General features: G+C 58.6%; 6 protein-coding genes across 6 annotated transcripts in view; 3 read left to right on the top strand and 3 right to left on the bottom strand.

Annotated features, from left to right (window-relative positions):
* Positions 1–1160: 1160 nt before the first annotated feature.
* MOB1A (MOB kinase activator 1A) lies at positions 1161–6345 on the bottom strand. Its single transcript, XM_026043427.1, has 6 exons — positions 6281–6345; positions 4055–4221; positions 3413–3506; positions 2434–2567; positions 2171–2334; positions 1161–1561 (listed from the first exon to the last, which is right to left on the bottom strand). The coding sequence occupies exons 1-6, from the start codon at positions 6292–6294 to the stop codon at positions 1484–1486; spliced, it is 651 nt and encodes a 216-aa protein (XP_025899212.1). The 5' UTR covers positions 6295–6345; the 3' UTR covers positions 1161–1483.
* Positions 6346–7748: 1403 nt separating this feature from the next.
* On the top strand, positions 7749–12857 carry MTHFD2 (methylenetetrahydrofolate dehydrogenase (NADP+ dependent) 2, methenyltetrahydrofolate cyclohydrolase). Its single transcript, XM_026042503.1, has 8 exons — positions 7749–7810; positions 8546–8730; positions 9213–9335; positions 9729–9881; positions 9958–10065; positions 10723–10815; positions 11789–11914; positions 12511–12857. Exons 1-8 carry the CDS (start codon positions 7749–7751, stop codon positions 12648–12650), a joined length of 990 nt encoding a protein of 329 aa, XP_025898288.1. The 3' UTR covers positions 12651–12857.
* Positions 12858–15527: 2670 nt separating this feature from the next.
* Positions 15528–33958, bottom strand: SLC4A5 (solute carrier family 4 member 5). Its single transcript, XM_026043162.1, has 25 exons — positions 33889–33958; positions 33625–33813; positions 29126–29255; positions 28117–28277; positions 27794–27949; positions 26708–26803; positions 26477–26532; positions 24613–24770; positions 24334–24421; positions 24010–24164; positions 22973–23119; positions 22720–22894; positions 22291–22424; positions 21792–22063; positions 19620–19681; positions 19287–19487; positions 18572–18685; positions 17824–17985; positions 17569–17747; positions 17406–17478; positions 17224–17292; positions 16929–17102; positions 16685–16849; positions 15837–15904; positions 15528–15732 (listed from the first exon to the last, which is right to left on the bottom strand). Exons 1-25 carry the CDS (start codon positions 33956–33958, stop codon positions 15567–15569), a joined length of 3420 nt encoding a protein of 1139 aa, XP_025898947.1. The 3' UTR covers positions 15528–15566.
* Positions 33959–36787: 2829 nt separating this feature from the next.
* LOC112950045 (tetraspanin-15-like) lies at positions 36788–45866 on the bottom strand (the record flags this gene model as incomplete). Its single annotated transcript, XM_026042515.1, has 8 exons — positions 36788–37018; positions 39384–39500; positions 40135–40188; positions 41082–41195; positions 42166–42261; positions 42452–42526; positions 44731–44916; positions 45798–45866. Coding segments are annotated over 8 exons (942 nt in total), but the record flags the coding sequence as incomplete, so codon positions are not given.
* Positions 45867–51753: 5887 nt separating this feature from the next.
* TACR1 (tachykinin receptor 1) lies at positions 51754–58157 on the top strand. Its single transcript, XM_026043446.1, has 5 exons — positions 51754–52155; positions 55470–55664; positions 57057–57207; positions 57441–57637; positions 57832–58157. The coding sequence occupies exons 1-5, from the start codon at positions 51785–51787 to the stop codon at positions 58109–58111; spliced, it is 1194 nt and encodes a 397-aa protein (XP_025899231.1). The 5' UTR covers positions 51754–51784; the 3' UTR covers positions 58112–58157.
* A 7731-nt stretch (positions 58158–65888) lies between these two features.
* Positions 65889–66461, top strand: part of NCAPH (non-SMC condensin I complex subunit H) — a 7581-nt gene continuing 7008 nt past the window's right edge. The window contains exon 1 of the mRNA XM_026043745.1: positions 65889–65966. Coding sequence (XP_025899530.1) covers positions 65919–65966 — 48 coding nt within the window. The 5' untranslated portion in view covers positions 65889–65918. The remainder of the gene's footprint in view (positions 65967–66461) is intronic.

Below are 66461 nucleotides of genomic sequence, written 5' to 3' on the forward strand. Positions count from 1 at the left end.
CCCCTCTCCTTTTCCCCACTTCTCTCCTTCACCCTCTTTTCTCCACTTTCCTGTTTTTCTCCCATCCTTTTTTGTTTTTTGCCTTTCCTTTTCTCATTTTTGTTTTCTAGCCCTTCTCCCCTTTCCTGTTTTGACCCCATTTTCTCCCCTTTCCTCCACCTCCTTTTGTCCTTTTGTTTTTTTCACCCCCTTTTCTCTCTCATTTTTATTTACCCCCTTTCTCCTCCATCCTGTTTTTTCACCTCCCCTTTGTTTTCTCCCCCTTTTTCTCTCTTCCTATTTTTTTACCCTCTCCTTTCCCCCCACTTTATCCTCCACTTCTTGTCTCCCTGTTCCTTTTTATTCTTCTTTTCCTCTCCCAACCCAGCCACCCGCTTTGGACAGAGACCTTGCCCTGTGTAGCTTTCCACACCCCGCTCCCTTTCCAGGGCTAATAGTTTAGGGACAAGGGACTGACACAGGACCCGGTGTGACACTTAACGCCCCCGTCGCCTTTGCAGGCGGCTGCGGGGCCATGTACGAGATCCACATCGAGTCCGAGGAGTTCCGGGAGAAGCGGACGGTGCAGCAGCACCGCATGGTGAACCAGGTGGGTGGCGGGAGAGGGGGCTGCTCCTCTCGAGGAGCCGGGCGCTGGGCCGGCGCTCAGCGGCGCTGGCGCCTCCGCTTGCAGGCGCTGAGCGAGGAGATCAAGGCCATGCACGGCCTGCGCATCTTCACCTCCATCCCCAAGGCCTGAGGCGCCCCGAGCTTGTGCCCTGGCACGGGGGGAAGCAGTAGAGGCCTTCAATAAAGCAGCTCTGTGCGCGTGGCCCCTGGTGCTGCTGCTGCTCCACGCGCCGCGTCTGCCTTTCGGAGCACCCCGGGAGCGCCGCTGCTTGGGGTGCGGGGAAAAACACAGGACAAGAACGGGAGGGAAGGAGAAACTTTATTGCCTTGTCCAAAGAGGAGGGTCCCTGCTCCCTCCTTCCCAAGGTTTACACATAGAAAAGCTGCTGCTGGAGGCCCCTGCGCTCCGGCTGGCTGGGCAGGGAGGCTGCCCAAGCACTGAGGCACTTTGTCCCACTCCCACCCCCCAAGCTGCCAGGAAGGGGCTTTAAGGCTCATGTATCCAAGAAGCATTTCCAGATAAGCGAGGCTGCCAGCTCGTCCCTGGCACCCAGCGCCACGCTCGGCTTCGGCTGGCTTTGATCCTTGGGTGCTCCGAAGTCCGGAGGGAAATTGCAGCTGTTTTGCTCCAGAAAGTCCCAGCTGCTTCAGGACCTGAAGAAGGCTGCAAAGTGAGTCCCGTTCTAGAGCAGACTGGAATTACACAGTAGCAGACTGGACTAAGTAGCGCTGTGTCCAGGCTGCGGATTGCAGCGAGGTTTTGCCAAGGCCTCGAGACGCGAGTTGGGCTCTGCCGAGCACCCCCCGGCTCCCCCCAGCGCCGAGGGCGGAGCGGGAGAGCAGTGGGGAGCAAAGCGGGAAGCGGCCGCTGGGTTTATCTGTCCTTGGAGCCCAGCTTCTCGATGAGTTCCTGCAGCGGAGCCAACTCACGCCTGTCGATCAGGTTGAATTCCTGGTGGGAAACAGGAGAAGGAGCTGCTGGAAAACGCACAGCTTGGTGCTCCCAACAGGTACTTCTCCCAAGGCCGAGCAGCCCCAGATGCTGCCTCGTTTATTCCCTGGGGGGCAAGGCTGAAGGCTCCAGGCAAAGCAAAGCTCTCCGTGGGCCAAGCTTGAGTTCCTTGGCTCCTTTTCTTACAGACCAGGAACTCAGAGAGGAAGAAGAGAGAGGAGGAAGAGAACAGAATGGGAGAGAAGAAAATAGAAACAAATTGGAAAAGAACAGAAGGGAGGGGGAAGAAAAGGGTAGAAAAGAGGAGGGAGGAAGAAAAGGAGTGCAGAAGGAGAAGAGTAGAAATGAGAAGGGGGAGAAAAAAAGAATAGAGAGGGAGAAAAAAAGATATAAAAGAATCAAGGAGGAAGAGAAAGAATCAGAGGGAGAGAAAAAAGTTTTTGTGGGGGAAAGTCAAGGAAATGGAGCACAGGGAAGGGCACTTCCTACGAAGAGTGGCTGAAGGGGTGGCCAGGACCTGCTGCCGTCACACAGGGGCTGCTGCGGCGCCCTGGGGGCTTCGTGGGGGCTTCGTGGGGCACGAGGCGGCTCCCGGGAGGCGCCACTCACCTGCACGAAGAAGATGAAGTGCTTGAAGGAGGTGTTGAGGTGCGCCTCCTCCTGCAGCCGCATGACCGAGTCGAAGTGCTGGTGGTAGATGTGCGCGTACACGCGGAAGAGCCGCTTCAGGATCGTCTTCGCCACCGACATGAAGTTCTTGGGAAAAGGGACACCTGGAAGGCACCGCGAGCGCTGGCTGAGCATCCCGGCACGGCCGGCGACGAAGCTGCCCCCGCGGAAGGGCCTCTTGCCCGGCGCCCGCCCCACGTTACCGATCTTGGAAGGAAAGAGGGTTTCATCGTCCAGCTGGTCCTGAACCCACGTCATCAAGTAGTCAATGTACTTGGGAGCCGAGCACTTAATGGGCTTCTTGATGTTGGTGCCATCTGCCCAGTGGTACTCGTACCTGTGCCAGGAGGGAAGGAAAACCAAGAGGTGTTTTCCTGCCTGAGGAAGGAGCAGGGCCGGAACAACCCAGCCGAACACTTATTCCCAAGATCAGGATTGTTTCCACACTGTTTAAATCATTTCATATAAGGTTTTCAGAAACTGCCCAGGAATCCTGTGCATCGCTGATCCCCGAGTCGCGCCCACAGAGGCAACAACGCAACAAGAAGCCAAAGGCTTTGGCAGGGTGCCGCCGAGCAGGGTGGACGATACCGCGGTGCTCCGCGGGAGCCATCGGGGTCTTCTGGAAAAGCCAACGAAGCTGCCGCGTCCCGGGCGAAAACAAACACGCTCTCAGCAGGAAGCCTCTCCCGGAATGGGCCCCAAATATAGAAACAGGAACCTTGTGGTCTCGTCGCTTCAAGAAGCGGGGCAGGATTTTACCCAGCACCCTGCAAATTCAGTTGTATTGCCTGCTTCCGAAGCCCTGTCCCAAGTGGCAAAGAGTCTCCTCCAACTGCACGAACAAGCTGTTCTGCTGCAGCAGGCTGCTCCACTGCACCAAATAACAGGCTGAAACTCGAGCGGAAAAAGAATTTGGAGATAAATTGCTCTCTGTCCACAAGAGAACACTGGGCATGGGATCTCAATTTGGGAGAAACTCTGCATGCCTGGCAAGTTAGCTCAGAGCCATCACCTATGTTCTCTCCTTCTGCCCATCCATAAAAACAGCCTCCTGAAACAGCTCTGGAAACTGAGGTGGGGCTTCGTGATGACCTAAATGAGTTTTGGGACCAGACGATGGGGTGAACGAAAGGGGTTTCCTGTGATGCAGAGTTCAGAGCCCAAAGACCAACTTCCTACCTTGGTCCAGCAGACATGACGGGGCAGCTCGCCTCGGTGCAGAACTCCGTGATGGTCCCGTACAGCATGTTGATTTGGTTGAAGAAATCCACCGCTGGAAGGGGAAGCGCGGTGAGCTCAGCGCAGGCAACGAGCCAGGCCAAGGAGCCCTCCCGCTCCGCGCGGCGCCTGGGTGTTTGGACAATCTGGGAGTTTTACTCGCGCCCTGAGCCTGCAGCTCATCCCGGCTCGCGACTGGCACAGTTTGGAAACTTTAGAGTGCGCGACCGATCGCGAAAAATAAAAAGAGCGGGCAGTGCCTCCACCCTGGGAGTTCTGACAAGCACCGGAGATCCTCCTGGAGCTGAATCTTTGCAGCTTTCCCTCTGCTCCCCCTTTAACCTCTGACGTTCAAGGCCAGGTAGAGCAATCACTAAAAGCAAATTAAGTTGCCTGTAACTGTGCAGCTGTCAGAATGAACGCGGGATTTTTCACATGCAACAACAAAATGAAAATGCCAGGGAAAAGCACCTTTCCAAGCTGCGAGAACGAAGCTAGAGTTTAATGTAGAGGCCTCTTTTCTTTTAAGGCCGAAGAACAGAGCGTACGTATGTGTTCTAAGCTGCCCCCCTGCTCAGGTGGATCCTGCTCCCCGGGACTCACTGTTCACCGCGATCCACTCGTTGAGATCCTCCCCCTCGGGCAGCATCACGGCCTGCCTGAGGTTGCCGCTGCCCAGCGTCGCCTCGGCGTGCTTGAGCAGCTCGTACTGGTGGGAGCCCTCGGGGATGTTCTTCTTGGGCTTGAAGGTTTTCGAAGACCGGCTGCCGCTGGCAGAGAGAGAGAGATGATTGCAAAATAACCCGCTCAGCGGCGACCCCCTCTCTGAAATAACTGATTCCTGCTGCGTTTGGCCCTTGGGGTGTTGCCTTCGGCCTTGCTGTGCGACTTGCACCAGGCCTTCCTTCCCCTCGGCCTCTCATCGTCATTTTGGGGAGGATGGAGAGCAAACCACGGTGGTTTTAATGGCTTCACAGAAAGAAAAGACACCAACCACATGCTGCCAATTTGGCAGGAGAAATCCTGACTAGAGCTGGTCAAGGAAACTGGCACTAGTGGCACTTGCAATTCAGGGAGTGGGTCCTCGACAAGACCCTACCAGCTCAAGCCCCATGGGGGAATCGCATCCACAAAACATGAAACCTGTATTCAGAAAGCATGACGACTTCTCTACTTGAATGCAAGATAAGTAAATATTATGGCTGTTTTTAGGCAACAGAAGTGCTGGGCTCTGAGGTGGGACCTATTGCCACGTTATCCAAAGGAAAAACAAGCCTGGAAGCACAGCAGGAGAGGACTAAGCGCCTCGGTCAACCGCTATCGTCCTGTTCTTGGGGAGAACGGAAAGAGGCTTCACCTACCCGCCCCAGCCCTTGCTGCCGAGGCACAGATGAGCACGCAAAGGAGGCAGCGTTCTCCCATCCCAGGCACCAGAGCACAGCCCTCCCTCGGGCCAACACGGAAACCTCCCTCTCGTTCTAGGAGCCCGGCACCGCTAGCAGGACGCAGGCAGACTTCTCTTTTTCCGCATCCTTTGCCAAACACCTCAAGCCACATTCGGTGCAAAGACCCAGACCGCCAATTAGCAGAGGAAGAATTAAACGATAGCAGCAGCCAGGGCAACAAAGAGAGGGGGGAAAACACACCTCAGTCGGCCACAAACCCCCGCACCCATCGGGCGCTGCCACGTGGGTTTTTCTGGGGTCAGCAGCAGCGGCTTTGGGCTTGAACGCAGCGTAGGAAGCTGCCCGCTACAAGCGGCGCCTCGGCCCCTTCGAGCCCTGCTGCACAAACTCCTGCTGCGGCCTCCCCTTCGAGGCGGAAACGCTTAGGGACTCCGTTCCCAGAGGCCCCGAAAAACAGCCCGGCCAAGAGAGAAAAGCGGAGGTGGCTTCACAGTGTCCTGGCCTCGGCGTCCTGCTCTGCCTGCTGTTTGGGTGGCACAAGCGATAGGAAGGGGCCAGCAGTTCCCCAGCAGCTGCTGGGTTTATCTGCCCTGTGCAGCGTGGGGCGACTTCCTGCAGCCTTTGCCCCTTCCGGGGTGCAAAGGGAGGGACTTTTGAGCCGGGCTCGCTCCAAACGCAAGGGCTGCCTCCTGCTCCAGCTCCCAACTTCTTCCTGCTCCCTTGGCGGGTGGCACCCGGCACTGCAGCCCCTGCACCCCTTGCACAAACAGGGCCCGAGTCCTTTCCGCCGCTGCCCATCATTCCTGACCAGCAGGAAGCCCCCCGCCACAATAAGGGTCTCCTCTTCCCGGCCTCATCCCGCTCTTCCCGTGTTCAAAGTCACCATCCGAACTCTGCAGAATCCTCTTGCTGCCCCTTGCCCTTGGGGATCCCCTCGCCACCCAGACCAAGGTGCCCTCCCAAAAACACGGGTGTCCCCAGGGTCTCCTTCACAGAGCCCAGGGCCTCTCTCCAGACCCCCGGTGTCCGGGGGCCCCCCGCACCTCGCACCTCCCTCAAACACTCCCCACACACGGCTCCGGCCTCCCCTCGAGGCCCTCGTTCACCCCGGAGCCCCCCACGAGCCCCCTGTGGGGACTCCCCCTACCCCCCAAGGGCTTCCTGCGGCCCCCGCGGGGCCGCCCCCGGCACTAACACTGGCCGAGGCCTCTCGGAGAGGCGGCACAGACCCTAGGGCCGCGCCGAGGCCTCCGCTCTCCCCCCGGGGCCCTCGGAGCCGCCCCCAGGACCTCCCCTCACCCCCTTGGGGCTTCTCAGAGGCCTCCAGGCCTCTCCCTGCCGGGCCCTCAGAGCCCGCCCGGCCCCACGGCCTCCCCACAGCCCGAGGGCGCCCCGCCGGTGCCGCCGGCCCCCCGGCACTCACAAGAGGAAGCTCATGGCGAGGCGCCGGGCCGGTTCCGGTACCGGGCGAGGCGAGGCGCGCGGGCCCAGCTGCCTGCGGGCCGCGCCCGGCCGCTCGCCCCGCTCTCGCGAGAACTCCCGCGAGACTACGCGGGGAAAGGGGGCGGGGCCGAGAGCGGCTGGCTGCGCCATGAGGGGGCGGGGCCAAGAGGGATGCGCAGCCGGGGGGCGGGGCCAAGACAGCTCGTCCCCATGGCAACCGCCCGCCGGGCAGCTGCTCTGTAGGCGCCTACGGGCCTAGGGCTCCCTTATAGGGCGGGGCCCTCCTATAGGCGGCGAGGTGCCCCTATAGGCCTAGGACACCCCACACGGCCATAGGGTAGTCGACTACAGGGCCAGATCTCTGTGGGGGGCTTAGGGCCCCCCAAGGCCAAGGGTCCCGTGGCCTAAAGCCAAAGTGGCGGCCCTGACCCTGTGACCCCAGCCTTGACCATGTGACCCCCCCGCCCTCACCTCAGCCCCTATTGCAATCTCCCCGCTTCCCGAGCGCAGCCAATCAGCACCGCCGTGCCCATCTACGGAGCCCGCCGCCACCAATCAAAGCCCCCACGCTCCTTCTCACCCCGCCCATCACGTCTCCCGAGCGCCTCGCGCTCTCGGGTCCAATAGCTGCGGAGCATCGCCGGCTCCGCCCCGCCCCCGTCTCGCGGCGCCGCCAATCAGCGTCCACCTCGCCGTTGCCCGCGCCGCTATATAAACCCGGCGGCGGCACGGCGGGGTCCCCACGCATCCCCCGCGGCGTGTCCCTGCGCGCGTGCCGTCGCCGCGCCGCGTCGCCATGGCAACCGCGCTCCGCCCGCTCCGCGCCCTAGGCCGCGCCGCGCCGGGCCCCGCCGGCCGCCCGGGGCCGCGGAGCCGCCGCCTGCACCTCACGGCGCCCAGGTAGGGGCCGCGGAGCGCCCGGTGCGCGGCGTGGGGGGGTGTTTATATAGTCAGGGATGGGCGGGGCTTACCGGCAAGGGGCGGGGCCTACCGGCGGGGGCGAAACTTACCGGTGGCGGGGACCCTGGGCCCGGTGTGTTTCCTCTTGCTCTCCCCGCTGTGTTAGTTGCGGAGCCCGTTGTTTGGGGGAGGGGGAGCTCACTCACCCCCCCACCCCCACCCCAACAACGCCCCCGCACCCCCGGTGCCAGAGCCCCTTCCCCCCCACACCTCGAGTGCCGGGGTCGCCGCCGCCACCGGGAGCGAAGGAGCGGCCCCCAGCGGCCGCCGCGGGCGCTGCCGGCTGATGAAATCCCGCTGCCGCCTTGCGTGTGGAGCCCGTGGGGGCTCCGGCCCCGCTCCGGCCGGCCATGCGCTGCCGGAACCTCCCCACCTTTTCTTGCCCCCTTTGGGATCGGGAGCTCGCTGGTTCCCCAAATATCCCCGGTGCCTTCAGGGTAAGGGGCTTCTCGCTCGCTGGTGGCTCCAGACACTGCCCACCCTGCGGGATGAGCCTTGTGCTGTTGCACCTGGGCACAGCTGGAAAAGTGCTGGGCTTGCGAGGGGCTCAGTAGGATCCCTTGGGAGACTGTAGCGCAGGTGGCTGGTCCAGGGTGGAATGGTTTGGGGGAGAAACTGCAGCAATGGGTCGTACTGGGGGTGGGGGCAAGGGCAGCTCTGGGGCTCTGCGCTTCCCTCCGGCAGCCGCTCGTGTCCTGGATGTCCCTCCCGGATCAAGTAGCTTCTCAGGGCGTTGGATGCGATGAGCTTTGCTTGGCTCCAGGAATCAGCCAGTCTTGGTGGTTTGGGAAGGAGCCCGGCGTGGAGCATCCTCGCCCGCTCGGTGCGAGGACTGCGGGAAGATCCAGCCTTGGACACCACGAGCTCTTGGAGCTTGGGGTCTGCCATGAAAAGAAGACTTCGAGGTGGCTGAAAGGAAACTCGTGAAGAACGAGCGTGACTTTCATGTACAAACGATAGCTAAAACGTGAGGGAGAATGGAGGTGAACAGTTTGTGTAGTTCACAGGCAGCTGCGACCTCCTTGGCTGTATTTCCCGCGAGCCTTTCCATATCCTGCTGGGTATCCAGTTGCCTGGAATGCTCTTGGCACTGTCCGGGTGTTCCCGTTACCAATTTAGTCTAGCTGTGTAAGCGAGGAGCCAGTCCCTGCGGATCAAGCCATGGCAAATCGGTCCTGTCTGGCTCCAGGAGGTTGTTTTGTGCTCTAACTTCCCCCTTTCCTGGGGTTTCCCGAAGCTCCGGTGCTAACAGTGTCACTGGCTTCATTGATGCTCTTTCCCGCAGCAACGACGCGGTCGTCATCTCCGGAAGGAAGCTGGCCCGGCAGATCCGGCAGGAAGCCCGGCACGAGGTGGAGCAGTGGGTGGCAGCCGGCAACAAGAGGCCTCATCTCAGCGTCGTTCTTGTGGGCGAGAACCCTGCCAGTCACTCCTATGTGCTCAACAAAACCAAGGCAGCGGCGGACGTAGGTGGGTCTTGGCACAGAAGGAGGGGACGAGTCACTGTCCCGCTTGGGCTGGGGGAAGCCCTCGGGGTGGCAGCTTGTCACCAGGCCACGTTTACCCTGGCAGTTGCTGTTAGTATTTGCTGCCCTCATAGCACTCCTGGGCTGTAATGCACATGGTTTGCATGTGCCTGGAAGTATTAGGATAAAAAAAGGAAAATGCAACATCAGGCTCTGTTCTGGAGCACAGTCCCACGCATGTAAAGGGCAGAGGGCTCTGATTTGCTGCCTTTCCTTGGCTGCTCCAAGTGCAGTCTTGGTCCAGCGTGTTGCTCTTGCTCTGTTGTGATTCCTTCCAACCGTGTGAGCCCAAATCCTGCTCCTTAAGCTGCCCTGAGTTTGCTGATGTTCTTGGATAGCCCTCCCCTAGGGATGCTGTTTGGTGGGGGTGAGGGATAAGGCTCCCGAACACGCAGCTCTAACACAGCGCTCTGCCCGACCGCTCAGGAATCAGCAGCGAAACGATCCTCAAGCCAGCGTCGATTACGGAAGAGGAGCTCCTGGATCTGATTAGCAGGCTAAATCACGACGCCAACGTGGATGGCCTCTTGGTGCAGCTGCCTTTGCCCGGTGAGTAGCCAGACTTCCATCTTTCCTGCTTCTTGGGAAGAGGTGGGAAGCATCTGGTGTGGCAGGAGAGCTGGCAATCTGTCCTGCTGCAGCTGAAATGTGCCTAGAGCAGCTCTGTGGGGCAGCTGCTCTCCACGTTTTGCTGCTGGGACTTGCAGGAGTCTATTCTTGGGTGGCTGGTGTCGTCTTCCCGAGCCAGAGCTGGAACTTGCTTGTGCCACCTAAAAATAGCCCTGAAAGGGCTGTGGTCCCATGGGCCTGCAGGCCCCTTCTGGCAGGAGCTGTTAGCTCTGAACTTGCTGGGCATGTTCAGCAGCTTCCAGAGGGGCTGCCTGGAAAGAGCTGCTTCTGGCAAATAGCTGGTGTTGAAGCTGTAACGTTAATGCTTTTCAGAGCACATCGACGAGCGCAGGATCTGCAACGCCGTGACTCCAGACAAGGACGTCGATGGCTTCCACGTGCTCAACGTGGGGCGCATGTGCCTGGACCAGGACTCCATGCTGCCGGCCACCCCGTGGGGCGTGTGGGAGATCATTAAGAGAACAGGTAGGTGGCCGTGGCCTCAGGCTGCCGCCTTCGCCCCGGCTGGCACCGGCCTTGACGCTGGGTCTCCGTGCCACAGGCATCCCGACGCTGGGCAAGAACGTGGTGGTGGCTGGCAGGTCCAAGAACGTGGGGATGCCCATTGCCATGTTGCTGCACACGGACGGCAGGCACGAGCGCCCAGGAGGTAGGAGCTTGGCCACAGGGAGCCTTCGGGGTCCCCCTGCGTAGCCCTGCTGGGCTCCCAATGCACTCCTGTCTGGTGGCACCTTGTGGGGGTGACTACTGGTTGTGGCTTCTATGGCTGAGGAGTTAACTCTGCCCCTTGCAGTCTTGAAATGCTCCAGGGACACCTCCAAAAGTCCTTGTCCTCTCAGTTGGCTATAAGTACCTGAGGAGAGAGTGTAAAGAGGTTCTCAGTAGTGGCTGGTGATGGGACAAGGGGCAATGGGTACAAACTGAAACACAGGAAGCCCCATCTCCATGTGAGGGAGAACTTGTTTACAGTGAGACTGACAGCCCTGGCACAGGCTGCCCAGGGAGGCTGTGGAGTCTCCTTCTCTGGAGAACTTCCAAACCTGCCTGGATGCAACTGAGTGCCCGGTGCTCTGGCTGTCCTTGCTGGAGCAGGGGGTTGGACCAGATGACCTCTAGTCATCCTAGACTAGATGGTTGGGTCCTTCCCAATCACAACCATTCTGGAATTCTCCCTGTGATTGATCATCAACATCTGGTGTTCCTGCAAGATGCCAAGATAGTCTTGGGGGGGGGCAGAGTGGTGGAAATGGCTAGAAAGGGTCAGGCAGTGCCTGCAGTAACACCGAGCTGGTGGCCACTCTTGCAGGCGATGCCACAGTGACCATCTCTCACCGCTACACTCCCAAGGAGCAGCTGAAGCAGCACACGATCCGCGCCGACATCGTGGTGGCCGCAGCAGGTAGGGCCGAACTCCCGTGGAGAAGCCAAGGGGCACAGAGGACACCGTGCTGACACTGTGGGAACCTCTACTGAGGTGACAGTCTGCTTGGCATCAAGTGTCCTGGGGTCTCACCTGAGCAGCTTTGGTAGCGTAGAAGCGTGCAGCTCTTCCATGGCTGTTTGCAGCTGCTGTGGACAGGGACTCCACCCAACCTGTTGCACCCACCCAACAGGAGTGGGTGGGGAGCTGTTGGACCCCAGATGAGCTTAGCCCTGTAGCTGCTCTTGCCAGCAGAGCTGCGTGAAGCTCTTTGCATGTCTTTGAAATGGAAAGTAACATCTGGCAGAGGGACTAGTGCTCCTAACACCCACTGAGGTCCCAGAACAGCCCCGGGCAGCCTCTGCTGAACACTTGGCTAGCTCTGTGTGTGTGGGAGGTGCAGGGATGGGGGTTGCTTACCCAGAGGCAGGGGGAATGCCCAAGGATGGCTCCAGCTCCATTCCCAGAGCGCAAAGAACTGCTCAGGCTGCTGTGCTCTGCCCAAGGGCTGGAGAGGCTTCCTCTGCAGGAGTGCTCAGCTGCTGGGAGCTGTCTGTGCTCAGTGTGAGCCTGCAGGGAGGCCGCAAAGAAACACACGGGCTGGAGAGAAGGTAGAAAGAAGCAGGATCCCAAAAGGATTAAAGTGCTGGTGGTGAAGGTGGAGCTGCTGGCAGCAGCAGAAGGCGAGCCAGGAGGCACCAAGGAGTGAACTGCAGGGCCTAGAGCTCCTTGCTCTGCCGGAGCTGCTAGAACCACAGGGATGTTCCCCAGTTCCCCCCCGTCCCAAGCGGGTGAGCCCTGAGCAGCCACTGCTCCCTGCGCATCGCCCAGCTGCGCTGAGGGCAGCCGAGCTCCAAGGGGCCTCGCGTGGAGGCAGGAGCGTCACTGGAGCCGCTGAACAAACACCCGGAGGCTGCAGCAAACGCAGCAGCCCCGTTTCCCTTTGATCCAGGCATCCCCAACCTCATCACAGCTGACATGATCAAAGAAGGAGCCGCCGTGATTGATGTGGGCATAACCAGGGTGCAGGATCCCGTCACTGCCAAACCCAGACTGGTTGGAGATGTGGATTTTGAAGGTAAAAGAAGGCTCTGGCTTCTGGTGCTCTGAGCACTGAGGAGTGGGGGAGAAGGTCGTGGGTGGTGGGATGGAGCACATGCAGCGCAGAGCTGGAGTTAGTGCCTGGGGCCTTGCAGAACTTGGAGCAGCTGGGGCACTGTCTACTTAGCTTCATAGTTGGCCTCGTGCCTGCAGGCTCCTCCTCACAGGAACGGGCAGGTCTCACCTCACTCTTCCTGGGCGCTGCTCCTTGCTCGCTGGGGAGCTGTTGGGATCCTCGCGAGGCTCCTGGCAGCGGGTGCTCACACCTGCTCATGGAGAGAGAGAGACAACAAGCGTGTTCAGAGTGTTGGTGTTGGCTTGGAGGCCTTGCCGGGAGCATGCAGGAGGTCCACACCTGGTGTCCAGCTTCCCACCATAACTACTCGAGGGGCCTTTTCCCCTGACCTGGGCTCCAAGTTAAGCTTGGGATGGTCCAGCGGGTAAGAGCACTGGTTTCTGCAGGCTGACATGAGACCTGGAAGCCCAAGAGCCTTCAGCCTTGGTGGCACCTCCATGTGCCAGTGTGGTAAGTGCCAGTGCTGCTGCACCAAGCCCTGCATCTCCTCCCTGCAGGGGTGAAGAAGAAAGCCAGCTACATCACCCCGGTGCCGGGCGGCGTCGGGCCCATGACGGTGGCCATGCTCATGAAAAACACCATCATCGCTGCCAAGAAGCTGCTGCAACCCAAAGAGCTGAAAGCGCTGACCGCGTAACGCGGGGACTCTCCGTAGCACTGAAAACCACATTCCAAACCGACTCCCAAGCAGGCCGATAGAAAATGCAATATTTTTTATTTATTATCTGGAAGCGGATTTACTCTCCTGAGGTCCTAGGTATTTATTTGAAGCTGAATGATCCCCGTATTAGTTGTGCTTGAGGCACGAGCGCCGCCCGCCCGGCCCGTGCCGCGGCACGCCTGGAGCCGAGGTGCGTTCCGTTCCGTTCAGGCGAGCTCTCCCTGCAGGAGCGAGAGCTGGGCCGCCCCCGCAGCCCCCAGGGCCGGGGTGCAGCCCTCGCAGGAGCTGCGTGTGCCCCGACTGGCGCCGGATGACGCGGCCGTCACGGCTCTGTGCTCACAAGTGCCCCGGCGGGGCGGACTCCTCGCGTTTGACTCGTTCTGAACTTGTTTACTCAACTCCGTTAAGCTTTTTTTTGTGTAGAAGTTACTTCAAACAAGCCATACGTCTGTGCTCAGCCTCTCCACAGCCCTGAGCGGCAGTAGAGCAGGTGGGACGGGTTCTAGTGTGCAGCTAAGCTGGTATTTGCTAGTTGGATGGTGACTGTTAACACTCTTTTCTCCCCTCTAACCAAAGAGCAACAGGGGGGCTGTCGGTGACCGCACCAAACACAGGGTTTCCCTGGACTGTCCTGAAAAACATACGAGAGCTGGGTGAATAATCCAGGCTAACAGAATAAAAGTAAGAGAGGGGGAGAAAAAAAGTGTGTCCGAGAATTATTTCCAAGCAAATCAGTGTGCCTGGGGTGTTTGCACTTGGGGTGCAAACAGAACAGGAAAGCTGCCCCAGCCCAAGGGTTATATTGGCAGTAGTGCTGCTAGCTGCCTTGCAGCAGGGGAGGGACTGGCTCTTCCCCCTGAGTTGGGCAAAACATGAAGTCTGTCTAAACAAGCCCTGCAAAGTGTTTAACTTTGTCCCCAACAGCGGCTCACCTGCTGTAACTCTATAGGAAGAAAAGGGAGAACCTAAACTTACCTTCCTCTGCCAGCCAGGACCGCGAGCTAGGATTGCTCATGTTAAAAATCAACCTTACCTGGTGCTGCAAAGTCTCCAGGAGCGCCAAGCTCTTGTATGCACCGCTGCTCCCGTAGGCTCGAGTCTCATAGCCGCATCCTAGGGAGAGGAGGCAGGTAGGAAACAGCCTGGAGGAAAACATTGGAGTCTGAGAGCACCTTTCTGCAATCAGAAAAGGGTGTGTTTGAAGCTCAGCTGCTGCTATCAAGTTGGAGCCACAGGTGAGTCATTGCTAACCCCACCAGCAGAATAATTCATGGCTCCTGGAAGGGAAGGTGCTGCTAACTCAAGGCGAGGAGCAGAGCAAGCGGCTGCCAGAAACACACCGAGAGCAGAGGCTGATTTCAACGGAGATTTATTGGGTTGTAGTAACGACAAATACAAAATGGCTAAAGTGGGGATGTGGATGCAAGTTTGTTACACTCCAGTGCTGCCTTATACAAAAAAAAAAAAGTAGAAACCACCTGTGAAACTGCAAAAAAAGTAATAAATCACAAGTTGGGTTGAGCCAAGCTGTGCTCTAGGCAATGTCTACGGGTGTCCACCGAGCCCTTCCCCGGCGCTGGAAGGCAGGAGGTACCGGGGCGAGGGAGCAAGTGCCTCCAGGAGCCCCTAAACCCCTGAGCCGGGGTGCAGGGTGCCCCCGAGGTGGCCCCGGTGTCGAGGGAAGGGAATTCTGACTAAAAGCAGCTGGAGGAACCCGGAACCCTGCTATAAATAGGAAGGGGCAGCTCTGTTGCCTCTGCTCGGCTATTTACACACACAGAAACGGGGGCTGCTCCGAGCGGCTGCAACGCCCAGGTCGTGCTCCCCAAAAGCCCCGGGCGGCAGCTTGGAGCCCGTGCATGGGCAAAGGGGCTGGGAAAGGGAGGGAAAGGCAGCTAGAGAGCAAAGAGAAATGGTGGAAAAGCAGCTCGGAGGCGGCTGCCCGAGAGCAGCGCGGCGGGAAGGGCCCAAAGCGGCTCCGGGGGAGCAACCGCGGGGCTGCGGCTGCTCCCGGGCGCCGCTGGAGCTCGAGCCCTCGATCCCGAAGCGGGATTCGGGAGCTCCAGCGGCTGCGAGCGCCCTTGCGAGGGGGGCTTGGGAAGGCCCCGCGCGCTGGGGAAAGCGGTCCCGCTTCCCTGCGAGAAAATGATCCCGGTTCTCTGCAAGAATCAATCCCGATTCCCTGCAGCAACCGTTGGGATTCCCTGCGAGAATCATTCTTGTTGCCGTTCAAAAAGCATTCCCGATGCCGTGCAAAAACGATTCGGATTCCCTGCAGAAGAGGCTCCCAACTCCCATTCTCATGCTGCCAGAACCATTCCTGAGTCCATGCAAAGAAAAAAACCAAAACCAAAACCATCCCGATTCCTTACAGAAAACACTTTTTTTTTTTTTTTTTTTTTTTTTTTCCCCTGGGGAAAAAAACCCGCCAGATTCCTTTGATTCCTTGCAGAAACCACCGCTCCCGATTCCCTGCTCCCAGCCAGGCTGCTGTTGCCCTCAAGCGGCAAAACGGGAGCCGCTTTCCTCCCGGCTGCTCCCGCTTCAGGCCACATCCCGGCACTCCAGCTCCCTGCGGCTTCTCCGTCCCCGCGGGATGTTCCCCGGCCTGCAGCCCTTGGGCTCCCAAAGTACCGTTTTCCACCTCTTCAGCCTCATTCCGGAGCCGGCAGCGCTGCTTCCATCCAGTGCAAAGGGAGGAAAGCCAACAGCGCGTCGAGCTGTTTACGCTAAAAACTACCGGAGAAACGGAGCCTCCGGGGCCGCGGGTCTCCTCAGTCCGTCCCGTAGAAAAAAGAAGCCCCATTTGCTTTTTACATATATATATATATATATATAAATATATCTAGATATCGATATATATATATAAGTGGCCGGGAAGGCCGGGCGGGACTATAGCGTGGTCTCGCTGCCCATGTCCCGCGGCTGCTTCTCCGTGTCGGTGTCGTCGTAGTCCGACTCCATCTCGATCTTCACCTGGGGCACGGCGCAGAGCGCGTTGCGGGAGTAGTTGAAGGCGGGCGACGACGGGCAGGAGATCTTCAGGTGCAGCGTAATGCTGGGGGGCGAGGAAGAGGAGGAGGGTGAAGGACACGGAGGTGCCTGAGGGATTTGGGGTTTTTTCAGGATGGGGAGCGGCGGCCTCTTTTCCATGCGCTTTACCTGCGATCCAGGTCCGAGCCGTTGGGAGAGGAGTCGGAACGCAGCGCTCCGGGCGGAGGGCCTCTTTCCTGAGGGGAGGATGGACAGGCGTGAAGCGCTTCCCGGGAAGCCCCGACAGCTCCCAGCCCTGCTCCTTCAGCCCCGGCCTCAGCCCTGCACCTTCCTGCATCCTTGCCTGCATTATCCGTAGGAAAGGGCAACGGCTCCCGTTTTCCTTCAGGATTCGGGGGATTAGCGTGACTGGCACCAGAGCAGAGCTGGGGTTCCCAGCAAGGGCATTAGGAAGCAGGGGGGAAGGAAGGGAGAGGAGGGAAAGGAGGTGGGAACTGGGGAAGAAAGCAGGGCAAGGAGGTGAACACGGAGCCAGGAGCTGCTCTGAGGGGCCCAAATCCAGAGATTTCTCCCCCTGGATGCCAAGCGCTTTGAGGTTGGAGTAGCTCCTTATGGGAGCTGCCAGGAGGTCGGTGCATGAGGATGAGGGGGCTCAACCTTCCTCTGGGTGCAGATCCCAGCTCATCCTTGCCTCCAGGGCCCCATTTGCACAGCGTTTCTCCAGGGAAACCTCTCGCTGCTGGCAGCAGCCCCGGCAGCCGCACGCTCCCTGTCCTCAGCCCTGCCTCTTCCCCGTTTTTTCCATTGCCATTTTGCTCCCACTGGGATTTTCTGGCCCTGGAACATTGAGGACGCTCCATCCCCAAGTCCACCGGCTTGACAGGAACACCGCTGTGCATCGAATGTATGGGATTCCGAAGCCAAGGAAGCTCGGCCATTCCCAGGCTTCTTCCAGACCCCTCCATCCCTAAAACCTGCAGATCCCGGTGGCGAGAGGCGCCGCGCGGCACCCGCACCTCCTCATCGCTGCTGCTGTCGCCCTTGTTGCCCCTCTTCTTCTTCTTCTTCTTGTCGTCCTCCTTCTTCTTCTCCTTCTCGGGGATGATGTTATCGATCCAGGCCAGGTCGTGCTGGGAGAAGACGAAATCCAGCAGCCTCCGCACCAGGATGAGGGCCAAAATCTGCGCGGGGGAGAAAGGGAGGCCACGGAGACGGTGCCCGGAGCGGCGCCGCGCCGCGGCGGCCGCCACCGGCACCCACCATCACGGGGAAGATGATCGCCGCCACGGTGGACTTGAGGATCCAGAGCACGGCCAGGCACACGATCTGCACCAGGGTGAAGAGGTGGATGCGCCGCAGCGGCACGTGCCGCAGGAACACGTAGTCGGGCTGGTGCTTGGCCGGCATGAGGAAGAGCTTGCAGCGGTCCCAGAACTGCGGAGCAGGGCGCGCGCGGGTGACGCCGGGCGCCGGCGGAGGGGGACGCGGCGCGGCGGGACGAGCCGCCCCGGCGCGGGGTCGGCCCGGCGGCTTTGGCCCCTCGGGCACCGCTCACCTGGATGCCGTTGAGCGACGCGACGCCCATGTAGAGGAAGACGCCGTAGAGCACGGGCATGGGGATGTACTGCGGGCACAGGGGGGCACGCGGGGGGTTGCGGTGCCAAATCCGCCCCTGCTGGCATTTCGCCCGCATTCCCGCATGCCCCAGCCGACAAGCAGCATTTGCTCCGTTTTTACCTTCAGGATGGGCGCCAGGAAAACGGAGATGCCCGTCAGCACGAAGACGATGATGCCCGTCACCCTCTGCTCCCTGGCAAGGAGAGGACGCAGGATGAGGCCGCGTGCCCGCACGCTGACGGGGGGCACCCCGCGAGGAGGAGCGCGGCCGCTGCTTCCTCACCTGACGCCCAGGAACTGGGGCTGCTCGCCGGGCGCGCTGGTCTCCGTCTCCATCTTCAGGCTGTCGATGTGGGCGATGGAGATGACGGTGGCCGCCACGTACCAGGGCAGCCCCATGAAGGAGCACACGGCCATGAGGATGCCCACCCAGAAGAGGTCCAGGTGGTAGCCGGCCGCTTTCTGCAAGGCAGCGCCCGGCGCGTCAGTGCCCGCGTGGGGACCATGGCGGCGCCGCGGGGGCCGGCGCGCCGCTCACCCGCAGCTTGTGCTCCTTGCGGTTCACGATGACGGCCGTGATCTGCTGGTCCATGAAGATGAGGATGGTGACGAGCAAGGCCGGCAGCGCGCTCGCCAGGTACACCCACCACGGGTTCTTGCCGAAGGGGAACACGAACCAGCCGCGGTCCAGCCGGGTGGGCTGCGGGGACGCAGAGGAGCACGTTGGCATCGCGCAACCATGGCCAACATCTCCATCTCGACCCCACATATCCCTCGGGAGCTCCAGCGTGCCCTCGCATCCAGCAGCGAGGTTAGGTTATAGAGGTTTGGGGCAAGAAAGGGGCTGAGCTGCTTTTACCTTGAAGTCAGTAGGCACTTGGAGCTTTGGGGTGTTCAGTCCAAAGAGCACATCCAGCCCCACAAACATTAGTATGGACATAAAGATAGAGAAATCGCTAATAAGCTTGCGCAGCTGCAGCGAGCGAGAGAAAGGAGAGAAAAGGAGGTAGGGCAGAAACAGAAGGGGAAGGGAAGGGAGAAAAGTCACAGAATTAGAATATTGCCCCGGAAAGGAGAAAAAGCAAAGCGCCGTTTTGCGGTGCAGCCGGCGGAGCGCAGCGTGGAGCACCCTCCGCCGAGGCTGCTGGTGGCATCGGGGGTCCCGAGGCCACCCGAGCGCGGCGCCCGGCTCAGGGGGTGCTTTGCAGGGGCTCCACGAGGAGGTCGCAGGAAGCGGCTGGAAGAAAAGGCGGCCGGAGGAGAGCGCGGGGCGCCCGCGTCCCGACCTTGATGATACTGGGGATGTGCAGCTTGGGGGTGTCCAGGCCGAAGCAGGCGTCCACTCCGCAGAAGAGCAGGATGGAGAAGACATTGGAAAAATCAGCAATGAAGGCCCTGACCTGGAGGCAGAGGGGAAGCGGAGGGAAAGGGCGGTCACGGGCCCGCAGGGAGCTCCGGGACGTCGGGCACGGGGCTCCCGGCTGGCCCCAGCTTGGCAAGTCCATCCCGCGGAGCAGGACAGCTCTTCGCTCCCTCTAGTCCCGGCAAGGGGCTGCACGATGTGCCAGGAGCAACTCGTCGCTGGGAACCTCAAGGAGGATTTTCCAATTGATCCCGATCCCAACTATAAATGATTCCCATCGATTCCGTTTCCAAGTGGAATTTATCCCAATACAGACACCCGCGTTGATCCCAATGCCAATCCTCATCAAGTCCCGTGCCAATCATAAGTGATCCCAAGGCCAGTCATAAACGACATAACTTTCAGTCCTCATTGATCCCAGTTCCAATCATAAACGATCCCAATCCCAATCATAAACGACCCCAATCCCAATCATAGACAATCCCAATCCCGATCCTAGACAATCCCAATGCCAAGTCTTCCTTTCCAGCAGGCAGCCAGCCAAGATACTGACCCTTTTTCCGCTTAGCTCCTCTTTCTCCCGCGGCTTTTCCCATGGAAAAGAGACACAAGCCGGCAGCAACCGGCCCTTTTCTCACCTTGGTGGGAAAATAGCGGCTGAACTTGAACTTTTTCAGGGTCAGCGTCATGGAGTAGGTGCCGAAGAAGAGGATGAAGGACATGAGGGCCAGGTCGGGCACGAACTTGCAGGATTTGCCCACGAGGCTGCCGCCGTATTTCAGGCACTCCTTCTTGCTCAGCTGCGTCCAGTCCAGAGCTGTGAGGTTAATAGCATTGTACTGCGGAGCAAAGAGCAGCGAGAGCCAAATTAGCCGCTTTTAACGACCTTTTAACCACGAGCGGGGCTGCAAATGGGGAAAATGCCCCCCGAGGGACCCCCCGCCTTGGCCGCGGTGCCCCCGGGCACTCACCACAGAAAGGTTAGTGGCGTTCGGAGCCGCCGGCGCTGGAGCGTCCAACAGCGTCGCGTTGGCTGCGGGAAAGAGGGCTCTTATTTAGGGCCGGCACCGCGGGGGCCGGCGCGGCCGGGCGCTCGGGGGCGCGGGGGGCGCCGGGCAGCCGGCCCCACGTCCCCCCCCACAGCCACTTCTCCCTCATTAATCACTGCGAAAGGTTTGGGGGCCGGTTCCCTCTGTTTTTCCCCCTTGGGGACTGTTTTTTCCCCCCGTTTGGGGCTTGGTCTCCGTGGACGGTGACGCCGGGGTGCTCCGGGCATCCGCCTTTAAACAAGAGAGAAAATGGGAGAAAAGGAAGAAAAAAATCCCGTTTTGGGGGGAGAGCAACGAGATGTGCAGTTTTTGGCCTCTCATCCTTTCCTCCCTATAAAACAAAACCAGAAGCAGCCCCCAAAAACCAGGGGCTGGGGGGTGCTCTCCGCTGCTCCGTGAGCATCACGGTCCCGATCCAATGGGTTTTCCCAGCCTGCTATGGCCTTTTCTTATCCCCCCTGTGGGGAATTAATCAAGGAGAAGCGACTGCAGGGTTCAAACTGGAGCTGCCCAGGCAAAGCACGCTCTTTTCCTTCCCATCACCTTTAGGCTTTGGCACAAATCCTGATTCTGGGCTTTCTACCTCTAAACGGCTCCTCGGCCGCCTTAACACGTCGGCCTCGGGATTTTAGGATACTCTACGCAAATGCTTCTATCGGCGCAGAGAGTGGATTGCACGGAAGAGAAAAACAAGAAAAACCAACAAAATGCCCTCCCCGAGAGGGGGAAGAGTGTCAAATATTAAACAATCTTAATATTCAGAAGGCGATACTCACTTGAGATTGAAATCGGCCCAAATTGGTGTGTGCAGCAGAGACAAATATGGGACAAATCAGTTATAATAATCAAAAATCAGAACTAAAGTCATAAAAATAAGGGGAAAAAATAAAAAGAAGAAGAAGAAAAAAAAAGAAGTAGGATGTAGAGGGGAAGAGACGCAACGGCTAAAGGGGGGAACCTCCCGCTCGGACGCCGGGGTCCGGGAGCGGCGAGGGCGTTCGCGGCACGGAGCAGTGCGGGTCCTCAGCGCCGCGAGGGACTGAGACCCCAAAAATCCAAAAAGAGCCCCCCAAAAGGGGCGAGGGGCTGTCTTCCTGGTGGGAATGTGTCCCCCACGACGGATGCTGGGTTTATGCCACGCCGCGAGCCGCGTCGTGGAGGCATTTCTAAGGGTAACGTTCTCTGCTCGCTCCCGATATATCCAAAAATGGCTAGGATCCGAGCTCCTTAACTACATCAGCTAATCCAACAGAAAACACTGGAATTATCCCCAAAGCGAAGGTCTCCGTTCCCTTCTCGGCTCCAGGAGGAGCATCCAAGCCGGGCAGTTTGAATCCCTGATCATTCAGCGAAGGTATCCGAGAGCAAGACAAAATTCGGAGCCTTCGGAGTGGGCACGGAGCCGCATTCAGCCATCTCTGATCCAGCCGCCGGCCGGGAAAAGCACATCCTGGTTCCAGGAAAAGCCGAGCTTTATCCCCCCTGGGCGAGGGTTCGCTTTAATCGGAGATTACAGCTTTTTCGAGTTTGTCTGTAGTAGGAATTGGATCAAAAACGGGCAAGTTGGTGTCTGTTCCAAGCCTGGTCACGTCTCCTTCTCCAGGAGGAAGGATGGAGTTGGGAAAACCAGTCTGTGGATGTGGGAACTTCCACTCGGGCGTTCTGCCCTCTCCTCCTCCGACACTGCAGCGGACCAAATCCTCCCAGTGAATTTTCTTGGGAAACGGGTGTTTTCTTGAGGAGCAGCCTTGGCTCATCAGAGGGTTGGAATGATGATGGAAAAAGGCTTTTTTTCCCCACCCCTCCAGGTCTGGCCGTGGGCAGGGAGGAGGCTGCGGCTCTCCCGCCCCGGCACCGCTCTCTCCAAGGAGGCGGCTTTGCTTTATAGGGGCCACCAAAAGAGACAGTCCTGCTCCCCAAAAATCCTCTCGCCGGCACGAGCCCTGTGCCGCTTCTCGCTGTCGGCGTGCTCGGCTGCAGCGGATGGGCCGAAACCCAGAGGTTTCGCCCCAAATCACCCTAAGAGGAGAAGGACTAGGGCACGGGGGGCGTCACCCCGCTCCCCGAGGCGGCAAGGAGACGCCTCGCACTCACCTGGGTCGGGCGCGATGCACTCGCACTTGTACATGGTCACGTAGTCAGGCTTGAAGTCCGAGTTGATGGGGTAGTACTTGAAGGCGCCGATCATCTTCTTGATGGCGTCGTAGATGAAGATGAAGCTGATGAGGGTGGAGAAGCCTTCCTCCGTGAAGCGCGTGATGTACTTGATGATGAAGCTGGCGTCTGTGGCCACCAGGATAAGGCACTGGAGGGCGGAGTGCAGGCCGATCCAGAGGCGAAATTCCATGTAGTCGATGCCGTTGCCTCTGGAAGAGGGCACAAGGAGAGGGTGGCCAGGGGAGGATGCTCCACGTGGGTGTCCTGGGGGCATTGGAGTATCACCAAGTACCCCAGGGTGTTGTTGGCTGCTCATGGAGATCACTGGGTGCCCCTGGACATCACTGGGTGCTATTGGACATCATTGGGTGCTAATGGACATCAGCAGGTGCCCCTGGGTGTTGTTGGCCACCCCCACCTGCTGAGGGACACCTACTTGCTGAAGTCGAAGAGCAGCTTCTCGAAGATGAGAATGGGCCCGGTGCTGCTCAGGATGATGAGCGGCTGCCCGGCAAAGAGGCAGAACATGGAGCCCGCCATGGCTGTGCCGAGGAAGCTCTCCATGACGCCCTGCGGATGGAGGAGAGGGACAAAGCATCAGACCTCAGGGACCTGAGGAGACCGATGGCTAGAGCCGTGTTGGATGGGGTGGGAGCCATGGCCAAGAAAAGCAATACAGAGGAGCCCTCAGAAAGGAGTTCCCCCAGCTCCACGTGTCTCCATCAAGGTCAGGATTGCTGCTCTTACTCCGGAATGAATTTCCACCCCCAACAAGGACTCCGGCTGCTCAGGGGAGGTCGAACCCGCCCCAGGGGACTCCTGCCCCGTGCGCCAGGCCACCCACACCCCTTTCGTTGGGCTCCACCTGGTAGTTGTCAGTCGCGTCCCCCAGCAGCCCCCCGAACGTGATGGCGTTGGTGATGCAGCCCAGGTAAATGAAGAGGATGGCGGAGATGGACTGGATATGAAAGCCCTCATAGAAGTCACTCGGGAACCAGGGCAGCTTCCTCTTGATGTCCAGATAGAGACCCCCACAAAACCTGCGGGGACACCAGACAGGCGGGTGGTCACCTGCACCCAGGGCCTCAAACCACCCCTGCTTGGCGGGCGCTGCTCACCGGCCAGTCCACGCGAGCTCTTCCCCGATCTCATGCACTTCAGGCATCTCTCCATCGTCGCTGCTGCCGCCGCCGCCGCCGCCGGCGGCCGCTCCGCCTGCCGTGCCGTTCATCTGCCCCGCCTCGCTCAGCGAGAACACCGATTTCCTGCGGGAGAGATGCTGCTTGCCCCGGATTCCTGCACCGCGGACAAGTCTGGAGACCCATGAGGGATGAGGCTCCAAGCGTGGGGCGATGCACAGCAAGATCAGCTCTGGGAGTGCAAAGGGAGCAGGGATGGGGGAACGGCTCCAGGGATGACCTGGCCTTTTCCTGGCCTGCATCAGGAGGACGTTGCCAGCAGGTCAAGGGAGGTGATGCTGCCCCTCTGCTCAGCTCTGGGGAGGCCGCACCTGGAGCACTGGGGGCAGCTCTGGGCTCCCCAGTATAGGAGGGACGTGGAGCTTCTCAAGAGGGTCCAGAGAAGAGCAACTAAGATGATTAAGGGAATGGAACATCTCCCGTATGAGGAGAGACTGAGTGAACCAGGCCTGTTTTCTCTGGAGAAGAGAAGGCTGAGAGGGGATCTGATTAACATGGATAAGTTCAGGAAGGAGAATGCAGGGAAGAAGGGGCCAAGCTCTTCTCAGTGGTGGCCAGCGATAGGACAAGGGGAAATGGCCATAAGATGAAACCCAGGCAGTTCCATCTCCAGGTGCGGAGGAACTTCTTCACTGTTAGGGTGACAGAGCAGTGGAACGGGCTGCCCAGGGAGGTTGTGGAGTCTCCTTCTCTGGAGGTCTCCAAACCCGCCTGGATGCCGCCCTGTGCCACATGCTCTGGGTGTGCCTGCTTGAGCGGGAAGGTTGGACTAGATGATCTCTAGAGGTCCCTTCCAACCTTGAATATTCTGTGATTCTGTGATGACACACAGGGACGAGGGGAAACCAAACACACTCGCCACCATCTCCAAAACAGCGGGAAATGGGGCAAAGTAATTCCTGATGGAAAATCCAAGTGTCACTCTGGGATTCTTGCCCACCTCTGCGGGCACCCACCTCTTCTCAGCCGAGGGCACTTTCTTGGGCGGCTCTATCCGGATGGTGGGATCCCACTCGCCGGGCGGCAGCACGATGACTTCGTCCAGAAACTCGTCTATGCCAGCGATGAGGTCTTCCCTGTCGCGGGCTTTGTAGGCCACATCGCTGAAGAGCTGGAATCAAGAGACGAGAGGTGTCAGGCGGGACGTGCTCCAACACAGACAGCTTATTGGTCCTGGTTCTCCATGGGATAAATACTGGTGTTTTTCTGGGCAAGCTTTGAGCAAAGGGAGCTGCTGGGGATGGAGGGGAGCAGCCAGGCAGAGCTCTGCATCTACTCACGTCGTCCACCATGAGGGTTGCGATGGCTCTGCCGATCTCATTGTAGGACTTGGCTTTTCCCGGGGGGCCCAGGAGGATGAAGAGGAACCTGGGAAGAGCAAAGAGCTGCTAGCTGCAACCTGCAACGCACTGGGTGCAACCCATGGCATGTTGGGTGCCACTCACAACAGCCACCAGAAGCAAACCACCCAACATCAAACTGGCATTATGGGACTCTTTAGTGTTCTCGAGCTCCTGAGCACCGTTTTGGGGCTAAGCGGTTGCTCCTGCCAGCCTCACCTCGTGGGGACGGGCACCTCCGTCATCCCGCCCAGCATGGTGGCCTGGAGGAGACGCACGAAGGCCACGAAGGGCTTGTCGAGGAAGTCCACCTCGCCCACCAGCACGTTGGAGGCCTCGGCATCTTTGGGGATCTTCTTAATGAACTTGTTCTTCAGCTGTTGGCAAGACAAGGCGGAGAAGGGGCAAGTTTCTCCTGTCTAACTCCACCCCAGGGTGTTTTTCACGGCTTGTTCCTCTACACCTTGAACTCAAATCCTCAATAAGTTTTGCCTAACCACACAGCGGCTCTCGCTGCGGGCCAAACCTTCTCACCCCAAGGGCTCAAACCTTCCGTCCTCCCACACTCCAATGGGCCATGTGGCAGCAGCAACGCACGGAAATAAAACACAACAATCCCCAACACCAAATTTCCTCATTATGCCACCGTTAAGCCCAAGATTAACTTTAAATTACACGCCCGGGGCGGGGGGCCCAACGCAAGCACGCGACGTGCAAAAGGCGCTTTGCTGGGGTCTAAACCCAAAGCACACCCGTGGTGATCTCGAGCTCACGTTCCGTAGCTTATCCCGCCACTATTTCTTCCTCCGGGTAGGAATAAATGACGGGAGGAGGAAGGCATCTGTGTGGATTTAGCCCCAGGGCTCTTCTCCCCCGCGGCTCGTTCATTATGAGGCTAAAGCAGTTCAATGCCAACCCAGGCCGGGGGTTATTCTAATCTATAGGCCAGCGTGAGGGGAGGCATGTGAGCCGGGCTGCAAGCGCTCCCTAGTCTCCTAATCTTTTAAACCCAAATGGAAAAAAAAAAAAAAATCATCGTAATAAACCAGCTCTTCCCATTCAGCTCCGAGTAAGCAAGAGCAGGAGTTAACGAGGGCTAAGCTGGGTAGAACACTTAAAAAGTCCCTTTGTAGTGGGCCTAACAGGGCGATTAAAAGCAGCATTCTTGGGTACTAAATGCTCTGCATATTTTGGATTAACCCTCTGTATCCCATCGCTGGAGTCGAATGTTCAGGTTTCCTCCTTGGGCGCGCACCTAAGGACAGCCCCTTCCAGCACCTTTCCTTTGCTACCACTAGATTTTAAGGATTTAAAGCTAGATTTAGGCTAGACTTAAGCTTTGCCCATCCCACGGAGCCGTGCTGCACTGAGATGCCCGTTGTATATCCCTAACTCTGCTCATGACTTGCTGGTCCCGGCTCAAGCCCTGTGTCATCTCCAGGACCAGCACCAATGAGTTATCAAGGATCCACACAGGCCCCTGTCAGGCGAGGGACGGCACGGATTTTGTTTTTGGAGACGTTATCCAATAAACTCCCGCGGCTGGAGCTGCTGGGGAGAGTCCAGCGCAGGGCTACGAGGATGATGAGGGGCTGGAACATCTGCCCTAGGAGCAAAGGCTGAGGGAGCTGGGCCTGGTCAGCCTGGAGAAGAGGAGGCTGAGGGGGGACCTGAGCAGTGTCTATGAACACCTCAAGGGAGGCAGGGAGGAGGACGGGGCCTCTTTGCAGTGGTGGACACTGACAGGACTAGAGGGAACGGCCACAAGCTGCGGCACCAAAAGTTCCACAGGAGCTTAAGAAAACWTTWAAATAACAGTGATGGTGCCAGAGCCCTGGCACAGGCTGCCCAGAGAGGYTGTGGAGTCTCCTTCTCCACAAGATCTCCTGGAGATGTTCCCAACCCATTTGGACGCAGCCCTGTGCCGCGTGCTCTGGGTGACCCTGCGTGTGCAGGGGGTTGCACTAGGTGACCTCTGAGGTCCCTCCCAACCCTGACCATTCTGGGACTCCCCGCGGCGGGAGCAGCAGCGGGTCGTTCCCGCTGCGCCACAAGCGTCGCGCCCGGCCCCGGCGCTCCCTACCTGGTCCGTGCTCGGTGTGTCCGAGATGTCGTTCATGCTGCGGCTCTGCGCGTGGCCTGCGCGGACGGGACGGGGAAGCCGTGAGGAAAACACCACCCCGCTTCAACCCCTCCGCGCAGGGCACCCAGGACCCCCAAACCACCCCAGCCGGTGCTCCAAGGGGCTCCGCGAAGCGCTTCGGAGCGGCGCCAAGAACCAACCCGAACCGCCGCCGGCACCGCCCCGGCTTACGCAGGCGGCCGTAGCTCGCGCTCTGCCGCAGCCGCAGGTCCTCGCTGGAGCGGTGGAAGGCGGCGCCGGCGGCCGGGCTCCGCACGGGGCTGCGGCCTGCGGGGACACGCGTGTCGGCGGAGAGGCCGGCGGCGGCCTCGCACCTGCCCCTGCGCGCCGCTCTCCCAGCGGCTTCTCCCTGGCAGGGAACGGGATTCCCTGCGCCGGCCGTTGGGAGAGGTTGTGTAGAACGGGCCAGCAACTTACTTCAGTTCTTCGCTCTACTACTTATACATCAAACTTCACGCTTAGCTTTTGACTCCTGAGTCTCCCACATGGAGCCCAGCGTTTTTGCAGCAAATCTGAGCTCACAGGGCTGTTTTCCTGAGTGGAAAACTCACCGGTTTTCCATGGGAAAAAATGCCATTTTGACATCTGAGCTGCTCTATCGCTCTCCAGCCCCCTCCTTTTCTTTGCGTGAAACACTCCAGGAAAACAAGGACAAAATTCCCACTGCAGCCGCCTTTGGCACAGGGAACACGAAGGAACCGTTCTCTTTAGCTCAGCAACTTGGGCATCTTTCGCTCAAGCCCTGAATTCCATGTCCCTATTTGCAACCCCAAAGCGATGCTGTCCTCTCAACGAGGCACCAAGGGAGAGATCCCCTCAATTTATTTCCAAAAGTCCATTAAATGATGAGCCGAGCTCCATTTTGAGAACTCCTGAGGGAATTTTAGCGCAAACCCCTCCCTCCTGTGCAAGTGTTTGGAAATCCGCCCGTGGGAATATTGCCCGGTGACGTTGGCCGTAGGGCTCGGGCGCCGCCGTTGGACCCGGCAAATCTGGGGCTCCACCAAATGACCTCCGCTTCAACCCAAATAATAATAATAATCCCCAAGCCGAGCAACCAAATCCCCTTTTATAAAGGCTCCAAAATAGGAAGGGCTGCCGGCCGCGCCGGCGGGATTTGCCCGCAGACGGTGACCTGCTGGCGGCCAAGCCTTGGGGTCTCTGCTCCGCGGCCAACGCTGAACTTCCCCCTTCTCCTCCTGCTCCCGAGAGCTGCCGGCGCTGGCACCAAGCGGCTCGGCAGCCGCCGGGACCCACCGGTGCTGGAGGAGACGGCCTTGCCGATGTCGGCCAAGGAGCGGTGGATGGGCTTCTTGGTCTGGTGGCGGTGGCGCCGCAGGAGCACGTAGCTGAGCTTCTCCCGCAGCTCGGCCTTGAGCAGCCCGTCCTCTATCTGCTTCTCCACCACGTCGTCTGCGGGCGCGGAGAAACGGCTAACGCGGGCGCTCGGGGGGGCCAAAACCACCCCCGTTGAGCCGGCTCCGCTTGAATGGGTGCGCGTTGCTTCCAGCCCGCACCCAAGGGTGCCTCCGTGCGCCCTGGGCTCCCCGGGGCGCGCGCCAGACGCCGCCGGCTCCTACCGATGATCTGGGGCAAGGAGTAGCCGTCCAAGTCGAGCAGCACCGTCCCCGTCTGCAGGCACGTGCGCAGCTCGAAGAGGCTGTGCAAGGACAGCGTGGACACGTGGGGCTTGCTCCACCTCTCGCCTCCCTCTTCCACCTTCTCCTCAAACTTGATCCATCTGCGGGGAGGAGGAGACGGCTCCGTCCGGATCCACGCCACGCTTTTCCCGTTGCAAACCCCGATCAACTCCCCTCAGGCTTCACCCCGGGCTGCCTGTTTGGCACCTGGAAATAAGCCTTTCTCCCTCAAGCTCTGACTTCTGCCAACCAGATGTGAAGAATATCTGGGAAGGGTGCAGCACCACCCGTTTTGGGAAGCCAGGCGCTTTTCCTTTAAGGGAAGCTTGCGGGCTCCATGGATTAGCCTTCCCCGCGGCTTAACCTGGCAACTTTTAACTGGTACGACCTGGATTTGGGCTCCTGTGGCCACAGACGGAGGAAATACCGGGTGGAGAGAGCTGGGATTATGCAGGTTACTGCGGGCCGGGTGTCCCCTCTCCTGGCTGTGAGATGAAGAGGAGGACATTCAAACACTGGGGCAACCCAAACCTGCTGGAAATCCCTATAAAAAGTCCAGACAAAGGCTCCTGCTGCAGCCGCCTGCGTGGGGACAGAAATCAAAGATCCTGCAGGGCAGATTTGGGCCCCAGCGCCTGTGCTGGGATGAGGACTCTGAAGGCTCCTACCTGGATTTCTTTGCTAAAACCATTTCCTTTCTGCTCAGTGACTTTTCCCACTCGGACTGCCATGGGATTTAGTGGCACGTAGCGCTAGTGCCACCAAGGAAAGGCAAAAGAGGCCGTGAGGGAGTGGAAATGTGGGAATCAAGACACCTCCAGCCAAGCCCACTGCCAAAATCCCCGTGCAAACATCGCGGGTGACGTGTGGGCCAGATTGCCACAACAGCGCCCAAAACCTGGGACGAGGCCGGGAGCGGGAGCCGAGTGTTTTCCCGGGAAGCGCCCACCTGGCCGCCTCCTTCCACTCCATGTCCTCGCCGTCGCGCTGCAGCGTGTCCATCTCGGTGAAGAGCGTGGGGTTGGGCGGCTCGTCGTCCTCGCCCAGGATGTAGCGCAGGCGCTCGGCCGCCGGCGACACTGCGGGGACAACGGGGGGACGTTCGGGAAGGAAGCGGACCCTCGGGAGCGTTCCCAGAAAACCTACGTGGAGCCTACCCCACCCCAGCAAATGCAAGGCAAAGCTGGGCGTGATGTCTCGTTGGGACAACACTTGGGGAGAAGACACAAGGTCTTCACCCAGCGCCAGCTAAGGGATCTCAAGTGTTTTTTCCTTGAATTTGCTTTCCTTTTGTGGTCCATCTGCTTGGGAAGAAGATAAAGGGGATCAGTCCCTTGGGGAGTGGGAATAATTGGGTATTTTCAGCCTGGATAGATTAGGTAGGTAGGTAGGTAGGGAGATATGTGGAATCCACCCCATGTAGAGGGACAAGAAGAAAGATGAAGAGGGACCTGCAAGGCTAGTGCACAATGGAGGGTGACAAAAGGAGGACGTGAAGCACAAGGAGCTGTTGGAGGCAGCGGCCTGCTGAGAGATGAGGAGTGCACTAGGGAGGCTGGAAATGATGGATACGAGCTCTGCGTCAGGAGTCACAGAAGGATTAAGGTTGGAAGGGACCTTTGACAATCACCCAGAGCAATCCCAGCGGGGTCGCCTCGGGCAGGCTGCACAGCATTGTGTCCGGGCACGTTTGGGAGACTCCTCCACCTCTCAGAGCAACCCTCTCCAGGGCTCCGTGGTGCTCAGAGTGAACAAGTTTGTCCTTATGTTCGGATGGACCCACCTGCCTTTCAGTTCATGCCCGTTGGCTCTTGTTCTACGGCGGACCACCACGACAAGAGTCTAGGCCCAGTCTCCTCACACCCTCCCTTCGGATACTTACACACATTGCTAAGGTCCCCCACAAAGGCACCAGGTCCCTCAGCCTTTCTTCATATGAGAGAAGCTCCAATCCCTTCATCATCTTAACTGCCCTTCACTGCACTTCCACGTCCCTCTGGTCCTGGGGACACCAGCACCAGACACATCGCTCCAGATGTGGCTTCCTCAGGACTGAGCACAGGGGCAGGATGCCCTCCATCCACCTACTGCCAAGGCTCTTCCTAACATCCTCAAGTCACCACAGGCCTTGGTGGCCACCAAGGCCTAGCGCTGGCTCATGGCCATCCCTTCTCTGCAGTGCTGCTCTCCTGGGGCGGTTTCTCCCTAGGGATGGACCTTCTTCTTGCCTTGACTGACCTTCAGGAGGTTCCTCTCCACTCAACTCTCCAGCCTGTCCAGGTCCTTGCGGATGGCAGCAGAGCCCTCAGCAGGATCGGAAGCTTCTACCAGTTCAGGACCCTCAGCCAACACAGTCCCATCACCCAGGTCATGTTTGAGTCAATCGAACAGGACTGGACCCACTGTTGACCACTGTGGGATATCACTAGCCTCCAACTAGATCCCGCACCATGGATCACAACCCTCTGAGCTCCACCATTCAACCAGTTCACTGTCTGCTCATCTCACCCCCAACTCCTGGTCTTGCCTATGGGGATGTTACAGGAGACAGCGCCAAAGACCTTGCTGAAGTCAAGACAGATGTGTCCATTGCTCTCCCCCATCTTGCCAGCCTGTCACCCCCTCAGAAGGCCACCAAGCTGGTCATCTCATGGCTGAGCCCACCTCCTTTCTACCCATTGGTTATTCCACAAGAATTTAAGCAGCCTCCCTGGACGTGGTGTATTTTCAATGAAACCTTGGCCGTCTCCTAAGATGACAGGAAGATCTAGGAACGTCCTCCTTGCTGCAACTAAGGATGCAAGGAGCTCTGCAGGTGCCTCCTGCTCTTGGAACTCGCAAGGAAGACAGACAGGCAATGTGGCATCCATGGAAGCTTCTATGGCAGCTGGGAATATTCCCTTTTCCTACCGCCAAATCCACCTGGAGCCAAATCCAACAGGCTTCAAATCCCCCTGGAGCCCAATCCCCCTGGAGCCAAATCCCACTGCTGAGAAGAATCTTGGGAGGACGTCTGGATGTCTCAGGTGTCTGGAGCACGTAGCTAGCCCCGCTCAACCATCCAAGCCACCAGGACCACAGCTCTTCCTGCACTTTGTGGCATTATTACTAATATTCCTCTGAGTTTAATAACTGGGCTCAATGCCCAGAAGTCTTAAAAATGAAAAAACGAAGAGGTGATTGGGTTTCTTTCCTCGTTTTCCCCCCTTTTCTCCCCGTTCCTGCCGCAGCTGAAAGCAGAGGCTGCGGTGGCTCTGCCCTCTTGCCACGGCCGGGCGCCCCTGGGCTCGCCGAGCCGGGCACAAGCACCGTTTGCTAAAGCAACAGCGCCGGCACCGCGGCCGCCGGGACGAATTCTTGGGATTCAGTCACCTGGAGGACCCTTTCGTGCCCGGCGCCGCTCCCGGGCCCGTCGGCCTCTCCACATGGAATCCGGCACCGGGTTCCAGTCGGGAAAGCACCAGCGCTTCCCTGGGGACCACACACAGGGGACTCCTTTCCCAAGGGGCACAAATGGATTTGGACACCCGCTGGATGGCGGGGAGCCCCCCGGGATGGCTCCGCTCCTCCAGCCCTCCCGAAACCTCCAGCCCGTTAAGCCGGGGGGGATCCGAGCGCTGCGGGATTAGCGTTAATGCGAGGGATCGTATAGGAGAATTACGCATAGAAAAGAGCTTACATTTCCGTGGGCAATTGGGCAGAGCAGCGGCGCTTGCTGCGCCCACCTCCTTATCCAGCCGCCAGCAAACCCGGGCGGCTCGTCCCCACCGCGGTGAATTTAGGCCGGCTTTAAGGCTCGGCTTGCCCGGTGCCCAGGAGGCTCCGCTCGGGCTCCCAAAAGGGACCTTTTATTCAGGCGAACGGGCGGCCTCGGCGCTCCGCTTTCGCCCTCAGCGCGAGCCGCTTTCGGGAAGGAGCAAAGCCGCAAAGAGACAGAAATATCAATAGAAAAAATGGGGAAAAGAGAGAAAAAATAAAGAGGATTGCTCCCTGCATGAGAGAGCAGACGGGAGCCGCGCGCCCGACAGCCTCCTACCTGCCCGCGTCTCCGGTTCGTCCCCCATTTCTCCCCAGCCGAGCCGAGCGTTTGCTGCGTGCTGCAGGCCAAAAAAACCGCCCAAACGCCCCCAAAACTTTCCTCCTTTATCCACTGCGGCTTGCTAAACTCCCAGGCTTAAGGAGCAGATTATAGAGCCTCTAAAGCACTTTCCTCTCCCTCGGGCTGGCATGCCGCGGACTTGCCAAATCGGACGAGGTGCGGAGCGGAGGTGAGCGCTCCGGGCACGCGTGGCCGGGAGGAGGGAGCGGGCGAGGGGAGGGAGGCAGAGGAAGGTGGAGGGAAAGCAGAGCACAGCTTTAGGGCTCTGGAAACAAATTTTCATTTGTTTCCAAATTTTCATTGAAAATTTTCTTCTTTTTCCCCAAATTTTCATTGAAAATTCTCTTTTCCCCCCAAATTTTCATTGAAAATTCTCTTTTCCCCCCAAATTTTCATTGAAAATTCTCTTTTCCCCCAAATTTTCATTGAAAATTCTCTTTTTTCCAATTTTTCATTGAAAATTCTCTTTTTTCCAATTTTTCATTGAAAATTTTCATTTGTTTTGAAATTTTCATTGCAAATTTGTTTCCTTTTTGGGGGACTTTCCTTCCCTGAACACCCCCCCCATCCCCCCCGAATTTTAGCCAAGCTGCCCTCAGGCTTTGCCCCCAAGGCTCTGCGGGGTGGTTTTCCCTTGGGATAAGCCTCCTGCTTGAGGAATGCCGGGAGTCAGGCCTTGGAAAGGACCCGGCATTGCCCGGCACAAGCAAACACATCCCCAGCCATTCCCGGGCTCCTGGTCAATGCTTTTCCCACCGGAGCCGCGGGTTGTCGGCACCACAAGAAACGCCCGCTGCGAATCCATGCAAAAGATGGGAAAAATCCTTTCGCTCCATTGGGAAAAGCAATCCCGGCGGCGGGGGGAGCACGAGGCGGACACGTCTCCGCTCTGCAAAATGTTAATCTTTGCTAAGGAGATTTAAGGGAACTGACCCAAGCCCGGGCTAAGAGCCTGCCGGGAACAAGGTGTGATGCCCGGAGGCACATGCGCCCTGGCTGCGATTCAGGTGCCAAACACCCCAATTTGGGTGCCAAATGCCCCAATTCGGGTGCCAAACACCCCAATTTGGGTGCCAAATGCCCCAATTCGGGTGCCAAACCCCGCAATTCGGGTGCCAAATTCGGGAGCCAAACACCCCAATTTGGGTGCCAAATGCCCCAATTCGGGTGCCAAGCCCCGCAATTCGGGTGCCAAGCCCCGCAATTCGGGTGCCAAATTTGGGTGCCAAACCCCGCAATTCGGGTGCCAAACCCCGCAATTTGGGTGCCAAACCCCGCAAATCACATTATTTTTCCGGCTGTAATTCGGGTGCAAGCCCCGTCGTCCCCCGGCCAGGGGGGACACTCACTGGTCCTGCTGGCGTTGTCGTTGCCGCTCTCGTAGCCGAGGTGGCCGCCGCCGCCGTCGTCGGTGTCGGAGCGCTCGGGCCGCTCGTAGGGCCGCTCGCGGCCGTCGCGGCTGGCGGCGGAGCGGCGTCGCCGCCGCTTCCTGCGGTAGCCCCGCGGCACCGGCACGCCGATGTAGATGGAGTGGTAATCTGGGAGAGGGGAGAGGGATCCCGTGGGGGGCTGCAGAGCGGAGCCCCCGCCGGCGCCGCGAAGGCTTCGCTCACCTTCCTCATCCTCGTAGCGCCGCCGGGAGCTGCTGAGACCCCGCTCGCTCATCGCGTCCTCGTCCTCCATGGCAGCCCTGGGGCTGGGAGCGGCGCCGGCGAGGGGGGAAACAGAGGGAAGAGCAGATTTGGGGCAAAATCACCTCTTTTTCCTTCCCAAATTAACCAAAACCTGCAATATCCCGCGCGCTTCTCTACGCAAGCCCTGCAATGCTCCAGCAAAGGGATGGATCCCGGGATTAGGGCGTTTGCAACCGCTTCCCGTCGCCCGCTCCCAGCTCCCTGCTGCTAATTAGGTGCCTAACGAGCTGCCCCGCGGCCCTTGCCTTTCACACTCGACTGGGGCGGCGGGACGGGCACCGCTGGCGGCAGCCGGGTCGATGGCGCCCAAAGTCACTTTGAGGCCGGCCGCCCGCGCCGCCTCGTCCCTCCGCTGTAAGATAGGAAACTAAAGGATATTTCCAAAGGAAAATCATTAGATTAACCCGGCTGACCCAGCTGGTGGGACGCGGCTGCGCCGGCAAGAAAGAGCAGAGCTCCCGTGCTTTGATTTTGTGGGTAGAGCTGCTGGAGTCTTCGCCAAAAAGGCCAGCGAGCATCCAAGGGAGCAGTTGGGAGGCCAGCCTGGGAAAAGCCTGCAGAAGAAGCGATAGAAAGCATCAAAACGAGAGAGAAACTGCACACGTTTCCTTTCTCCCTGCTTTCCCCATCAAAAAAACCACAGCAAACACCCTAAAACAACCTGTAAATGGATAAAATGTCACAAATCCCCCCAAAACTCCACCAGGGAGGTGGTTCTGCCCTTGAGATGTCCCTCCCTGCAGCAGGAGGGACATTTGGAGCAAGCCAAGACCCAGAAGCCGCAGCAATAAACTGGGAGACACAGGGCACTAACAACTCCCCCTGAGTTGTTCTGCACTCAAAACGCCCCATTTCTTTCCTTTTTTTTTTTTTCCTCCTCAATTTTTGCCCATTTTCCCCACAATTTGGGAGGGCAAATGGCCTTTGCACGGTGCTGCGCGCAGCATCGCTTGCAGCCGGAGCTGAGCAAAGCTCGCCAGCCCTCACGGACGCGCTAATATTATTTAGGCGGCTCCAGGAGAGCATCAGCATCCATCAGAAAGCTCCTGGGGTCTTCAGAGAGCCAGGTCACCCCTTAGCGGGTGCCAACTGCCTTTTGACAAGGGCTGCACACTCATTATCGTGTGTTCTCCCCTAATTATCGTGCTTTTCCCCCCAAATATGTGCATTTCCCTCCAACTATTGTGCATTTTCCCCCAAATACTGTGCATTTCCCCCAAATACTGTGCATTTTCCATTAAGTATTGTGCATTTCCCCCCAAATATTGCGCATTTCCCCCCAAATATTGCGCATTTCCCCCCAAATATTGCGCATTTCCCCCCAAATATTGCGCATTTTCGTCCCGAATAAAGCATCGTAGAACGACCTTCAGGAAAAGCAGGCCCTTCAGCTGCACGTGCTGCAGCGTGGGGGTCCGGTGCTTCCATAGGGCTGGCTACAGCCTGCAAAAAAGATGGGAAAACACAGGAATCGGCCTCAAAAAGGAGCCCCGTGCTGCTGCCGCTGCCGGGCTGGCCGCGTGCGCCGGCGCTCCGGCGTTCCCGCTTGGCCGAGTCCATTTCATGCCCGGCTTGTGCCGGCCCTGCTTCTCCTTTTAGCGGGAGCCGTCGATAACGCCGGCACCGAAGCGGCAGCTCCCGCGGCCGGGCGGAACGGGGAAGCCGGATTTCGCACGTAAAGGCCATTGGGAAAGGTTAGGTTATAGGTTACGTAATAATTTTAATAATTTGGCTGCCCGGCCCCTGTCCAGAGCCGTTTCTCCCAGGGTTGCAGGGAGCTGCAGCAATTTCCAGTGCAATTTAGCACTGCAATTTAGTGCATTTTGCTGCTGCCAGCAGGAACCTCTCAGCATCCCCTTGCATTTTACCCCCTCATTGGAAACGTTTGCAAATGAGGGGAAAAAAAGCAGTTTTGGAGGGCGCGGGTGCCTTGCTCATGCAGTTTATGCTCTCGCTTTAATCCAGCACGTCCCCCATAGGTGACAGTGTTGGCAAAATAAGTATAGGACCCATTTGGGAGGCTGCCTCACCTCTAATTCCCCTCGGTTTGGCACAAGAGCCTGGATCTCCGACACGGGCGCGTGCCCACAGGATGGCAGTAAATCCACGCCGTTTTCCCTTGCAGAGCTAGCGCTGCTGTCACCTTTGTTGGTTCTCCAGGTGTTTGCAGAATAACATCCTCAGAGCAGCTGCGGGTCCCTGTTCTGCCAAAAAACCTGCCAAAAAACGCCCCAAAACCTGCAAAGCAGCACGCTCTGCACGGAGGAGTTTAATTCGCTTGCTTTTCTTTCCTTTTTATTTATTTTTTTACCAAAACCACACGTCTAGCATAGCAAAGCGCTGCAAGTCGCCCGCTGGCTTCCCGAAGCCGTTTCCCAATGAAGCAATCCCAATTCTGTGGGACCAGCAAGGACCGCTGCCTCCAGGCTCCTCTTCCACGGTATTGTCCGGAAAAACAACGTTTGCAGCCTCTTAAATCCACCTCCTCGGCGGAAGGCGGCATCTTGGTGCTCTGCACAGGGTGGGCTTGCAAAAGATGCATTTATTACATAAAAAACATAAAATAAGGGGTCACGGACAAATAAATGCTTCAAAGTGCAAAGGGTCCCACGGAGTCCCATGCCTGCTCAGCACTTTTTTCCCCCCCAAGGAAAAAAAAATTTTGCCTTTTTTTGCTTTTTCCCAAGGAATTCTGCTTTTCCCCCAGGGAATTCAGGAGAATCTGGGGAATTCTCCCAGAACGTCGCCCAACGCATCATGTGAACCTGAGCAAATCCCGCTGTGTCCAGCTGCTCCCGGCCGCCTCCTTCCTGCCGGCTCACACCTTGCTTTGGTGCCCGGTGCCTTCCTCCTCCTCCTCCTCCTCGGTGCCCACGGGGACGTAGCCCCCTTCCCGGGGGAGGCACCAGCACCAGCCGGCGCCCGTCAGGTCCAGGGTGGCCACGCTCAGATCCCGCAGCTCCAACCTCTTAAAATCCACCGTGTCCCGCCGGGAAAAGATCTCGTTGAGCTTCTGCCAGTAGAGCCAGGCCAGGACGAGGCCGAGGACCTAAGGACACATAGGCAAGAGGGGCGGGATGTATAGACAAGGCCATATAGGCACGGCGTCGAGCAGCAGCTTCCTTGGAAATAAGGGTTATTCCCGATAAGTGAACCCCGGTTGCTCTCCCACGCGCCTGCCTTGCAACAGGGAGGTTTGACCCACGATGGTTTCGCTGTGCGGGGCTGGAATGGACCGTTTTGGGGCGGATTCTGCTCATTTTGGGCTTGCTTTCAACTTGCAGCTTCTCAGTTTATAGCAAATCCACGTGGCACCCATAGGGGCAACCCGCTGCAGCAGCAGCAACGCGTCGCTTTGGGAGCTCAAAATCATTATCAGCAACTTCAGCTGCTCTTGAGCCATCAAATAACCCGTAGAGCGGGGCCAAAGCGCAAACAGCCGCGGTGCATCTTGACCTAGGGGCTGTTTTTCCTCCAAGGGGACGGAAAACTGGGCGTCAGCCTCCGGGCAAGCACAGATCCAAGGGAAGAGCAGCCAGGCCCTCCGGCTCCGACCCTCCGACAGCCGCCAAAACGTAAATCAGGGCAAATGGGATTGTGCTCGGTGATATTAAATGGTTGTGCTTTTAAGCAATTAAAAATATCCTTTTTTTTTTTTCCTTTTAAATAGCCTTTAAAGCCAACCTGGCGCTGGGGCCGTGCAAACCCGGCGCCCGCCCCGAGCCGCAGTGCAAGGAGGATTTGCGCCTTGGAGACGTTTAATGCCAACGGGTCCCGCTTCCACGGAAAGCAGCAGCCTCGGGAAAACAGGGAATGCTCTGTCAGGAGCATCCCGCCACAATGAACCTCTCCGGGGCTGCTCTCCTCCCCGCGCCACCTTTTTCCTGCTTAATGAAAATCTAAGCTGGCTGTCAGGAATATGGATGCCTTCAATATCACGGGATCCCAAGTGGGATCTGAAATCCTGCTGGGCGAATTGAGGAGAAATTCAGTTCCTCAGTTGAGGAGCTCCCGCTCGTTGGGTGCCCCGAAGGGGTCGGGGCGCCGCTGCCCGCTTGGGGCTCGTCCCTGCCGCTCTCCAAGCCTTTTCCATGGGATTTAAATGCACAGAGGGGAAAAGCTTGTCCAGGAGGTGCAGAAACCCGGGGCTTGCAGGAATAGCTTCCTTGCTGAAACAGATCCAAGGGCTTTTCTATCCCTATGGATGCAGATAGCGGCATCCGGGCACATCCCGCTGCTGTGCCCGGCTCAGCGCGTTGGGAGCCGTTAAATCCATATTGCGGTTGGCTGAGCAAGGGGGATTTAGGGGAAGGGTTGCACTTCCCATAGAGGGGTAAAAATCAGTTTACTCAGTGCTGTTGCTCTAACGCACGAAGGGCCAGTTGGTGTTTTGGGACCGGGCGAATGTTTTTAGGCTCAGACCCAAATTGCACCAAAGGAGAGGGTCAGCTCGTCAGCTTTAAGCTCAAGTCATCGAGTGGCCCCGATTGCTCTTTGGGATAAAGCATTTTTAAAGGGAAATCTCTTTTGGAAGGGGGAGAGAGGCAAGATCCAAAGAGCCTGGTGCTCCTGGCACCAACCTCCTTTCTTGCAGCAAATGCCGAGGCTGGGAAGGAGGCAATGCATGGAGAAAAAGCAATAATAATAATTTTAAAAAGCATTTCCAACCAGACACGTGGCGGAGGCAGCGCGAGCCCCGCGGCTTGCATGTTGAGGTGGCTGCAACGCTGGGTCGTGCAAAGCGGAATTGCTCAAGGGCTTCCAGCTCTCCCGGAGCTAATCGAGTAAGGGACGAGCATTTATCTCGCGGTGGCTCTTCCTCCCACAAATGGAGATTTATAGGCTGCACTCTTTGCAGAGGTCATCAAGTGCAAATGGAAAAATCCCTTCGATCTGCCCGCTCCGCTTCCCGCGGGAGCGCGGCCGGCACCACCGCGTGCGGAACGAAACCCCGCTGCAATCCCAAGCCCAAGTCCCAAAACAGGGGACTGGAAACCTTGGAGACGCCTCCGTGCAGGTTCCCCTGCTAACGATCCAAGAGGAGGCTGTCACCCCTCTGGAAGAGCTCCCTAAAGACAGATGGGAAAGGGAGCTCGGCTTTTCCGCGCTAACACCCGCTCGCTGACGGAGCCTCTGGGTCCCCTTGCAAGGCTGCTGGACCTCACGATGTTCACGCAGCTAAACGCTCTGCACAAACGTGCTGCAAAAACCCGGGGAAATCCTCCATCAGGGGTAAGAAGAAAGAACTAGCCCAGCTGCAGAGCAGAAAAAAATGAGGATTTTTGCTTCTTTGCAACGCACACAAATTGTCCAAGCAAAAAAGCAGCAACAGGCGGCTTCTTCCCCCGCATCTTGCATGCAAAAGCGAGGCGAATCCCCCCAAAACGCGGGGCCCTGCGGAGCTCGGGGCTCACCTGGGGCAGCAGCAGGGCGCAGGCGAGGGCCAGCGCGGCGGCCGCGTGGTCCCGCAGCCAGAGCCCCACGGCCGGGATGCAGCCGCGCACGTGGATGAGCTCCAGCAGCTCCAGGCGCTGCGGAAACAAGCGGGAAGAGGGGGGAAAAAACAGCCGAGCCCAACGGGTGCTGAGGGTCACCCACGTGTCTTGGGGCTGCGGCACCGAATCGGGCTGGAAAACAGCAAATCAGGCGGTGCCACGCAGCTAGGAATGACCCGGCTCAGATACATCGAGATACTCAGATATATAGATATATATATTTATATGCATCTCTCATATCTGATTTTTGATAGCAATTTTGATAAAGGTATTGATATAAAAGATATATCTTGATATATTTTTATATATATAAATATTTATATATCTTGATATATATAACCATATATATTTATTTATATATCAATATATATATCTTGATATATTTTAATATATATATTTATATATTATATAATGTATGTATTTTATATCTATTTTTATATATTTTTAAATATAAATAAATATATATATCTCAATATATAAGAACTCCCCAGCACGCCAACTTCTGGTTTTAGGTAATGCAGTGGGAGAAGTAGCTAGAAAGAAAATGTCACAACATCCCCCCCAAATTCGAGCGTATTAGGGTAAAAGACATAATAAAGGTGAAAGGCAGCACGGGTTTGCATGCAGAGACATCGCACGTGGCTAAGGGGGGAGCACACACACTAACTACCTCTTTATTGAGGGTCTGGTATCCGCACAGGGTGTTGGGCACTTCGCCGGGCACCTGCCAGGAGAGAAGTGCTGCACACTCAGGGAACTGAAGCAAAATTAAAGTTTCCCCTCAGTTTTCCTCTTTTTTTTTTTAAATTAATAAAAATGGACTTTTTTTTGTATGTATTTTAAAAAAAATACATGTCTTTATCTCAATGAGGGTATAAAGCAACGGGGCTGGGAGAGCTATATACAACATCACATTTTCCTTTCTGCAGGAAAAGAAGCAGGCAAAACCATTGGAAAAGTTAAAAAAAAAGAAAAAGAAAAAAGAAAGAAAGAAACAAACAAACAAACAAAAAGCAGTGGAGAAAGGCCAGATCTCAGCCACATCCCCTCCAACCATCCCCATTTTGGGGTCTTATCACCCCAAACCGTGGGGCAGCAGGGGGGAAAAAATGCCGGAAAAATAAAGCACTTCCCTCTCTGGAGCGTCCTCGGCGGAACAAAAAAAGGGCAAACACATGAATTTCTAATGCTGTCCTCGAGAGAGAGCAGAGGGCCCTAATCAGCCCTGATTAAAGGCAAGAAGCCCTTCCGTGGCTGATTTGCACCTCAGGCTCCCACTTGTCATTAACACTCCTCAGATTTCACCCCCTTTTTTTGTGTGTTTTTTTTAAAAATAAAAGAGCAACAACAAAAAAAAAGCTAAATTTTAAGTCATTCTATTTTCCATGCAACTCCAGGGAATTTTTGCCAGCAAATCCCCTTTGGCTGCAAACTTTCCCCAGCCGGAGCGCTTTTGGGGGGAGGAAGCAATTGCAATTAAGGGCGCCTTAATGCAATCGTTCTGCTCCGTGCAAAAGGCAGAGCCTAACCAAACACGGCGCGGGGAAGCCCAGCACCCCTTTCCTCCAGCTTTTGGGCCCTTTTTGCAGCGATTGTACCCCAATTTCTGCATGCTACCTTGCGCACGCAGCACGTGTAGGGCACCCCGCAGGCCAGCGGGCCGGTGCCGTTGCACGCGTGGTACAAATTCACCCGCCAGTCGCTGTACTCGTCCCCGCCGCAGCAGGAAAGCTGCAAAAAAAAAAAGGGAAAAACACCACAAAGAGCAAACCTGAGTGTCTGCAGCCCAATGGCACAGCCGCTCTTGCTGATCTAGCCCCCCTTTAGTGCCTTTAATGAATATTTTTCAGCTCCTTCAGGCTAAGGAAGACACCGGGAGGTGAGCGGGATTTCTCTTGACGCCTGGTTAAATTAGAGCTTGGCTCAAAGGCTGCTTTTTAGCTTGCGTTCAAGGAAAGGAAGGGGGAAAATAAAAGGCTTAAATGAAAGAGTCGCTTTCTGATCCTGCGGGATAAAAGCCGGGTTTTTATCCCGCCTGTCATCCCTTCTCTCCGTAAATAATTTGGGGCTCTGTCTTGGGTAAAAAAAAAATCTCCTTGCAGTAGGTGGGAGCTTGATAGCAACCTCCTTCACTATGCACTTACACACACACACACACACATATATATAGATATATATGCTCATATATCTATATATGTACCTATTGACTAACCAAGCATCCAGAGTAGGCGCCTAGGGGCAAACCCAAATAATTTGGGCTATAAAGCAAGATATCCCTGCTGGTGCTTTAAAGCATTTCTGATATGCAGCAAAGCGCCTGTTATTGCGGCTGATTTTCTGCTGAGGTTTAAAGCGCTGATCTAGGCGGAGGCAGCTCGGTCTCGCCTAAAGCACTGCTTGGTTTAAGGCTCTGATGGACCCTGCAACTCCCATGGCAACAAAAGGGGGCTCTGCAAAGGAGCAAAGCCTGGCTTAAATGCTTGAGGTTGGCTTGGGAAGCAAAACGGCATGTGCAGGGAGAACCAAGCCAGCCTAAAGCGAGCACCTTGTGTGTTTAATCCAGCCATAGAGAGGCTCGACTGCAATCCTTGCATCTTAGAATAAACGAATATATACTCACCCACATACATATATAAGTCCTTGAAGTATACATGGGTATTCAAGATATCTGCAGAACAGGCCTCCCCGCCTCAGCACTGACCTTTTCTTGCACAAAATCCAAGATGTTCTTGAAGTCGAGGTCGTCGTAATAGTGTCGAATGCCCTCTTGGATATTGGAGTGGAAAATCGCGTTCATCTGCGGCAGAGGGGAAAAAAGAGGAAGAATTTTTCCCCTATAACAAGAAAAACCAGAGCCGTTGAGGGGAGCATTCCCATCTTACAGGAGAGAAGCATTCAAGCACTCCCAGTGCTATTTAATGGGGTGCAAGGTTTATTTCTTGCTGTCTTGGCCATTCCCCACCCCAGCACAGCTGATCCGCGCTCACCTTGCTCTCAAAGGCGATCTGGGCGAGGATGAGGAGCAGCTGCGCGATGAAGAGCGCCAGGAGGATGTAGAAAAACTGCGTGGGAAAGAGCAGGGGGTTCGCGGTGGGAAAAATGCTATAAAATAGTGAGATTCAACCTGGGCCACGTGTCGGCATGGAGCTCCAGTGCTGTAATCCCAGGAGGCCTGGGCTGCTTTGCAAACGAGTGTGTGTGTTTGGGGTAAATCCATGGGATTTGGGCACGATGCGCTGCACCAGGTATCCTGGCGGGATGCCGGATCCCTCACCGGCTTCCATGGGGAACCACAGCAGGATGGACCATCCGTTTGTCCTGCCCAAGCCGCTTCTCCTGCCCGCTTGGACTCGACTCTTGTCCGAAGCCAAAGCAAGAGTGGGGAGCGGGTGGAAGCTGCTGGCCCCATAAAACCGCCTTGCTCCAAAGCGCCCGGATCCTGACCCAAACGATGCCTGGGAATCACGCCGGCTCCCCTAGCAGAAGCAGCCTATAGGATATGTGCTATAGAGATGCACGGATCATTATGTGCATGTCGGATGCACGCGTGCTGCCTGTGCACGGGTATGTGCTGATGTAGGTGCTGCACTTTGCACAGCAGAAATTTCCACCCTTTTCTCCCCCCTTCTTTTCAGGCAATTTATCCACCCTGGGGCACCAAGACCACGGGAGGGCAATAAATAAGCTGCTTTGGGGGCGTTTGGGGGACAATTTGCACCGCTAGCTGAGCTTTGCAAACCACTGCGGCCGAGAAACCTTCCAAACGGCTTCCCCAGCCAAAACCCCCTTACCGACCGATTAAATGCAACATCCCCGACGCCGATTAAATGCGCTCCCAGCCCAGCCCCTGAGCTCTGCTCTCGCGTTCCTTTTCCTACTAAATTTGCCCCGAGAGCAGCGAGCAGGGGGGGATTTGATCGGAAAGGCCGCCCGTCGGATATTAGAGGGGTAATTAAGGAAGCGCAAGCCCGCGGGCCAATTAGAGCCACGGCTCGGGCGCCGCCGGAGAGATGCGGAGATTAAAACCAAGATGCAATTGTGGCTCCCGCATCTTGCGGGGCCGATATTGGAATGATTCATCACGGCACGTGGAGCCGGTCGGCGCCTCCCGCGGCTGCTCCGTCTCCCCGAAACGTGGCAAAAGGAAGGGGAAAAATCAAAGGCAGCAGTCGGCACTGGCTGAAGGGAGAACGGGCGCCGTGCCGACACCCACGGCGTCTCCTCCAGCTGGTTATCAGCGCCAAGTGCCATCCCAGGAGCTGATTGAAGGCCTGGAAATGGTTTGTTTCGGGAGCCACAGGGCTTTATCCGGTGCAATCTTTTATCCCGTGCAATTTTTAGGAGCAGAGACGTTGCAGTGCTCGTTGGGGAGGAGGATGCTCTTCCTCGCCCCGGGCTCCCTGCGCGTGCAATAGGCCAGGGGCTGCACCAGGAAAATCCCGCTCTGGATTCGGATGTTGTTGCAAAACACAGTCACCGAAACGGTCTTTTCCAAGAGGTTTTCTAGGTAAATTCAGCAGGAAGTGGCTTTTTTTCCAGGCAGAGTGCCCCAATTTTTGCATGTGCAGGAATCAACCCGGGATATGGCACAAAGAGCCAAGATCCTGCAGCCAGACACCCCTTGGGATGGGAATAAAAATCCCCCTGGGCACTGTGGGACAAGGAGCAGGTTCCCCTTCCAGAATGTCTTGATTTTCCATGGATTTTCTGGTCTGACTTGAGCCAGACTGGGGAAAAGAGAGGATTAGAGGTGAATCACGAATATCAGCACGGAAAGAATAAAGGTAGGGTGAGAAATAAGACATTTGAAATAATTATCCTTCTCCCGAATAATCCCAGGCGGAACGAACGCAGCGCTGCAGCGCTTGGGGAGCACACAAAGAGAGAGATGAAGGGTGCTCTAGCAGCAATATAATTGCAGCTTTGGCAGGGGGAAAAGAACGTTTTCCAGGGCTTTATCCTGAAGGAAAAAGAGCATTTTCACAGTTGGGTAGAAGGAGAGGAAAAAAGAGGTTTCTAACCAGCGGTGACCCCAGGGCAAAACCAGGTGGCACCTGGAAAGAAGGCAACGGGTAGGGAACTGGGCTGCATGGGGTCTGACGGTGGGGAAGGCGTCGTGAGCGCTCCATGGGTGCGAGAGCAATGGGTGGGAATGCAGCGAGAGCGGCCGGGAGCAACCTGTGGAGGTTGCATTGGGGTGTGCGCCCTTCCCTTGGGGTTACAGCCCCCCGAAACGCCCCGAAAGCGCCCGGCGCGGAGCCCTTACCGCCCTGAGCAGCGCGCGGTTGTCCCGGAGGCTGCCCACAGTGCCCACGAAGGAGACGCCGAACACGGTGGCGCCGAGCAGCAGCAGCAGCACGGCCGGCGCCAGGAAGGTGCCCTCGAGCGTCTTGTGCCGCTGCCGCTCCGCCTCGGCGTACGCGCCCGCGCTCGCCATGGCCAAGCCCAGCAGCTGCAACGCCAAGCGCCCGACACGCACCAGACATCAGGAGCGGCCGGGAAAAGCTGCAGGAAAACAGCCCGTGCAGCCCCATTCCCACCCTGGAGCAGCGCGGTGTTCCCAGGGTCCGGAAAGGGCAGGTTTTCACCCCGATCCCATCACTATGGCACGGATCCAACGTCCGCTTTTCCACCCGCCAGAGGAGGGATTTGCAGGGCAGGAGGTCTGGGAGTTCCTCGCTTTTGCTGCTTTCCAAATGGTTTCCCTGCCCCTGCATCCCTGTGGATTTGCCCCAGCCCTCCAACCCTGCTGGCTCCATCCTTGATTTCCAGGCACCGTCCTGGTTGGGTTTTTTTAGAGATTATTTTTCTTTCCTGCTGCGTTGGGAGGCTATTTCTGGAGCATGATTAGCAGGCAGCTCGTTGCCCATCAATCAGCGGCTGCTTCCCAGCTCCATCACTTCCAAAAGCATCCAAATGTCCCGGAAAATGGAGTCGAGCCATTTTACAGGCAGTTGAGCTATTTGCAACTCAAATCAACCCTGTGGCTAATAATGAGCTTTTTAATCACCGTCATAACTCGAGTTTAAGCTCTGCACGCCAGGGCTGGGTCCAACTGAGCACTCTCTCACTGATGCAGCGGCCTGGGAAGCCCCCCGGGATGCAGCAGCAGTGGGGGGGGACGTTAATGCAGCCCCCCAAGCCCTCGTTGCGCTAATCAGGAGGAACCGCTCGCTTTTAATTAACGAATGCAGAGGCAAGGCGGGAACTGCTCGAGGGCTGCAGGTTCCCGCGGGGCAGCAAATTTGCCCAAGCCGGCTCATTCCCTCCCTCCTTGCGCCCCAGAGGGGCATTTAAAGGGGGTTTTTGGGGGATGGCACCCGCAGCACCTACCGAGAAGAGGGTGGCGTAGGTGGACAGGGTGAATTTGAGGCCGTAGTAGTAGAGGGGGGAATCTCTGCAGCCGCCGGTGCGGATCATGTCGGCTCGGCACCTCGGACTGGCACCGATCCCGGCGTCGATCCCGCCGTCGGGAGCCCGTGCGCCTGGGAAAAGTGCAAAGGAGAAGGAAGCAGGAAGGAAATAAGTTCCCAAAGAAGGTGAGGGAGGGCTGCGGTGCCCGCGGGCAGCGCCGCGCATCCGAGGCCGAGCCGGTGCCAGCGGCGCTGCGGGAAGGAGGGAACGCGGGCGAGAGGGTGTCCCCGCTGCACCACCCGCACCAATGCGCGGCCAGCACGCAGAAATTATAGAGATATACAGGTTGAATGAGTCTGAAAGCAAACCGGGAGTGCCAGGAGCACGTGCCGGGCTGCGGAGCGGATCAGCCGGAGGTGGAATGAGGAAGAAGTCCGGTTCCTGGCAGGAGGCTGCACCCGAGGGAGGAAAACCCCTAGGAACGAGTGGCAAAGGGGGGGAAAATCAACCCCACGTGTCCGTGCAGCTGCATTTGCCCAAGAGGAAGTATCGGAACGGGAAGAAGGGGCGCTTTCTGCGACGTCGCCTTTAATCATTAACAGATGACGGACAACGAGGCCCCAGCAATCATTAACTAGGGCCTTCGGCCTCGCCGCCGAGAGGGCTTTTGTGCCGCGCTCGGACGGCCTGGATGAGCACCCGGAAAGGGGAAAAAAGCGGGATTTGCAGCTTTTAGTGTGGGCTGCGGGGAGCCGAAGTGTGAGGAGGGAGCGGAGGGGGCAAGGGGCGGTCCTGCCCAAAGCAGCGCTCACTCCGGTTCTGCTCCACATGGCACTCGCTCCAGATCTGCTCCACGCGGCGTTCACTCCGGTTCTGCTCCCTGCAGTGCTCACTCCGGTTCTGCTCCCTGCAGCGCTCGCTCCGGTTCTACTCCAAGTGGTGCTCGCTCCAGATCTGCTCCACGCGGCGCTCACTCCGGTTCTGCTCCCTGCAGCGCTCGCTCCGGTTCTACTCCGGACCTTCCCGCCACGCGCTGCCGCAGGGAGCTCATCCCCCGTCCGCGCCGGGATGCAGCCGCAATTCCCTGGAGCAAAGCGGAGCCTGGACAAACTCCCGGCAGGGCTGTGCGCACGGCCGTGTGCCGAGGATGGAGCCGTCCCTGCTCCTCCGAGAGGCTCTGATCCAGCCCTTGGTGGGAACGCGACCACTTTGCTGCCGGGGAGCGCGCGGCTGCTCGTTTGCAACCGAACGCACGGCACGGCGTAAAGCCTGCTCCGCGGTGCTCCCCTGCCCACGCCAGAGCGGCTCCCGGCCTTCCCAGCGCTCCGGATTAAAGCTCCTCACCGCTGACAAGCTGGCCCTTCAATTCCCGAGCAGGCGGGGATTAAACCAGCGGAGCAAAGCGGAGCGCGAGGAGGATGGGAAGCCCAAGCAAGGGCAATTCGGGGCTTCCCGCGCGCCCAGGGTGCCGGGAATGCCGCGACCTTCCCTTAAATCCTACGGAGCTACACGGAGCCCCCGGCCGCAGCGCGTGGGGCTGCTGAGCAGGGAAAAATGCCCAGTGTCCCTGTTGTCATGGGGATTCCGATGGAGAGGCCGGGGAGCAGCCGGTTGTGCACGGGGCGCTCAGGTTCCTCCCGGCCACCCGCAGCTTCAGGCTGTCTCGGTCGCTCCTATCCCCAGCTTGACCGGCGGCTCCATCGGCTTAAAATCCCTGCAGAGACAGGACAGAGGATTTAGTCCGGGCTTTTTCTCCCCTCCCAGCTCAGCGAGGCCACAAAACGCGCCCAAATACTTGCCCAAAGCAGGCAAACCCGCTCCTTTTCGCACCTCTCCCGGCGCGCGGTCGGCAGCTGCTGCCTCTTCCCGTCTCCGCTTGCAATTTAGGTGGGCACGTGCCAAAAAAGCGCCCGCAAAAAACAGGTTTTGTCAGGCGGCGTGTTTGTAATTGCAAATTAAGGCTCCAAACAGAAGCTCCTCGGCTTTCGCTGCTCCCAGCCTCCTGCTTGTCCTTATTTATTTGTTCATAAATGGCAGCATTGTAAGGATCCGATCCCTGCAAAAGGTTAGTTACCCTCCGGGCATTTTGGGCCTGTTTTCCCCCTTTTCTTGCCCAGTGCAATAAGCTTTTAAGCCGTTTTTTTCTGCCTGCTCCCCCTGGCCCAAAATATTTTTTTAATATTTACTAAAAATAATAATTGTTATTATTTATAGTAATAGAATATTTATAATAATAGCATTATTATTGTTGTTGTTGTTATTATTATTTTGCATGTAACGCAGGGAGAGGGAATGTCTCCTGGCCTGGAGAAAGGCCGGGGGGCAGGAAGAACAAAGTGGGGGCCCAGACCCTTCTTCCAGGCCCAAGCCTCCGGAATTCCAGCCTGCAGGTCAAGATATTAAACCAAATTTGCGCATCCAAGAGCGCCCGAGGTGCGGGCACGCTCGGAAATCCGAGGAAAGGAGGAGATGGGCAGAGCAATGGGCACAGGGACGTGCTGCGCTTTGCTCTCCAAGAGGGGCGAGATGCGGGTTGAGGAGGGAAAGAACTAACCAGCCTCAAACTCCCCAAAATTCCTACTGCATCCCGTAAAAATAATCAAATAATAATAAAAAATAATCAAATAATGATAAAAAGGATGGAGGCAGCGTGAGAAAAACCTCCTTTGGAGCCCTCCTCGTGCGCTGGCGTTAATTACACCCTCCCCGTGCGATTCCCTTCGATCATTATCCATCCCAGCAGCCTTTCCCGTGCCGAAAACACGGGGAAATAATCGAGGTCTTTTCTATCTCCCGGCTGCGGGAGCTTTATCCGTGCTGACAGTTGTTGGAGCTGCTGCTGATGCAATTATCTAATCAGGCCCTTCCTCCGGCCGCCAGCGCGCCCTGAGGAAGAGGAGGCGGAGGCAGATCATCCTGCCCCGAACCCCTCAGCATCCCTGGAATGGGAGCCAAGCAGCGCAAAGGGGCAGGATTCCGAAGCACGGCTTTCCCGGAATATACGCTGGGGTTCCCGTTTCCCGGGATAAAGGCGGGGGAAGGGGGATGCGAAGGCAAAGGGTGGCTCCAGCATCGCTGCCGGCCTCCATCCCACTGCCAGCACATCCCACTGTTGCTTTTCTCCCCGTCAGAGCTTTTTGGGGCGGAAAAACGCTAAAAAGCGATTTTCAAGAGTGGCCGGAGAAGCGGGAAGGTGATGGCATCCCAAAAAAGGCGTTTTCCCGATTTCTTCCAATGCTTCCACTTCGTTTGCCACATCGTCCGCTCGGTATTCCCTTCCAGGGAGAAATAATAAATAAAAAATGAAAATAAAACAAATACCCATTTTTACCCATACACATTTGCGAAACCACCTCTTTCCCACTTAAAAAGAAGGTGGAAGCATCATGAATAAGTAAATGGAAACGATGCAGTTCTTACTTCTTTTCCTCTGTGCCATTTTAGCACCAGGGCTCATATTTTCGGGATGGTTCCCGTACCTCCGGCACAGCAGGAAGGCCTCGGGTGCAGCGGGGGGAAACTGAGGCCCGGAGCAACTCTGGATCCTGGTGGTACATGCGGAGCAGCCACTTTGCACTCTATTCCCGCTGAGAATTCCCCATTCCCTCCATTCCAACACTCCCGAGCGTCGCTTTGCACCTTTGGTTAAACTGCAGCGAGTCAATGCTGTCCTGCTCTGTTAATTCCCACGCGGTATCCGACTTTTCTCCTGCCCGGACACGACCTTAATTTCCTGCCTGGCTTCTCCCGAAAAATGGTTCTGCAAAAGGAAAAGATAAAAAGGTGGGAAAAGCTCCATGATTTCATTTCCAGCAGCAAGAGGCCACTCGAGCTCCCTGCTCGAGCTGCTGTCGCACCCTGTGGCGGCTCCTGGGATGAATCCTCAACTTGCCCATTCCCAGATGCTTTTTTGGGGAAAGAAGAGAGATCCAGAGGGCACAAGGGAGAGGGGAGCTTGCAGACGCCCTATTTCTGTGGCTAGTAGGGATATTTTATCCCTAAATTAATTACAAGCAGGAGCCTGAGGAAAATCTTCCCCTGGGGTCTTTGCAGGAAACCTGTGTGGACGGTTTCCAATTCCCAGCATCTCCTAGAGCCACGAGGAGATGTTTCCCTGGGCATCCAGGGGTGCTGGCGCCCTTGCACGGGGGAAGAGCCACGTAAACACCACACCAAAGCCGTGCAAAATCCAGCCCTGCGCCAGGGCCCAGGCCAAGGCCGGGCATTGGCTCCCCAAGGGCACTTGGCGCCGCCGGGAAGAGGCTTCGGGGCGTCCCGGAAAACATAACGGGAAGGCACAAGGTTAGCGGCCTCTGTGCCCCTTCCAAAGCCTTTTCCTTTGCTTCCCACGAGCCGCTGATAGGGAGAGAGGAAGGAAGGGCTTTGGCTGGGAGAGCCCGGCGCTCTTCCTGCACCTGGAAAAATCTCCCCCTTGGGATGCAATTCCCTGGAGAAAAGAGGTGCTGGAGCAGCTAAAAGCCTGCGGATCCTCCCGCTCCCTCCAACACCGACTACTCCATTTCAGGCATCGGTCTCAATTCCTTGCATGGCCGGTGCCGGGCTCTCCGAGATCACCTGCTTTATCCAACCGGGAAAACCAAGGCAGGGCTCCTGGCTGCCACCGCCCGGGCGGAATTTGAGGCGATGCTGCCATCGAGTGGTCCAGGAGCATCCACGGCATGGAGCGGGATGCGGGAAGCGCTCCAGGCTCCGGTGCCTTTGGGGGCCTTCGCTCCTTATTCATCGGGATGAAAACTCTCCGGCTGCTTTGCCGCGGAGCTGGGACGCGATCCAGCCCCGGGCTTGGCCGCGAAGCTGGAACGCAGGGAAGCAGAGCTCTCACCACCGGCTCAGCCCTCATCTTCCCATTTTGGAGCCTGTTTCCCGGGATGATCATTCCCGAGCGGTTTTGCAGCATCCCTCCGGCAAGCCGGTGGTAGAGGCTCGTTTTTAAGAGGAGGCTGCTTCTTTTTTAACCCTTCCCCGGCCGCTGGGATGGGAAAGGAAAAACCTGTGGGTTTTTCGGCGTTGCTGTCGGCGCACACATCCCCTTTTCCATCCGGTCGCCCCCGATGCTGCTCCGGCATCCGCAGCGGAACCCTGACGGAGCAGGTAAATCCCGGCTGATTCTTTGGAGGCGGGATGAAGCAGGGATCGGGTCCCGCTCGCTGGGGGTGGCGGCCGCCCTGGGGGCCCCCCCGGGCGGGGGGGGGGTCGGGGGAGGGTTCGGCGGCGGCTCCGCCCGCGCCGCTACAAAAGGAGCCGCCGCGGAGCCCCCCCCGCCCCGCCGCAACCGGCTCCGCTCCGCGGGGACGGCGGCACCGAACGGAACGGAACGGAACGGAACCGGGCGGGAGCCGCGTCCCGACCCAGGCGGCGGCTGCTCCGCCATCCGCGAGGGAACCGCGTCCCGAGGCGGCCGAGCCGAGCCGGGAAGGAGCCGCATCCCGCGGCGGCTCCGACCCCGCGCCACGAGCGACCCCGAAGCCGCGGCAACCGGCAGGGACCTGCGCCTGGATCCGGGAGAGATCCGAACCGGGAGGGACCTGCGCCTGGATCCCGGAGAGATCCGAACCGGGAGGGACCAGCGCCTGGATCCCGGAGAGATCCGAACCGGGAGGGACCAGCGCCTGGATCCCGGAGAGATCTGAACCGGGAGACATCCACATCCCAAACCGGGAGGGATCTGCACCTGAATCCGGGAGAGATCTGAAACGGGAGGCATCCACATCCAAAACCAGGAGAGATCTACGCCTGGATCCGGGAGAGATCCGAACCAGGAGGGATCTGCACCTGGATCGAGGAGGGAGACAACCCTGAACCAGGAGGGCTCTGCCCCCCAAGCCAGGAGGGAGCTGAACTGGGCAGGACCGGTGGCATCGCAGCCCGGGAGGACAGGACCCGCAGCAGCTCCTGCCTCCGCATCCCGCGGACACCCTGATCCCAGCGGCCGGGGCGGCAGCGCCATGGGCGACGCGGTGCCCCCCAACGCCTCGCTCAACGCCTCGGCCACCAACCAGTTCGTGCAGCCGCCCTGGCAGGTGGCCCTGTGGGCCACCGCGTACGCGCTGGTGGTGGCCGTGGCCGTGGTGGGCAACGCGGTGGTGATGTGGATCATCCTGGCGCACAAGCGCATGCGCACGGTCACCAACTACTTCCTGGTGAACCTGGCCTTCGCCGAGGCCTCCATGGCCGCCTTCAACACGGTGGTGAACTTCACCTACGCCGTGCACAACGAGTGGTACTACGGGCTGCTCTACTGCAAGTTCCACAACTTCTTCCCCATCGCCGCCGTCTTTGCCAGCATCTACTCCATGACGGCCATCGCCCTGGACAGGTGAGTGCCAGGGTGCGGCGCGTGGGTCCTCACCTGGGCGCCCCGCTTGCCCATCGCGGGGTTTCAGGATGGTGCCGTTAGATGCATCCCGCTCCGTGGCATTTCGGGTACCTGTTTCCTTCCCAGCGAGTGGGAATTCGCTTGCCCTCCCGCTCCTCTGAGAGCGAAATCTGGGCTTGGTGCGAAAACAAAATCATAGGATCATTATGGCTGGAAAAGAGCTTCAGGATCAGGCAGGCTCCCAACTGCTTCTGCCACTCCTGGCATTCCCCATGCAACATATTTTGGGATGACAGCTGAGCTGGGGGACAATCCCTCCTGCTCCTCAATCCCAGGTGAAATGTGCGCCGGGGATGCAGGGGGGTTTGGGCTGCTCTATGGGGGTCCATCTCGATCCCAGTGCGGATCCAGCCCCGGGGGACATCCCAGGGCTTGGGGACACATGGAGCTTGAGCCGGGGATGGTCCCGGGCAGGCGCTGAGGCCGGGCCCAGGGTGCAGGGTGCATCCCGAGGGCCTCACCGCCGCTCCAGGGGCGTTTGGAGGAGGCTGCAAGGAAAAAGCCTCTTTCGGGATACGGAGCTACAGAGCTGCCGCTCTGCTCACAACCCGGCTGCTTTTTGGGGTAGAAAGCTGGGAAAACGAGCGCGGTGCCAAGCTGGCCAAGCTGTTGCGGACTCGCGAGCTGCTAGCACCAGCGGGCATTAAAGCGGGAAGGCGCCAGGAAGGCCGGGAAGAGCAGGACCCTCCTCCGAGGGGCACTGGGCGCCCGGGCGGCAGGAGCAGCCGCCCCCTTCGCTGGCGGCTTGGGAACGCTTGGAGAAGCCCTCAGGAGAAGCAGCATTCCCAAACCCGCGCTCACCCTCCTCCCTTGGAAGCCTTTCATCCCAAGCACGAACTTGCTGCAAATACGAGTTTGGTTTTTTTCCTGAAATCCGGGACAATAGCGGGAAGTTTTGGCATCAAAGCTGGGAACAGCCGCTCCGGAAAGCGCCTTCTGATGCTGCTGCTCCTCATCCTGCACGAGAAGCTCTTTGGCACTGGCAAAACGGGTTGGATCCTTCCTTTTCAGGGGCATTTGGGACCGCTGGTGCCACATTCCCAAGCGGTTGTTAACAATGGATGATCATTGCCAGCAGGCCGGGAATACGGCGCAGGGCTCAGATAGTTGGGAAGCGGTTGGGAAAAACCAAGGCAGAGCTGAAGGAGCCCAAAGGGAGCTACCCCCATCCCAACTAGGAGTAGTTAAAGGAGCTTCTTGCTCACCTTGGGAATGCCAGCTCTCGAGGGAGGCAAAGGAAAGCTGCTAAAACCTCCTCCTCTTCCTCACCTTCCTCTCCTTCACTTCCATTTGGCCTCCCCTTGAAAAGGAGCCGAATGAGTCCCCGGATGCGCTGCGAGAAACACTTCCCTTTGCAGAAAAAGGAGGAAAAAAAAAAAATTCCCTGCCGGCTCTGCCAGGGAACGACGGATGTTTGGAAAGCGCCGGCAGCAGGGAGAGTAAATCTCCTTAATGGGGCGCCGGGAAGCGGGAGCCGCGGAACCCGCTGCCTTCGGAGGGGCCTTGGCCACGGACGGGCTCCCCAGGGAGCAGTTTGGGGAGTCCCGCACGCAATTTCGGGTGAAACGGAGCCAATTGTGGCGTGGTCCAGCCGGCTTCCCTGCTCCCCGCTGGCGGCCGCCAAGAGGGAACAGAGAGAAGGGGGAAAAAGCGGAAAACAGCCCCAAAATGCGGGCGTGGGGATAAGGAACCGAAGGAAGCCCGACGGGCTGCTAACTCGCTGCTGTGACAGCAAGAGGGATGGGATGGGGCTGGATCCAGTGCCAGGAGAGGGAAGACAGGCTGGGAATCTCATCCTGCTGGGAAGGGAAACCTCATGGACAAGAGGGGATCGGGGCTGGAGGCGCCTCTGCTGCCCCCGTTCCCTTTTGGCCTGAAACCTCCTGGAGGAGAGAGGGAAAAACGCGAGAGAGAGGAAAAGAAAACCAACAACCCCAAAAAGGAAGCAGTTATTAAAATGTTACATCAATTTTCATCTTAATGATACAATTGCTGTGTAATTAGGCGATATTTTCATAGGAAATAATGGCTAAATTATTTTCAGGACATGTTGCTGCATTTCCACCCGTCTCCAGCATCCTTACGGGCTCTGTTACCAGCCCAGACTCTCTTGATTACAATTTTATTTTTTAATGCTGGCACAATCCATGGCGGAGGGAACTATCATTATTCCCATTTTTTATTCCCAGTGGGCGGCCGAGCCTCCTTTTGGCCTCCTTTGGAGGCCGCGCCACACAACAGGTTTGCAAGGAGCCCCAAAATGGGATTCAGAGCTGCTTTTATCCCGACCTCATCCCACCCTAGCGCAGGCACCGCTCTTTTTAAGGCATATATATGCCTTATAATATAAGCCTGGAGGCTTATTTTGCCAGGCTCCCGTGGCCCTCCGAGTTCCCGTGCGCCTCGCCAGGAATCGGGTCCGCGATGTAAAACCGAGCTCTGGCTCAAGGTCGCAGCCTGAGCCCCTTCCCCAGCTCCCCTTTTCTCCAGCACTGCTCCAATTTTCCTGGAAATAGCCTCATTTTCCAGTCCTTACCTGCTTGAGCTGCCGGTTCAAGCATCGCCAGCCACTCGAGGGGGATAATTAGGCAGCAGCTTAGCTGGATTCTCCTTTGCAGAGGCTGATAAGGGCTGATAAGGGCCGCCACTCCCTTAGTGCATTCTCCTCCCATGCATTTCTACACAAAATCACACTCTCTTGTATTTATCCCTGCAAATGCATAAAAAAAAAAAAGGTGGCACAGAGCATATTTTCCATGCTTGGAGATGCTGCCTGGGGCCGTGGAGATCCGGCAGCATCCGGAGCGCTGTGAGGGCTCCCAGGTGCTCCGTGGGAAACGCTTCCCATGGGAAAGGGAGGCTCCTGGGAGCGCTGCCCGGCTCCGGAGCCGAGAGCTGGGGCAGGCTGAGGCCGCGGGGACGCGGCTTGGCTGCTGCTGCTCCGTTTGCAGGGGAGACGCTGCCGGCGGCTTCACGAGGCCGCTTTGCAGCCGAGTCGCCGTGCGCCCTGCACGGGGCTCCAGGGTCCCTCTTTGCAGGGCAGTTCCTCGGGGATCCCTGCAAAGAATAAAACAATAAAAATAAGAAAAGAGGGGTGGCTCACTGCGCTTTGCATTGCGCTGAGCGGCGCGATCCACCCAGGAGCCGCTGCGGAGCAGCCGCGGTGCAGGGCGGGCTGCAAGGAGGGCGGCTGAGCCCGCCGCGCCACGCGGCTCCTATGGATGCCATACATGGAGCTCCGTGTCCCGGCGCAGGTACATGGCCATCATCCACCCGCTGCGGCCCCGGCTCTCGGCCACGGCCACCAAGGTGGTCATCGGCGTCATCTGGCTCCTGGCCTTCCTGCTGGCCTTCCCGCAGGGCTACTACTCGGTGACGGCGGAGCTGCCGGGCCGCCTCGTGTGCCTGGTGGAGTGGCCGGAACACGACACCAACCTCTATGGGAAAACGTGAGTGGGAGCCGGGATGGGGCGCCGGGAGCCGGGGTGGGAAAAGCGGGATGCTGCTGCGGGAAAGGACCTGCCCGGCACAAACGTGGCCCCCCAAAATACCCGTTCGGCTGCTGGGAAGCTGCAGGAGGTGGCACGGGAAGGAATCCTTTGCCTGTTAAGGTGCTGCTTAATGATCCGTGGGGTTTCCAACAGCTCCTGCTGCTCCAGCAGCTGCTTCCCGCTTGGAGGCCGGGAAATCCGGCTGTTCCCCTCTGCGGTGGCCACGTGGAGGCTTAAATGTCGGGAGCTAAAGAGAGGGGGGAAACATCATGGAAAGAAGGTGCTTGTGAGCTCCATCCCCACGGAAAAAGTAACCTGGAGCTGGGCTAAAAAGGAGAAAAAGAGAAGCGGGGAGAGGAAATCCCTGCAATCCGGTCCCTTCTGCATCCCGGCTAATTGCAGCTATAATTAGCCTGGCACAGAGGGAAAGGGGCAGCCGGGAGCCTCACCCCCCGTAACATGCCTTTGGCCCCCTCTCTGCCCCGGATCATTTTACTGTCCCCAAAATAGAGTGCGGGAACAGGTGGCCCTTGTTAAACCCTGCGCTTCGCTCCGCCACCGAGCGCTTTTTCCAGCCCCCCCGCAGGGGTTTTGCTCGACCCCCGGGAGGAGGGAGCTGGATCCATCCCCGCAGCCCAAAACAGGGTTTTTCCTTTCCCACCGCGGGGGCAGCTGCAGAAGCGCGAGCCACGCGCGGCCCCTAATTGCGGAGCCGCCGAGGCGCCTCTTTAACGAGCAAAACACAAAGCAGCCCTGGAAAACCGGATTAGCGCCGGGGCGGGAGCGAGCGCGGCACCCGCCCCGCCGCCACATCGGCAAAATTCGCCTTTTCCCCCTCGCCCGGCTGCACTCGCAGGCTCCAAAGACGCTGCCAAAGGCACCAAGGGCAGAGCGGGCACCGGGCAAGGGGGCTGCGCTGCCCCCCGCGCCTCCTCCCCTGCGCTTGAGCTGGCTCCGGGAGCCAAAAACCTTGCCGGCTCTCCCAGCTCTATCCCAAGGAACGGGTCCGAGCGCTGCAGGCAGCAAATTTAACTTGTCCCCTTCCTGGGTTTGCAGTCTACTGCCTTTTATTTGCAGTTTATTGCCATTTACTGCCCCCCAACAGGGGAAAGCTTGGCCTTGAACGCGCTGCGCTTGGTTGCTCCTGGGTCTATGGCACATCCCAGGAGGACACCGGGGTGACAGTAGCCACGGGGATGAGGTTGGGCTGAAGGGATGGGCTCCTTCCTATGGGGAGGCCACATCCTCAAGCTCTTTGGGCGACCCAATGGCACCAAATTCCCTCCGTGACACTCGGCTCCCAGGCTGGGTTTTGCAGCCAGGGCACTCGAGAGGCGCCGTGTGTCGCAGGTACCACTTCTGCATGACCATCCTCATCTACGTGCTGCCGCTGCTGGTCATCGGCTGCGCCTACACCGCCGTGGGCATCACCCTGTGGGCGAGCGAGATCCCCGGAGACTCCTCCGACCGCTACCACGAGCAAGTGTCGGCCAAGAGGAAGGTGAGGCGCAGCGGACGCGGTGCATCCCGGGAAACCACGGCCAAATCCCAGGCCGGGGACTCACCTCCCTGCTGCTAACGGAGCAGAACGGCCACCCTGGCTTGGTTGGGACGTCGCCTGCTCGGTGGCAGTGGGGCTGGTGACTGCAGCGGTCCATGCCATGCCCCATGGGGGCAAGTGCCACCCGTCCCCACGCTGCCGGCTCTCCGGTGACGGGGCTCTTTCCCGCGCAGGTGGTGAAGATGATGATCATCGTGGTGTGCACCTTCGCCTTCTGCTGGCTGCCCTACCACGTCTACTTCACCCTGCAGTACTTCAACCCCGAGTGGTACCTGCAGAGGTTCATCCAGCAGGTCTACCTGGCCATCATGTGGCTCGCCATGAGCTCCACCATGTACAACCCCATCATCTACTGCTGCCTCAACGACAGGTGGGTCAGGAGCTCCGGCCCGGGGGGACAACCCCAGGCAGGGCCAAACGAGGGAGAAAAGCAGCTCCTGAGGGAGCTGGCAACGTCTCCTGTGGGCTCTGGGAGACGTTGGGGGGGATGTTCGGAAGGGGCAGGGGTGGGGGGGCGCCTGGTTTTGGGGTGGCAGCAGGGCGACGCGGCCGCTGTCCCCGCAGGTTCCGCGTGGGCTTCCAGCGCGCCTTCCGCTGGTGCCCGGGCGTGCGCGCCGCGCGCTACGAGGGCCTGGAGCTGCGCTCGGGCCGCGGCGCGCACGCGCAGAGCAGCGCGTACCGCGCGAGCCGCGCCGACACCACCGTGTCCTCGGCGCCCGCCGACGCCGACGAGGGCACCGCCGCCAAGCGCCTCTCCGCCGACGTCGCCTCCAACGGCTCCTCGCGCAGCGACTCCAAAACCGTCTCCGAAAGCTGCAGCTTCTACTCCAACACGCTCGCCTAGGCGCCCCGCGGCCCTTCCCCGCACCCCACGCTGCCCCTCGGGGACGTTTTTCCCGTCTCCCACCTCCAATCCCAACAGGGAGCCGGGGAAAAATCCCCTTGGATTAATTTTGGGCAGTTTCCTCACGGATCCTCTGCGAAAACAAGGAGATTTGTTGGCCAAGCTCTTCCATCCTCCCCCTCCTCCAGGCTGCATATCCCCATGGACATAATCCAGCGGGAAAATATCCTTCACCTTTGCGGGCCACCAAGGTTTCCGCAGGGGTTCGGACACAACCCAGAGTTTGGTTGCTGTCTCCCAGTTGTACGTGCCAAAAATATAATCACTTGTCTCCTAAAAGCCCCAAAGCGGCGGAGCTCGCACAGGATCTGGAAGCCTGGAGGGGTCTGAAAGAGAAGAGATGAGACCCAAACACGTCCGGCCAGCCCAAAACATCAATAGCCACCCAGAAACGGGGACACAACACATTTATTTGGTTTTCCCAAGGACTTTATGTCTTTTCCATCTGCTTTGCCTAAAACCTTTGCACGGGGGTATTGAAGCTGATGGTTGCTGTGATTTGGTTTCCTTCCCACCAAGCACAACCCTTTTGCTGCAGACTGTTTCCAATCACCCTGGTTATCCCAAGCTGGCACCGTTACACGTGTTGGCACTCTGGCTGGATCGGGAATTTTGCCACGTGTCCAGGGTTGCGTCTTTGGGGAACATCAACAAGAAACGAAGGCAGCAGCCTAGGGAGCCAAAACCATTTTATCACGTGCTGGGACTTTGTTTCCCCATGGAAAACCCTTGGGATCCTTCCTCGAGCAGCCTCAACGCAGCCCGCGCAGCCTCCTGGACACACGACTCAAAAGAGGAGGAAAAAAGGGAAAAATAGAGGTGGACAAACCTGGTTTGTTGGGAACCAAACCACAAGCATTTGGGCTTTTTGGCTTTTATTTTTCCAAAGCACGTCCGTTGTTTCAGCAGGAGCGATTCTGCTACGAGCAAGGGCAGCACATCCCTAATATTTTTGCTGGGTTTAGCTCCGATTGGAGGTCCGGCCTCCGCGCGGTGGCTGCTGCCGCGGGAGCCGCCGGCACCGTCTCTCCTTCCTTGGGCTGGGAAAAAAAGAAGAAGAAATAACCTCTGCTCCAGGACTTTCCCCCTCCCTGCACGTGCCAAGCTGCCAGCTGTAACGCAGAGGCTTTTTTTCCAGCTTTCCGAAGCCCATTTCCCTGCTTTGCTCCCAGCTTTCTGATGAGAAAGGCACCTGCAAAGCCAGGCAATTTCCTCCTCCCTTTCCTGGCTCTGGGAAAAGCACAGGATAGCGGGCGGCAGCAGAGGGAGCACCCGCTACCACCCACCGAAATAACGGGGCATGTCCCTGCTGCTGCAGCGAGCGCAAAGAAGCCCAAACCACCGCAGAAAGACCGGGAGAAGGGGCTCCAAAATCCCAACCCTATCCCAGAGCCCCTTTCCTCCAGCTTCGCTTCCCATCCCGCGGGCACCGCTCTCCCTGCGCCAGGAGCAGCAAATATCCCGTTTCCATACGCCCCTCGAGGCCCAGCCGGTGGAGCGTTGCAATGGCCCTTCCGGGGAATTTTCAAGCGCTTCCAAGGAATTTTCAAGCCCTTCCCAGCGCAGGATGAGCACGGCGAGGAGCAGCCCAGGCTCAGCCTCCGGAAAAAACACGTCAGGCAGCTTTGCAAAGAAATGAAGCCCTGCTCGTGCTCGCCGTTTCAAATAAAGGCCTTGGAGGCTCAGACTATCGCCTTACAACCCCCTAGTCACCCCACGCGCCCCCAAACCCATCTTGAGCAAGGCACAAGTTGCAGCCCCCCAAGCCCTTGCGTTTCCAGTGCATTTGCAGCATGTTTTGGGTGCTGCTTGTTCTCCAAGCAGCACTTCCACCCCAAAAAGCACAGCCCTCCACCCCACCCGGGCTCACCCTGACCGTCGCATTTCCCTAACGTTAAATCAAGGCAGATTTTGCTCAATAAACAGGTTTTTCTCGCACAATTCCCACTCGGCAGCCAGCACCGGAGCCTGTGGCAGTTGCAGAAGGACAGTGCAGATGGGGCCAGGAAAAAAATAGGCAAAAAAGGGGCTGCAACAGGAGCAGCAGCTTTCGGGAGACCTCACGGTCCTAAACAAGGGGAAAGCGGGACCGTAATTAGCAGCCAGCCCTCACCATCAGCTGCAGCCAATTGTGCAGTTTTTAATTAACGGAGGCGGCCGGGACCAGCTGACGGGCATCGCTGCCAAGGGCCCTGTCCCAGGTGCCCATTAAGGCTGGTTTATTTATTTTCACGGGGCATCTTTTTCTTTTATCATGCAAAAGAGAGAGCAGGGAATAAGCGGTGGCAGCGGCTGCTGCGCAGGGCTGTGCGCCGGCAGCAGCTCCGGACATTCCCACGGAATTCCCGTGCTCCACGCCATCCCGCGTGCTGCATCCGAGCAAAGGGGCTCAGCGCCCTCGACCTTTGCTGGATGGGCTCTAAAATCAAACGTGCTCGTAGGCCAAAGGCAGCAGCCCTAGGTGAAGGGTGGATGCATCCCAGAGCGTTTCTTCCACGTGGAAAGTGAACACGGAGTCTCCGGAGCTGTCCCTGGGAGGGGACATTTACAGGAGAAAAGACGCCCTGGGATTCAAACGAGCCCGTTTTTGTGTGCAAAACCCCCCAGAAAGCAGAGGTTTGGGGCAGGGAAGCTGTTTGACACCTCGTTTAGCCCTCACCTGGACTGCGCACCCTTCGGTATCAGCAGGACTCCCTGGTTTTCCACACGGGACTGAACCGGGATGGGTCACGGAGAGAGGGGCGAAGCAGAGGTGCAGGATGGAGGCTGCCTGGTGTAGGGGCCTGGAAAAGGAGCCTGGTTTTCACCTGGGTGGCTGTGTCCTTTTACAGCCTTCGTGGGGCTCCATAGAGTCCAACAGGCTCCACGAATCCATCCTGCTGCGATGGCAGGAGCCGGGCTCCGCTGGCACGCAGGGATCCCTGTGCTCGGCATGAGCATCTGCTTGATGCAGGAGTCAGAAATAACCTCCAAAAATGAAAACAAAAGGGGGTTACCGGGCTGTGGCTCCACACCCAGGGGGCTTCCACGGCACCAAAGAGTCCTTGGATCCTTGGGATAAAGCCAGAGCTGAAAGAAACCACCAGGAAGATCCCGGGGGAGACGGATCTGTGGCCCCGGGAGCGCTGCCGTGCAAAGAGCCTCCAAAATGGGTTCCCCTTCTGCAAACCGCTGGGACAACGGGAGTCCAGAGAGGCAACGGGAACAGTTTAGGCTGAGGGGAAGGAGAAGGGAAAGATCATCCTGGATCACTCGTGCTCTCTGCAGAGCAGCTCGCAGCGACGCTGGCTCCACAGCAGATAAGATCTGTATTGAGGGATGAGCAGTGGATTATTACGAGCTGTTCCGCGTCCAAAAGCCTCTCGGATTCAGGGCACAATCAAACGGGCTGCCAATATGCATTTAAATGGAGGCGTTTGGGAAGCCATACCCCAAAGAGGAGCTGTCTTCCTTGCTCCGTGCTTTTGCCGGCCTTTGCAAAGGAGGACGAAAACCCCCAAAAAACCCTTTTGCTACTGTGCTGCAGCAAAACCCCCGGCCTCACACCCCTCTTGTCTCAACAGAAGGGTCCAGGGGTTGCAGCGGTGCCAAAACTCATGGAAATCCGCGTTCCTGCTTCCCGCTCTGGGATCCCAAGGGAGCGTGGCCAGGAACCCGGAGCGGGAACCGGCGGCTCCATGCGGGAGCGGGGTCTTGGCACGCTCCGCGGCGCTGCAGGGCCATTCCGCCTTTGATCCCGCTGCTGTGGCTGCGGAAATCGGGATTTTCGACACTGCTTCTCGCCCAGGGAGAGGGCCCTGGGGGCGGCTGTAGCCCTGCGCAGGGGGCCCCCGGTGCGGCCGCTTCCCCCGGACCTGCGCGGAGCAGCGGGAGCATGGAGCCCAAGCTGTGCCCGTGCAAACCGCGCTGCTTCCGAGGCGGGAAGCCTGCTGCGATCCCAAATCCCTGCGCGGCCGCAGGGAGCGGACGGCGCGTTCCGCAAGCGGGACCGTGGTGCCTATCTGCAAGAGGCATCTGCACCAAAAAGCAAAGCCGGGAGCTCCCCGAGCCGCTCTCGGCAGCCAAGGCAGACATTAAATCACTCCTCACTCCCCAGATGAGCCGCGCCGGTTTGCAGCGTTGGCAGGAATGCCAGCAGCGGGTTAGAGCTGCTCCTGGCCTCTCTGCAGGGAAATGAGCAGCTACGCCTTGGGGCTGGGCTCCTTTAGGAGGGCAGGCGGCAGCGGCACAGGGAGACCCTCCCCACACACCTTCCGCAGCCCCCATCCCCGCTTATATGTGATGGATCTAGATGGAAGCAGCCCGGATCAGAGCCGTGCGCGGGACCCCCGAGCACCGGCCGCTCGGGGGCACCAGGCCATGGGTCCGGCGCTCCCGGCTGTGTTTTTAGCCACAGGATTCCTGTTGCTCAGCCGCAAGTGCCGGGTTTGCAGCACAGCCCTGCAGGGCCAGCCGAGCACCTTGAGCGGCGGGCAGAAACGCTGCCCCTTCCCTAATCCGTCAAAATTCCTGCACTTCCCTGCAGGAAAAAATAAAAACAAATCCGTCTGGGGCTGGTCCGGAGCTGCCTACGGCTCGGGCACGGCCCAGACAAGGGGGTGGAAAACTACCGGGAAAGCAGCAGGGATTTGCTGTCGGGTGGGCGGACAGGCGGCTTTAAGTCATTTTTACGGGACAGACCTTGCGGGAGCCCCCGCAATCCGTGCAGGAGCAACGGGATCCAGCCGGCCTCCCTCTGCAGGGGGATTTTTGGGAAGCAGCGCCCCGGGCAAACACCCCGCCGGCAGGTGCGAGGCATAAACGGAGGCTCCCACGTTCCTGCGGCGGATTTATTAGCTTGGGAGCTGATCCCGGGGACAGCTGCCATTTGGAAAAGTCCTTGTCACCGCATGATGCATTCCCTTAATTTCCAGTCAAACGGGGAGCCTGACTATTCCTCTCCGCGCCGGCATCACCAGTGGCTGAGGATAATCAAATGCTCCCCACGTTGCTCCTGCCGCAGCAGGAATAATAATGGATGTGAACATTAAAAACCCTCCCGGCTCCTTCAGCGGCTTTCATTTCAGATGGATAGCTGGGGGCATCCATTCGTTTTCCGCAGCCGGAAAAGCTTCGCTGCGAGACCCTTACTCACAGGGAAGGAAAACACGTCAGCAAAAGCAAAAGCGGGCCGCTCCGTTTCAGCCTCCAAGCAGCAGTTTTGCTCTCGAGCGAACCCCGGTGCCCCCACGTTGCTGCTTTTGCCGCTTCGGGGCCGCTTGGAGCTGCTGCAGAGCCGGGCTAACCGCGCTGGGGCTCCTTGGCAGGAAAACCGGCACCGAGGCTGCTTCTGCGGGGAAGGATGGTCCTTTTGGGGATGCAGCTCCAGCCGCGTCCTCTCCTCCTGCCCCCCCCAGCGGCTCAAGCTGGAAAATCACAGGGAAGAAATCGAAATTTGCAGCAAATTGCCAAATTGTGGCAGTCCTGGGGAGCTAAGTCTCCCCCGAAACGCAGGGGCAGCTGCTGCCTCTGCTCCCTGACGGCTGGAGAGGGCAGCGCAGCGGGAGCGGAAAAGCTTCCCGCCGGGAATGGGCTGCTCTTCCCCGCGGCTACGAGGCGCGACGGGAGCGCGGGCACGGGCTGCAGAAACCGCTGCCGCCACGCAGGGCACGCTACGAGACACACGAATAAAACCAGTGAAAGGCACGGCCTCATTTCCCGCGCCCTGCAGCCCTTCCCGGGGCACCCGCTCCCGCCGGCCGCCCGGGCACGGGGCGGCTGGCCCGGGGACACCCGAGGTCCCGAGCGGCTTGTGCTGGAGGTGCCGCAGCGCGGGGACAGGCCCGCGGGTGGGCTGGGAGCCGAGGCGGCCAGAGCTCGTGCCAGCAAACCGGTAACCGCGGGGAAACCAGAGCACGGCCAGGCCGCGGCGAGGGGCGGCGCGGCCCATGCAGAGCACGGCAGGGCACCCCGGGGTGCCCCAGGGGGCAGGCGGCGCTCCCACGGGTGCCCGGCGGGGCCGGAAGAGGCACCAAGGGGCATAGGGGGGTCCCAAGGGTGTCTAGTGGGGCCGGAAGAGCCCCCAAGGGGCATAGGAGGGTCCCTGGGGTGCCAGCAGTACCAGGAAAGGTCCCGAGGAGGGCGGGGGGCGTCCCTGGGGTGCCCAGCAGGGTCAGGAGAGCCCCCGGGGGACACAGGGGAGTCCCTGGGGTGCCCAGAAGGACCAGGAGAGGTCCCGAGGGGCACAGCAGGGTCCCAGGGGTGCCCAGTGGTGTCAGGAGAGCCCCCAAGGAGCACAGGGGGGTCCCTGGGGTGCCCGGTGGGGCCAGGAGAGCCCACGAGGGGCACAGCGGAGTTCCAGGGGGGCCCAGCAAGGCCAGGAGAGCCCCCAAAGGGCACTGGTGGCCAGGTCCAGCTCCCTGGGGTGCCCAGGGCCCCGCCCCGCGGCCCCGCCCCGCGGCCCCGCCCCGCGGCCCCGCCCTGCGGCCCCGCCCCGCGGCCGTTGCGCGCCGCGCCTGCGCAGTGGCCACGCGCGCGGCGATTCAAACCGCGGAAAGCAAAAAAGGGGCGGGGCGCCGGCGGGAGACGGGGGCGGGGAGAAGAGCCGCGCGCGGATTGGTCCCGCGCCTCGGCGCCGCGCGCGGATTGGTCCCGCGGCTCGGCGCCGCGCGCGGATTGGCCGCGAGGAGCAGCGGCGCTGAGGCGGCGCGGGGCCCGGCGAGGATGAGCGGCGGCGACACTCCCCGCTGTGGCGGCCGCGGCGCCGCCGCGTCCCCCGCGCCGCGCCCCCTGGGCACCCCGGTGCTGGCCGCCTGCCCCGGTAACGACGATGAGCGCGAGAGGCGGCAGCGGCGGCGCTCGCGGGCCGCCGACCTGCAGCTCAGCAGCACCGACTCGCCGCGGGGCCTCGCGTCGCCGGTGCCCAGGTAGGGCCGGGGCTCGCGGCGGGGGCCGGCGCCGCGGCGCGGGGGAGGCGGCGCCGGTCCGCGCTGCAGCGCGTTGCCGTGTCCCGGCAGGCCGGCGGACGCGCCGCCGCCCGCGCTGCCGCGCTGGAGCAACGCGCAGATCTCGGAGCACTACTCGACGTGCATCAAGCTCTCCACCGAGAACGTGAGTGTCCCCGTGCAAGGGGGCCCCGGGGTGCTCGAGCGCAGCCGTTATCCCGTCCGCACCGAGCGCGGCCGCCGCGCTGGCCCCACCGCCTCCTGGGCAGCCTCTGCCCCAGCTTTCCGTGTAGACCTCTTCCCTAATGCCCAGCCTGACCCTCCCCTGCGGCCCTTTCTTCTTGTCCGACCTGTAGTTGCTCTGGGGAGGAGAGCAGGCCCCTTTCGGGGGGCTGTGCGGGGCGGGAGGGCCTCCCCCGGCTCTCCTCCTCCGCACCCTGGCCAACCCCAGCTCCCTCCGCTGCTCCTCGCAAGCTCCGGCCTCCAGCCCCTTGCTGGCTTCCCTGCCCTCCTCTGGACACACTCCAGCGCCTCCGTGTCCTTGTAGCGAGAGGCCCAAAACCGAACATGACATTTGAGACGCAGCTTCCCCAGCGCCAAGCGAAGAGCATCCTTCTTTATCCCCCTGCTCACACGGCAGCCAGGCAGATGCAGCCCCAAACACATCCCCTCGCCTCCAAGTGCCCCCCTAGCATAGCGGGTTGGGATAATCCAAGTTCCTGGATAACCTGGCCAGTGGCATGGTCCACGTATCCACTCGCAGCTCTGCTCCCTTTCAGAAAATCACCACCAAGAATGCTTTTGGCTTGCACCTCATTGACTATATGACCGAGATACTGAAGCAGAAGGACGCGGAGCTGACCAACTTCAAGGTGAGAGAAACTGGTCCCTGTGGTGCCTTTGGCTTCAGTTTCCTAAACGTCAAAGCTCAACCAAGTCTGCAGCGGACTGAAGGTACCTCAGCTGTTATTTTCACTAAAACATCTGGAAAAGATCGCCCAGAAACTTCTAGTACAAGTTTATAGTCTTTACTTCGTTTGTATCCACGTGAAGTAAAGACCAAGTTCTCTTGTTTATGCTCCTTCAAAGCAGGGGCTGGCTTAAAAAGAAGAGTTGTGAGACTTTAAGTAAAAGTCGGGTGTTACGGCCAGTAACAGAACAAGGCTATAAAAGAAAGGAAGTTAGTGTGACTGAGTCCAGCTGATTTCTTGGATGAGCAAATGCCAGGAAACATAGATAGCCCCTAGGAAAGTGGGCCGGTGGTTTTACAGCTGAGGAAATGAGAGTTGTGACAGGAAACTGCATGCAGGTTTTGAGCAGGTTGTCCTTCACCTTCCTGGGTAGTGCTGTGATCTGAAAAGACACTC

This window comes from Nothoprocta perdicaria, unplaced genomic scaffold, assembly GCF_003342845.1.
Source record: "Nothoprocta perdicaria isolate Ctin4 unplaced genomic scaffold, notPer1 scaffold_103, whole genome shotgun sequence".
Taxonomy (NCBI): Eukaryota; Metazoa; Chordata; class Aves; order Tinamiformes; family Tinamidae; genus Nothoprocta; species Nothoprocta perdicaria.

Coding starts and splice junctions, on each gene's coding strand:
- TACR1 (XM_026043446.1), top strand. CDS start 51,785: ATGGGCGACGCGGTGCCCCCCAACGCCTCGCTCAACGCCTCGGCCACC. Junction 52,156..55,469: donor ACGGCCATCGCCCTGGACAG/GTGAGTGCCAGG, acceptor GTCCCGGCGCAG/GTACATGGCCATCATCCACC. Junction 57,638..57,831: donor TACTGCTGCCTCAACGACAG/GTGGGTCAGGAG, acceptor CTGTCCCCGCAG/GTTCCGCGTGGGCTTCCAGC.
- MOB1A (XM_026043427.1), bottom strand. Junction 2,568..3,412: donor GTCATGTCTGCTGGACCAAG/GTAGGAAGTTGG, acceptor CTCCTGGCACAG/GTACGAGTACCACTGGGCAG. Junction 1,562..2,170: donor ACTTCATCTTCTTCGTGCAG/GTGAGTGGCGCC, acceptor GTTTCCCACCAG/GAATTCAACCTGATCGACAG.
- SLC4A5 (XM_026043162.1), bottom strand. CDS start 33,958: ATGGAGGACGAGGACGCGATGAGCGAGCGGGGTCTCAGCAGCTCCCGG. Junction 27,950..28,116: donor CTCCTTGCCCCAGATCATCG/GTAGGAGCCGGC, acceptor CCGCGCCCGCAG/ACGACGTGGTGGAGAAGCAG. Junction 19,488..19,619: donor ACGCCACTAACCTTTCTGTG/GTGAGTGCCCGG, acceptor TTTGCTCCGCAG/TACAATGCTATTAACCTCAC.
- MTHFD2 (XM_026042503.1), top strand. CDS start 7,749: ATGAGCCTTGTGCTGTTGCACCTGGGCACAGCTGGAAAAGTGCTGGGC. Junction 7,811..8,545: donor CTGGGCTTGCGAGGGGCTCA/GTAGGATCCCTT, acceptor TCTTTCCCGCAG/CAACGACGCGGTCGTCATCT. Junction 11,915..12,510: donor TGGAGATGTGGATTTTGAAG/GTAAAAGAAGGC, acceptor TCCTCCCTGCAG/GGGTGAAGAAGAAAGCCAGC.